Genomic DNA, 72,089 nt, shown 5'->3' with positions numbered 1-72,089 from the left:
AACGAAGGTTCTACGCTGAGTGGAGGGAGAGGAAAAGTTCCCAGTAAACCGGAATCCTTAACTAAACCTACACCAACGTCCCTATAAGGGATTGTCGTCTTACCGACATGCTGGATACTCTCTGAAGAGGCTGGGTCGGATGAAAAGTATGTCAGCTGATCAATAGTCACGATCTTACCGTTATGTGGAAACTTAATTACTCTGAAGACCGATGAAACGACCGCTGTCATAGCATATGACCAACTTCGACCCAAAAGAAGGTTGTAGTCTAGAGGGGCATCAACCACTTCCACATCCAGACTAACGGTTTTACCTTCTACCCCTATAGGCAATTCCTGTAGAATACCAAACGGACGGAACCCACGGCCATCAAAGGCCTTAAGGATGGTGGGGGATTGGTTCAACGAAGGAGAACCAAGGGATCTCCAACATTGAATGGACATAATACACGTAGAAGCTCCCTCATCAATCACAGTTCGATGAATAGGCCTGTTTTTGACTATCACTGGAATTTGGAAAGCCATTTGATGGGGGAGTCGTGGTGTACTATTTTCTAGATCGAAGATCATTAGATTCGGATCCTGAACGTCAACAGCTCCTATAGCCGACAAAAGCAATTTTCGTTGTGCTGGACATGATTGCAGCACTTCTAATGCCGACATTGCTGAGGGTGAAACAGCTAAGTCCTCAACAATGTTGTAATTCTGGGCCGCTCTCGCATGTGGATTGAAAGCAGACCTTCGAAGTACACCCTTGGCGGGCGGTTTAATTACTAAGTCTGGGTTAGGTTTCTCGATCTGTAGTGGATCGGAACCAGGAGCTGAGGTTGATGGGTTAGAGTGAGAAGATTCTGCTTCCTTACCATCAACAGGATTCTTACTACCATAATCTTGCGATCGAGTCGCAATCCTCACATGAGACATCATCAAAATGGGTTCTTCACTGGCATTCGAGGAAGAACCTATCATCTTATTCTCCTGCTCCGGAAATGGATTTTTTAACACAGCAGGAGTGGGAGAACCTTTGACTATTTTCACTACCTCGGCCCGATGAGGGCAATCTCTCGTAAAATGATCCTCTTCACAAATAAGACAAGGATATCGAGGTTTGCGCTTTTCGTCATTGGTTTCCGACTTTTCAGTTTTCTCCTTTGGAGCCTTGTCTGCTTTAGCCTTCTTCTTTCCTTTCTTCTTTCCACCGTTTTTTGATTTGGCCGTAGATGACTCTACAGCGTGAATATCGGCGGTAAGTTCAGGAGAAGACTCTCCTGTCGGGGAATCGGGCAAAGTGATAATAGGAGTAGTTGAAGCCTTGGAAGACTTCTTCTTGCTCTTTGTATTCACGATACCAATCATACCATCAGCGGCATGAGATCCCGAAGGAGCAGCAGCGATTTGGTTCGACTTTGGAAGATCCGGAATCTTCTCGTGTAATGTACCCGACTGCGTGTAAACTAAGTCAAGGTATTGTGCCTGAGCAATGACTTGCTCCTCAGTAACTACTCCGGCCTTAGCTACATCTTCAGTAATTCTTGGTAATAATGATTTAACAAACCATTCAGCTAAGATTTGGTCCGGGATAAAAACTTTCACTAGCCTTCTTCGACGTCTCCACTCATGAATGTGATCTGAAATATACGTGGAGGTTGATTGTTTTAGTGAAGTTAATAACTCTGTACCGTTATCGTATCTGACTGGTAACTGAAAATGAGTTAAGAACGAGGTAGCTAACTGGCTAAAATTGTAAAAAGAGGCCCGTGGTAACTCAATGTACCACTTGGCCGCGAGACCAATGAGTGTACGCTGGAAAAGACGTAAACGGATCGAATCATCCGAGATGGAATTTGAAGCACACCAGAGGTGGTAAGTCATCACGTGATTGGACGGATCCTCTCCAGACTTACCTTCGAACTTGGGTATATCGCTGGGCAACTTATTTGGCATTGACGGCCAGAACGGAAGATATTGAATTGGATCGTTCGTTAGGCGCGTCAAGTCTGGTAAATCCAAAGTTGCGATAAACGGTAACTGCCGGTTAGGATCTCTAAAACTCTGGGTCACAATACCGGCCCCAGGAGGAGGATATCCAGGATAACTAGGAACAGGAGTCGCATTTGGGATATTATATCCTCCTGGAAAACCAGGATTAACCGGACCGTACTGGGGTTGCTGAGGTTGTTGATAAGTGTACCCAGGATACGGTTGATACTGGTAAACCGGTTGTTGGACAGCTTGCCCAGGTTGATACTGTCCCTGGTACGGAGGTTGAACAAATTGAGGTTGAGTAGTAACAACCGTACTTATACCAGGTTGGCCTACAGGCATCTGGACTGTGGTTTGAATCGTAGATCCAGACAACGGTACAGATGTCTGAGGAGTGGTTACAGGGACAGTAGAAACCGGAGCCGTCGATACTCCAGAAGTAAGTATGGTAGATGTGGCGGTAGTTGCTGCAGCCGTTTGAGATGGAGTACTAGGTGCAATTGGCGGCTGAGTAACTACCGAAGTTACAGGGGTCTGAACACTTGACTGGACAGGTTGCGGTTGCTGGGTGGACCAGGAACTACAGGTTGTCCTGCTTGAGGTACCGACTGTATACTTGGCTGCAACATCTGTTGACCTTGTGACGGATCCCACACTAACATTCCAGGGTATTGACCCATAACAGGTTGAGGGTACTGAGATCCATAGCCGGATTGAGGATAGGATTGATAATTGTAAGGTGCAGTCCCATATGATTGCCCTTGAGGTGGTTGATAACTTTGACCTGAGTATTGACCTTGAGGTTGATAACCTTGAGGTAAATACGGGTACTGGGGTTGACCTTGACCTTGAGGTTGGTATCCTTGAGGTTGATACCCTTGGGGTTGATACCCTTGGGGTTGCCATCCTTGAGGTTGCCATCCTTGAGGTTGATATTGATACTGAGGTTGACCTTGGGGTACATATTGAGGCTGGGGTTGACCTTGAGGTATGTATTGCCCCATAGGAGCGTACTGACCTTGAGGTTGCCCCCCAGACACGAATGAAGTACCTTGAGGTTGCCCCCCAGGCATTAACGAAGGCTGCCCCCCAGGCGGTAATTGGCCACCTTGAGGTTGGGTAACGGGAACTGAACCTGACATCATGTAAATGTCTCCTACACTCAATGGTACATTACCACTGTTTCCAACTAATAACCCATGATCAATGGGTTGAGGAGATGCTCCCGCAAAGGTACCAGAAAGAGATTGATACCCAGTAGGAACAGAAGGACCGCCATGTAAAAAAGATTCAGGACTTTGTGTAAACACAGATGACTGACCAGACATATTTACAGGAGTATGAATTCCTCCAGGTGGAAAAGGAGTACGAGGTGTAGAAAAACCTAGCCCAAAGTTGTCTAAATAATTGGTTAACGAAAGGTACCAAGTAGTACTTCTAGGAGGACTGTAAAAGATGGATTCACGCTCCCTTAGATCAAGGGTAATTTGATCTTCAGGATCAGAGACGCCTATTTCTTCCTCTGGAACAAGTTCTTCTATAGCAATCAAACCAACAGGAAGATTTTCGGTGATAATTCTTTCTATTCTCGGTGAATCAGGAACACTAGGAGTCGGAGTAACAGGTTCGGATATTTCTGGTTCTTCGCCTGTATCACTAGCAGACGAAAAACTACCAACAAGTTCAGAAACTGTAACAGCTTCGGGATTATAACCTGTCTCTAAACTTTGGTAATCTGGATGGACTACCAAGGAAGATTCTCCTTCTTCAGGTGAACCTACTCTACTGCCACTAGGAGGAGTTACAAGGACCTTTAAACCTTCTAAATTACTGGGGTCGTCTCGAGGAGGTTCACCCCTAAGTCTACGGGATCTTCTCAACAATTCGGCCACAGAAACAACTTCAGGAGACTGGCCCCGAATTCTACGGGACTGTCTCGGTAATTCCGCCACAGCTAAAAACTTTTAACTACTACACACGAAAACAAAATAAAATTTCAAATCAAACCACCTAAAGTCTCTAAAGAACCAAACAAATTTGAATCACACGCCTAAAGAATCTAGGGCGTCAAACCAAACACAAACAGTATCTTCCGGACCAAAAGCGCTAGTTGGTGATTAGGTCCAACCTCGCAGGATTCAGTACAGAAATGGCGGGTGGAACAGTTACACCGACAACCTGCTTAATGAATAGACTGGACCAAGTTCCTCCACTTTAACCGTCTCGAGTGAAGTGAACCCCCCAGAAAATCCAAGTGAGTATAGCCGACGTCTGCTCCAGGTACAGTGGGACCTTCCCTCCACCGTCACCTTGGGTAGAATCCTAGAGATTATGGTCACTAAGGTTACCAACAGCCACAAGTACACCTGGGGGAACAGTCTAAACTCCGACAGCACGCAAGGGCAGAGTAACAAGCTCAATCCCCTTACCGGCTCCTTGACAGTAATCCAAGGTTTACCGATAAGTGACCCCTGGCTCCTCGACAATGGTTAATCCGAGGTTTACCGTTTGTAATACGTACTGTCTGGCGTCGTTCCCAACGAGGGGGGAATGATCCCCTCACTGGTTCGGACACGAGCTCGTGCTTCTCCTTTAAGAGGAGCTTTCCCAGAGTGTAAATGTAACAATTGGATTTGATTCTATCACAAGATCGACTACTTGTTTGTTTTACTGCCTTGGAGAGTTAAGTACTCACCTACTCCAAGACACTAGCCTAAGCTATGTTGGTGCTTTAGAGCCCTAGAAAATAAAAGTTACTAGTTCAATTTTACTTTAAGCGTTACTTTTAAGGTTGTTCTTTAAAGTCACAAGGTGATGGAAGTGAAACCAATGGTGTGCAGACTCGACTCCAACCACTACAAAAATGCACCTAAGATGATCTATATTACTTTTGCTTTTTCAATGAAAATCTTTAACTAAGAGAGTTGAGAGAATGCAATTTTTAAAGAAAACAACTTCCTTAGAAAAGACAATCAAAGAAACAATTCTCTTTTTCTTTTTGAGCACACAAACATAACCACTCTTTACTTGCACGAAAAACTCTTTTTCTTTCAAAAACTTTTAAAGCTACTTGAAACAAAACTTTTCAAAGGAGATATTTTTGTATTTTCTTTTTCAATAAAGCATGTAAACCTACCTTTAACAAAAACAATCTCAAAAGCTACAAAACTATGAAAATTTGACTCACAAGCAAACCAAAAGAGAGATTACTCTAAGTAAACCTAACAAGGCAAAAGCTCATAAAGGCGATTCTAGGATGTTTTACTTGATCAAAATCAAATCAAGGACTAGCTAATGCAGAATCAAAAGACTAGCCAAAACAAAACTCAAATCTTTTTGTTCTTTTCGTAAAATGGAATTCAAGACTTAAATAACAAGCACTTCGAAAATGGCCCAAAAGACAACTTGATGGTAAGTTACTTCTATAGGTAGACTTTTAGAACAGGTCTGACTTCTTAGAAAGTTGACAAAACCAGAGATATCTAAGGCTTGACAATTCCTACCGCTAAAGTCACTACAAGACCTACTCAAAATCAAACCCTAGGGCTTACACTTCGACGAAATCCACTAAAACACTTAATGCTAATGAAACCAGTTCAGGTGAAGATTCTGGACAAGGGACTGATGAATCTGGGCAGAAAAAACTAAGAAAAAACAAAATCTAAGAGCAAAAAAGGCAAAAAGTGGATTTTTCTTAAATTTTGGCAGGGGACGCAGGCAACCCGTTAGCACAGGTGCGGGCCCGCTCTGTGCACACAGCAAAAGTGCGTCCAGGGACGCACTGTGCAGCACTCAGAGGGTGCGTCCTACTGAAAAACTCAAGAAAACCAAAAATAAAACTAATCCTAAGCTAACCCACCCAGAGACAAGATCACAGAGCCAAAACCAGAAAAATAAACCAATTTTCTCAAAGCAAAGTTCAAACAAAAGAAAGGACTCTTTTCATTAATGGAAACTATCCCCAGCGGAGTCACCAATTTGTCACACGGAATCAGTCAAGGGTGCGGACACAGCTGACCTTCCTAGAAGTCTAAGACATTCTAATGACAAACAAAACAAACTGGAGCTATCCTTCTCTAAACATACATTATGATATGAGAAATCAAGTGTTTCGTTCTTACCTCTGTCCAAACGCTGTTGTAGAAGTCCAAGCTTTGTTGATCCGGATGAGCTCCTCCCGTTCTCCAAAACCTGCAATCACCAACAGTCAAACAATTAAATAGCACCTGATTATAACATAAAACAAAGCATATTCAACATATAGACCAAGGAGTACATGAAATAACCCATTAACAACAAGCTATTGAGAAGAATGGACCAATTTGCATTAAAGGTAATCAAAAGGAACCATTACAACCTGAGCCTTGGTGTTGTGCAAGCTCCTTCCAGGGTCCACAAGAGTCTTCCTCTACTTTGACAAAGCTCACCCACTTCCAAATAGAACAAGTAAAGATGACAATCTCTCCTCACAAGCTTCTAAATGGGAGTCCTAATTCCTGCAGCATTTACCCTTAGAAATCTATAGCTTTCAACCTTCTTCCTTCTGGCTCAATGCCTCTTTTTATAGTGCTCAAGAGGAAGTTAATCAGGTCCACCATCAATGGGATAGTCCCCTCTTTGGATGGGATCACTCCCTTATTGATGGGATAAGTTCCTCTTTGATAGGAGTGCATGAACCATCTGGAGGCGCTCAATACTCATCCAAGAATCTTCTAGAATGCTCTAGAAATGACCACAAGTAAGTTTTTGAAGATAAAACTTGCGCATTTTAACCTTTTCAGAGGGACGCACCTGCCCCTTTAGATACAGAGCGTCCTTGGACGCAGACCTTATGAACAAAAGGTGCGTACCCGCAGGCAAGGCTTGAGAGAACCTGCGTACCCAGAGATAAACATGTTTTATAAAGACTTTCTCTCTTTCTTGGAGTTTGACATGAATAGCAGAGGCATAAGACTTGCTCAAAAGGGTAGTATGACTGTTGATTGAGCCATACCGACTGTAAATAGCCATGGTGACATTTTTTAGTGTAACAGATTGCCCCCTAAAGTGCGAAGCCTGGAATAGATTAGGATTTTGTATTATCTAGGAAGGGTGAAGCGCTTTATCATTTCGAGGATTATCTCGTGGAGAACCTGGTTGGAACCTGCAATTTTCAACACAAAATACATGGATAAGATTATATCATCACTGAGGTAGGCATTCCCATACTCAGATAAAAACTTTAACTAACAGACTAAACTACTCTGATACAGAAATGATCTTGTAGTACATCATAATCATAGACTTTTGTAGACACAGTATGGGCGCAACCATCTGTTTATGATTAGTCTACTTAAATAATGAATACAAAACTCCTCGCAGCTTGGACGGTAAAGATTTGATCCAGGGTCTTCATTTCTACTTCTCGAATTGGTACGATTCTAGCCATGCGAATAAATGAGTCGATGTCGAACATGGTAGAAACCACTTGATTACCAGTCGATGATGTGAACTGTTAACAAGCGTGAGAGAGACCACCAGTAATGTCAATGGTTCTCAAAGTACCCAGTACAATCCATGAGATGTGAATGAATGAGTTGGTGTCGAACATTTCACGGAATCCTTCGATCGAAAGTCAATGATGTAAACTGACGTCAAAGGCGAGAAACCTGCCATTGATGCATGCAGACTTCAAGGCACTGACGATTTCTAAGTCATCTCTCTAGATAATGTGCTGATGTCGATAGAAAGAGACTCGTTGCAGGCAAGCCCACAACACGAAATCATTGTTCAAGTTGAAGAAATATTGCTGTAAGGACTGACTCAGGGATGGTCAAATGGATGACAAGTATTTTGCAGATGAAAGTTTTGTTTGCAGACCTCTTGAACACATAACGACACGACAGATGGTTTGGTGCTAAATAACTCAAAGTTAATCCCCAGAACCCGGTTTGAAGACTTTCAAAAGTGGTTTGATTGACTGTGAGGTAAAAGATTTCCCAACCCAGGTGAATGAAAAGTGTCGTGTCCAAGAGTGGTAATAAAGTTTCTTTTGAGACAAAAGGTAACAAATAGGCTCATTCTTCTCTCTTTTCCCCCGCCATTTCTGGCAAGTACCTCTTTATTTTTAACAAGCTTGAGGAGGATAACATATGCTTGATTATAAGCTCATCCTTCGGACGAGTCCAACCCAGTTTTGATTCGAACCCTAGGAAGGAGTGGTTCGTTCCTGTTTGTAATTGAACAGGTCCTTTACTGTGAAATGTTTAACGAGCCCAGTATAGGAGAAACTCGGCGTTTTTCAATTTTAGAGAGTCTGAAAAACTTAAGGAAACTCCAAGTTGAACTTTTTCGTAAATTTGTGTCCCTCAAGCCCGAAAAAGTATAAAATAATACCTGGGGGAACCGCTTGATCTTGCGACCAAGGAGTACTTTCATAGTTAGTGTCATTGACCTGAAAAGTAAAAAGCGATCAAGGACACGTCGTTTTATTTCCGTATCGAGTTTGAAACGACAAAAACATGGCAATCTTTTCCTGATTTTACGGTCAGAAAAGAGCTATAAGGGGACCGTCTTTTAATTCCGTTTTAACGAGTGTAAAAGAAACGCTCGGCAATATTTTCATGTTTTAGGAGTCAGAAAAGGGCTTAAAAGATGACTCTGATATTTTGTTTGTGAAAAATGACATTTTTCCCTCTAAATCCCTTTGTCCTGCACAAAAGGGACACATTACTCATACCTGTTTAAGATAGGCAAAAATTCATCGAAAAACATCTTTTCATGGTGAAAAATGAACAAATTCATCCAAAAAACCTATAAAAAGACTTTTTACCATGTCATTTTTACCGTTTGACTGTTGAGGTTGAAAAAGGAGCTTTTGACAAGAAACTTCCCGTGGTCGCTGCGGAAAATCCGACCGTTAGAATTTCACAACATCCTCCTTGTCAATTTCATCCGTTTAGAATTTTGTTTTAAGTTTCATTTTTTATTTTTAGGGGGTTTTGGGTTTTGGAAACCGCCCTGCGGGGGACGCAGCTTTCCTAAAGGCTGGCCTGCGTCCCCCGACTTTTTCCTACACAGGGAAAAGGTCGGGGGACGCAGGTTGCCTTCAGGCCACCTGCGTCCCGGCGCACTGTGTGCCAAACGCGGGGTGCGTCCTCCGCAAAACGCGGGTTTTGAAACCCCAAACTCCCAAACCAACCATTGAAATTCCTCAAAACTAATTTTAATGCCTGTTTATTCATGTGTAGGGCACTTATCATGCTGGATTGGAGAGAAAGAGAGCATGAGGAGGTTGATGAAGCTGCAATCAATCATCAACCCTCCCTCGATGCCCTAAGAGGATGCGGTTTATACAAATACTGTCCATTCCCGGTATGAGAGCTCAGGTAAGGTTCTTGGAGTGGCTGGTCGAGAGATGGAACGTTCAAGAACAATGCTTTTATATCGGCGGGCAAAAACTCGAGATAGAGCCTGCTGACATTTACTTTCTTACTGGCTTGCCGAACAGAGGTGAGCAACTCAATCTAGCTGGGACTAGGCCGGGTGGCCAATCCCTTGATAGTCTCCGAGCAGATTGGTGCCTACCTGATCGAGAGCACAAGAAAGGCATAGAGATCAAATATGTCTCTCAACGTGAACTCATGGTCTTGACTTTCACTGTGACCAGAATTTGTGGCTCAGCCACTTTACATATTGCTACTGGGTCTCAATTTCGGATGGCAATTGATTGTCTCCAAGGCACCATTTTCAACTGGTGTGATGCACTGTTGGCTAACTTGAAAGTCCAACTGACCAAGGCAAAGACCGGCAGACTAAAGACCTTTGGATATGGGCCTATAGTCGTGAGCTTTGCCTTAGAGAGGATACCAATGCTGATCCCTCAGCATCTCACTGTTGATATTTCGGGTCCTCAGGAGCCAAAGCTGGTACGATGGGTTGCTGTGATGGCCCGGCATCCGGACGAGGGTGCGGCAGTTGTTCGATTCACTGACAGTTATTTTCACTGGTTAGAGGACCAGGTGTTCGCGATCCAGGATTTTCCGTATGCCGGAATAGATTTTCGAGGTGATCCGGACATGGTTCTTCCACAGGGAGAACAATGGGATGACAGAGGTACTTTATTTTTCACAAGTTTTCAAATTATGTATTTTTTTTGTTTTTTATATATATCGTCTCAAACTGACAGTAAAATTTTCAAAATGCAGATGTTGGTCCACAGCGTCCAGCCAACCTCCGGCTTTTCGAGAGGCGACATCCAGTTGCACCGCTACCAGCCCCACAGGACGCGGCGGCTGCGGAGGTACTGACTGAGTTGGAGCATGATCTACAGCGTCTGACGGCGGATATACCGGAGACATCTATGGATGATATTCCTATCAGACTTCAGCGCTACGTAGTTGCGGTCCCTGGACCGTTGAGGAGATTTTTGCGCAAAGTAGCTCGTGCAGTGGTGTCGTACAGGGAGCACCACCAGTGATTGGCTAGTCACTTTGTAGACACATGTGACATTTTTGTCTTTTTGTACTTATCATTTTGCCGATCATAAGGTGTTTTTCAACCTATGATCGAAGACGATGTATATTTTTTGACACACTCCTATCTATATATATATATCACTATTACCGACTTATCTTGTTTAACATGTATGATGAAATGTTTTTTAAATTTACTTGCATGATTATCGTAAATGTCTGTCCAACACTCGAGAAGCAATTGCATCTGCTAATGTATTTAAGGACCTTGGAATATGCTGATATTCAATGTAATCAAATTCACGTTCCAAGAGACGCACTCTCAAAAACAACCTTAATAACACAGGATTTCTAATGGCATAAACTCTATTAAGCTGTAATACAACAAGTTCAGAATCTAACCTCACTATCAAACGTCGAATTCCAAATGAAATAGATTCGGATAATAATTCAACCACTGCACTGTATTCTGCAATGTTATTCGTTGTTTGACCGAGGCTTACCCCATGCATAGAAACTAACTCGTCAGAGGGTGAATAGATAACCCAAGCTGCGGAAGAGATATTCCGTGTATTACGACAAGCACCATCAGCAAATCCAATGTATGTTTGGAGGGGCGTCGACATCTACAATATCAAGAGCAAAACCAAGATAAGCCAGAATAACGACGAAAAACACACTCACTAAGCTAAGCACACTGACTAACTAACAATCAAACTAGCTAGAAAGAAAACCTAACCTAACTAAAAAATCTCCATACCCACCATTTAAGCATAATACCTCTTTAGGTAAAGCCCATTTCTGGGTTTATCCAAAGAGTCCCCATCAAAATCTACTAGCTCATAAGCCCCTTTTTCTAGCTTTCGCTTCACAATATAGGGTCCATGCCACATAGGAACGAATTTTCCAGCACCTAGTTTATCGTTAGCTTGATCATATAAGAGCACTAGGTCTCCCTCCGAAAAATTTCGAGGGGTCACATTTCTATCATACTGAGCTTTCATTCGCTTCGCGTGAGTCTCGATTGCCAATGTAGCGTCACGTCGAGTCTCATCTAATTTAGCTAAGTACAATAAACGTTTCTCCTCTTCAGAAGTAGCTGGAAGTAATTCGACAACCATTTGAAGTGATGGGATTTCACATTCAATGGGTAACACTGCTTCTAAGCCATAAACTAGCTGGAAAGGAGTGAACCCTGTTGAGGTTTTCACTGAGGTTCGGTATGCCCATAGCGCCGAAAATAACATGTTGTGCCAATTCGACCGATGAATACCAATGGTTCGTCGGATCATGATAACCAGAACTTTGTTGATAGACTCAACCAAACCGTTGGCTTGCGGATAATAAGGAGTAGAGCTGTCATGGCGCAAACCAAGCTGGCTTGTAAGTTCAGTCATCATGGTGTTTCGAAAATGGCTTCCATGGTCAGTAATAATTGCTTGTGGGACACCAAACCTAGTTATTATATGATTGAATATGAAAACTGCAGTTGTTTTGCCGCTTGCGTCGAATGTAGGCATCGCCTCGGCCCATTTAGAGAAATAATCAACCGCGAGGATGATATACGCATGCCCCCCAGCCGAGTGAGGGTTACAAGTAATAAAGTCGATACCCCATTTGGCGAATGGACCAACGGCAATTATAGGGTGGAGAGGAGCAGGTGGTGCGCGCATCTTTCGATCAAACACTTGGCAGTTGTGGCACTTCCGGACTGCAATGATACAATCTTTAAACATAGATGGCCAGAAGTAACCAGCGCGCAACACCTTCTGAGCTGTGGCATACCCAGACATATGACCGCCACATGCTCCAGAGTGACAATCATTCAAAACTCTCTCAGCCTCTTCGTGAGTTAGACAACGTCGAAAAACTAAGTCTGCCCCCCGGCGATAAAGTGTATCTCTAATAATTTTATATTGCTGGGATTGAAACCTAATTTTTCGCCGTTCCTCTTTGGAAGCTTCAGGCTGAAAGGTTTGGGTTTGGAGATAGATGATTATATCCCCGAACCACGGATCTAAAGTACTGATAAGAAACAAAGATTCGTCCGCAATGGACTCTTCCACCACAGTTTCTGTGTCAGTACGTGGGAAATCACACATCAATTCCGCAAAGACTAAGGATTTCTTAGACTTGGACTTCTCGAACTCCAAGTCGAACTCTTGCAGGATAACGATCCATTTAGAGTACTTGCCCCCTAGCAATTGTTTTGTCAAAATGTAAATCATAGGGTTGCAATCCGAAATAACTGTAGTTTTACGGAGAAGAATGTAGTGACGAAAACGCTGGACAGCTTGAACGGCTGCCAGGGCCAATTTCTCCACATGCGAATATTTTAACTCAGTGGGATTTAAGGTTCAACTAAGATAATATATCACATGTTCTGCGCCGAATTCATCTTCTTGAACTAACACCATTCCAATAGTGGAATATGAAGCTGCGAGGTATAAGAAGTAGTCCTGGTTGTAGTTGGGAGGATGCAACAACGGTGCATGGGTCAACGCGTGTTTAAGTGCATCAAAAGATTGTTGGGCAATCTCGTCCCAAAAGAATTGAACGTTTTGTTTCAACAACCGTGTAAAACCTTTAGTGACCTCGGCATAGTTTGGGATGAATCGACGTAAAAAGTTCGCTTTCCCTTGCAAACTTTGGAGTTGGCGCAAACTCGAAGGAGGAGGCAATTTGATGATCGCTTCGACTTTCGAGGGATCGACGCGAATGCCGGCTTTTGAAACAACAAATCCCAGCAATCGACCTGTTTCTATACAGAAAACACACTTGTGGGGATTCAACCGAATTCGATAATGCCTACACCTCATAAAGATTGCTCGTAGGTGGTCAAGGTGATCAGCTCGTCGTAAAGAATGAGCAGGCAAATCATCGAGATACGGTTGCACAATGTGCTTGATGTCGTGAAATGCGTAAGACATCGCCCGTTGAAAAGTGGCCCCGGCATTCTTGAGCCCAAAAGGTAATTTGCAATAAGCAAATGTCCCCCATGGACAAATGAATGCCGTTTTTGGTTGGTCGGCAAGTAGAATATTGATTTGATTATAGCCCGAAAAACCATCCATGAAGGAAAACATTTCACTTCCGGCACAATCATCAATAATTTGATCGATATAAGGCGTAGGATAGTTGTCTTTTGGACAAGCTCGATTGATATCCCTATAGTCGATACAGATTCTTATTGTTCCTTGTTTCTTGTTGACTGGAACAATATTCGATACCCAATCCGTTAACGGGATTGGATAAATGAAACCTGCTTTCAACAGCTTTTCGACTTCGGTTTTAATCGCAGCCGCTTTTCGAGGGTGAATCTGACGCAACCGTTGCCGAATGGGTTTAGCATCCGGGTAGGTTTTGATTTCATGAACAACAATGGCAGGATCGATTCCCGACATCTCCTCGTAAGACCATGCAAACACATCGCGGAATTCTTGGAATAGGGCCTTGTATGTTTGGATTTCTTCTTCTGTACATGAGGCATCTATATGAATGTTCTCCTCAATTCCGGGCTTCACTGAAATATCAATGGGAATAGTACGAGAAATATTCCCTAAATTCAACTCTGAATCAGAATGTTTCGTTGGATCCTGAGCGTCTTTGACATATTCAGCGGTAAAGATAGATGAAAAATCATTTTCAAATGCATCATCCTTAGGTAAAAACGAAGATCTATGATGGAGATCTTCCCATGGTAGATCGTCTACACTTAGGATTTCGCGAAGTTGTTCGTCAGATGACACGACTTCGGGAAACGCTATCCGTTCTAAGGTTGAAGTGTGAAAAGTGATTCTTCACTGACCACATTCATTTGGTCGACTTCGGTTGAATGAAAGTCGGTAAAAGACATAAGAGCTTCATAAGCAATTTCATATGGACTCAAAGGCATAGCATTACCGAATGAGTCTATCTCAGAGTCAGATGGAACATACCAAGGATCATCATAAATAATGTTTTCTGACGTAATCATATGAATCGTTGCAAACGAAGGTTCTACGCTGAGTGGAGGGAGAGGAAAAGTTCCCAGTAAACCGGAATCCTTAACTAAACCTACACCAACGTCCTTATAAGGGATTGTCGTCTTACCGACATGCTGGATACTCTCTGAAGAGGCTGGGTCGGATGAAAAGTATGTCAACTGATCAATAGTCACGATCTTACCGTTGTGTGGAAACTTAATTACTCTCAAGACCGATGAAACGACCGATGTCATAGAATATGACCAACTTCGACCCAAAAGAAGGTTGTAGTCTAGAGGGGCATCAACCACTTCCACATCCAGACTAACGGTTTTACCTTCTACCCCTATAGGCAATTCCTGTAGAATACCAAACGGACGGAACCCACGGCCATCAAAGGCCTTAAGGATGGTGGGGGATTGGTTCAACGAAGGAGAACCAAGGGATCTCCAACATTGAATGGACATAATACACGTAGAAGCTCCCTCATCAATCACAGTTCGATGAATAGGCTTGTTTTTTACTATCACTGGAATTTGGAAAGCCATTTGATGGGGGAGTCGTGGTGTACTATTTTCTAGATCGAATATCATTAGATTCGGATCCTGAACGTCAACAGCTCCTATAGCCGACAAAAGCAATTTTCGTTGTGCTGGACATGATTGCAGCACTTCTAATGCCGACATTGCTGAGGGTGAAACAGCTAAGTCCTCAACAATGTTGTAATTCTGGGCCGCTCTCGCATGTGGATTGAAAGCAGACCTTCGAAGTACACCCTTGGCGGGCAGTTTAATTACTAAGTCTGGGTTAGGTTTCTCGATCTGTAGTGGATCGGAACCAGGAGCTGAGGTTGATGGGTTAGAGTGAGAAGATTCTGCTTCCTTACCATCAACAGGATTCTTACTACAATAATCTTGCGATCGAGTCGCAATCCTCACATGAGACATCATCAAAATGGGTTCTTCACTAGCATTCGAGGAAGAACCTATCATCTTATTCTCCTGCTCTGGAAATGGATTTTTTAACACAGCAGGAGTGGGAGAACCTTTGACTATTTTCACTACCTCGGCCCGATGAGGGCAATCTCTCGTAAAATGATCTTCTTCACAAATAAGACAAGGATATCGAGGTTTGCATTTTTCGTCATTGGTTTCTGACTTTTCAGTTTTCTCCTTTGGAGCCTTGTCTTCTTTAGCCTTCTTCTTTCCTTTCTTCTTTCCACCATTTTTTGATTTGGCCGTAGATGACTCTACAGCGTGAATATCGGCGGTAAGTTCAGGGGAAGACTCTCCTATCGGGGAATCGGGCAAAGTGATAATAGGAGTAGTTGAAGCCTTGGAAGACTTCTTCTTGCTCTTTGTATTCACGATACCAATCATACCATCAGCGGCATGAGATCCCGAAGGAGCAGCAGCGATTTGGTTCGACTTTGGAAGATCCGGAATCTTCTCGTGTAATGTACCCGACTGCGTGTAAACTAAGTCAAGGTATTGTGCCTGAGCAATGACTTGCTCCTCAGTAACTACTCTGGCCTTAGCTACATCTTCAGTAATTCTTGGTAATAATGATTTAACAAACCATTCAGCTAAGATTTGGTCCGGGATAAAAACTTTCACTAGCCTTCTTCGACGTCTCCACTCATGAATGTGATCTGAAATATACGTGGAGGTTGATTGCTTTAGTGAAGTTAATAATTCTGTACCGTTATCGTATCTGACTGGTAACTGGAAATGAGTTAAGAACGAGGTAGCTAACTGGCTAAAATTGTAAAAAGAGGCCCGTGGCAACTCAATGTACCACTTGGCCACGAGACCAATGAGTGTACGCTGGAAAAGACGTAAACGGATCGAATCATCCGAGATGGAATTTGAAGCACACCAGAGGTGGTAAGTCATCACGTGATTGGACGGATCTTCTCCAGACTTACCTTCGAACTTGGGTATATCGCTGGGAAACTTATTTGGCATTGACGGCCAGAACGGAAGATATTGAATTGGATCGTTCATTAGGCGCGTCAAGTCTGGTAAATCCAAAGTTGCGATAAACGGTAACTGCCGGTTAGGATCTCTAAAACTCTGGGTCACAATACCGGCCTCAGGAGGAGGATATCCAGGATAACTAGGAACAGGAGTCGCATTTGGGATATTATATCCTCCTAGAAAACCAGGATTAACCGGACCGTACTGGGGTTGCTGAGGTTGTTGATAAGTGTACCCAGGATACGGTTGATACTGGTAAACCGGTTGTTGGACAGCTTGCCCAGGTTGATACTGTCCCTGGTACGGAGGTTGAACAAATTGAGGTTGAGTAGTAACAACCGTACTTATACCAGGTTGGCCTACAGGCATTGTTGTGGGGAAAAGTATCCGATGCGGATGACACTAACCCTTCTAAAGGTGACAGTCTTTAGCAACAACTGAATGATAAAGTTTTCATGTTCCACTTTATGAAAGTACAGAGAGAATAGTAAGAAGGTCAACCAACCTGGTGTCTTGCACTTAGTCGATCCTTGTCCTTCTCTCTTTGTATCCTGCTCCCAGCTCTTTGCTCTCCTAGCCGATCCAGCTACATACAGATCCTGCACAAAACAAGAGAGCGAACTACAAGATACATGTACTCATAACTGAAGCATGGATTAGGGTGCATCAAATATACATGTAAACACAAAGCATCTATGTAAAACAAGTATATAGGAGAACATGCAAACTTTATTGATAGAAAGTAACAGGGTTCCAGAGGAAGTTACAACCAATGATGTTGGATCCAATCCAGCAGCACTTCCTCGGCAGCAAGAACTCTCCTCTTCACCTCTAGTAAAACAATCACCCAATAATCCTGGCGGTATACCAACAGCACCTCCTTGCTTATACAAAATTCCAGCCTCCTTAGACCTCATAGAAGAGCTCTATATATAGGAGGGAAGAGGAAAGGATGAGTCAGCTGGAGGCTGGCATATAGTTGACTAGTGTCCTCTCCATCTTCAGTTAATCTTCAGTTCGTGTGTCCACTTGGAGATCCTTGCTTACACATGGTGATCAAGTACCTCTTACTCATCACAGGGCGAATCTCATGAACCAAGTGTCATTTTGGAAGCTTCCTGGGCAATTGACACCTTGCAGGATGACTGTGCCACTTGGCCAATCTCGCCCAGCGCAGGTAGCCTTCATTGTTTTTGACTTCCAGCGCAGGTACAGAGTGGGACAGTTGCAATACAGCGCAGATGCTCAGTTAAGCAGCTGACATGATCCAAAATAAGCCTGTTTTGAAGTGTTTTCAGGTGGAGAACTGATTGGAAGTGCTGTTGTTTGATGACCTTGTTCTTTTAGGGGTAAGAACAACATATTTAGGGACTGAGGATCCCTGTAATTATTGACATTCCATGCTCCTTGACGCGAGGCACAAAAATGTCTATAACAGGCATCTGGACTGTGGTTTGAATCGTAGATCCAGACAACGGTACAGATGTCTGAGGAGTGGTTACAGGGATAGTAGAAACCGGAGCCGTCGATACTCCAGAAGTAAGTATGGTAGATGTGGCGGTAGTTGCTGCAGCCGTTTGAGATGGAGTACTAGGTGCAATTGGCGGCTGAGTAACTACCGAAGTTACAGGGGTCTGAACACTTGACTGGACAGGTTGCGGTTGCTGGGGTGGACCAGGAACTACAGGTTGTCCTGCTTGAGGTACCGACTGTATACTTGGCTGCAACATCTGTTGACCTTGTGACATCTGTTGACCTTGGTACCGACTGTATACTTGGCTATTGAACAGTTGTTTTTCTCGCCTTAGTGCAGCTTTGCATTTCATCTCATTTTCGAGCTTTTGATGTAAAAAGTTTTGCGACATGATTATTTTTTGAGTAATGGAGATAAATTTCACTTTACACCAGCTCTGAGCTTTCTTAGGAGGTTGTAGCTCTTGGGGTTGGGCCCAACCCAAGTGCCAGTACCTCCTTTGTGTACTTTTATGTGTTTTCCTTGCATTCATAGAATAATTTCTGCTATTTAGGTTAAGATCTTGCTTTGTTTCTTAGGTTGTTTTTGATGATTAAAATAGCTTTTCATGCTTCAGGTTAATTTCGCAGTTTGGTAACAAAAAATATCTGCAAAAAAGCCATCAATCAATCCTTTATCTCACCTCTCCCTCCTTGGGACCATGTGCTGAGACCAATGCATACTTGTTGCCACAAAAACACTGTTTTTGCCTTTCCATGTAATTGCTAGTGTTAGATTTTTAGTTGGAAAAGTTGATACCAATTGTACTTGCATGTTTAGATCTGTTCTTTCTTAGTTTCCATAGTTATCTTGCCTGATTTCCTGTCTATAAACTTCTGTTCATCATGTGTCTAGTTTTTAGGTCACATTAGGTCAAAGTAGATATATCTCTGGTTTTTCTAGTCTTTTTTTGATTAGTTTTGGAAAATAGTGTGTAGAGAACCTGTAATACATCCCTACCTATCCTTCCTCCATCATACAACCTTCTCCAGCCCCTAATCCAAGATTCCTTCCCTTCATTCGCCACACGTTTCCAATTTTCCCTAATTTTTATATTTTTTTGCAACATTGCTTTCTCCATCCTTGAACAAATCCAACCATATTCATCACTCCTAAGCTTCATTTACCAATTACCACACCTTTTGAAAACCTTATCCATCCTTTATTTCCTTTTCCCCACCATTTTTCCTCCATCAACCCTCAAAAATCCTCTTTCGGCCCTTCCTATAGAACATCCTGTAGAACCCCTGCAAACTTCCTGTAGAAGGTCATGTGAGTAGTTTTTTGAGATTTGATCACTGTGAAACTCTCTGGAAAGATGCTAGGGACCCCTTAGGCCCTCTTCTCACCTCCCCAACCTCCTGCAAGCACCTACTCCATTCCCTTTCACCAATCAACCTTTGCACAGACAAAAACAATTAAAGCACATGCATAATAGTTCTGCAAGATTACTCAAAAATACCAAAAGATGTTTTTTTCAGATTTTACTTTAAAAGTAGCTTAGTCACATGCATTTTACCTTTCCAAGAGTCAATGGCATCCATTTCAGTAGCTTTCATATCGTTTCTTACACCAGTAGGGTTAGTCGGTAAAACTAGGGTTTGCTAGGGTTTGCATTTCCTTTTAGCTTTGAGTGTCTTTCTGCAAGTAGATTAGCCTCTCTTGAGTTAGCTTTCATCCATCACAGTTAAAAGCTTCTTCTAAGAGCTCATAGAAGTTGGCTTAAGCTCCTAGTGGACTTGTGCCATCTTATCAAGTGACAGCCTGCGGCAAGAGCTAGTACTTGTGCATACAACACCGTCGCTTCCAAGTTTGTTACGAACTACCGGGTTGATAAAAGTAAAGAAGGGAGTCCCAGGAGTTGCAGCATCATTGCTGCAATACTGGAGCCCACCATATTTTTGGAACCATTGCTAGGGAAGCGTCAGAGTATTTATGATTGCTATTTTTCTCCTATTTTCTACTACAACCTTCTGCTAAGTAGTTTATTTCAACAAGCATAAATTAGATGTTTCCTGCTTTCATAGATTAGCATTTCAATTCTACAAACTTAGATTAGCATTTCATTTCTGCAATTTCAATTCTGCAAGCGTAGCCTAACATTTCATTTCTGCAATTTCAATTCTGCAAGCGTAGCCTAGCATTTCATTTCTACAATTTCATTTCAGCAACATAGATTAGTCCTTTCCTGCTTTCATTTCATTTCTGCAATTTCATTTCAGCAACATAGATTAGTCATTTCCTGCTTTCATTTCAATTCTGCATTTTCATTTCAGCAAGATAGATTTTAGTTAGTTGCAGTTCAATCTATTTTAGTTTTTGTAGGTACAAGCAGAAAAAAAAAAAACAAAAAAGCAACCAAAAAGATTTCCTTTCATGCCTCGTAGGAACAGAGACAATTCAGGAAAATTCTTACCCAACACCCCCACCACATCACTGAGTCACCCTTCTCTCTTCTTCGGTGGCAGTGATCCAGAAGATCTTATAGGTGAACCTCCAGAGATATATGAAGATCCTATAATAGAAGAAGAGAAAGAAAACATTCCTCTTGAGACCATGGCTGAAAACAGAAACAGTAGAGGAAATGGGGAGAAAATAGAAGGCACCTTTCCCATCCGAGAGACCAATGGGGACACAAAAATGAAAAACATCAGTCCCTCATCCTTACCTCACTTCCATGGATTGACCACTACAGACCCTAATACCTTCTTGTTTGAGTTTTCTATCCTTTGTTGAACTTATGACTATGCAGAAGACGAGAAAAAGTTAAAACTCTTTCCCTCTACCCTCAAGGATGCAGCACTACGCTGGTTCATGGGGTTACTTGGAAACAGTATCACAACTTGGGCTCAGATGCAATAAGCCTTTAACAACAAATACCGGGATTATTGTAGGTCAAAGGAAACGAAGGGAGAAATCTTTCAGATGACCATGGGAAGTGATGAATATTTAGAAGACTATGAAGAAAGGTTCCAACTCAGTTATAAAAGGGCCAGGTGCACACTTGACCCCAAATATCTGAAGCTAATTCTGCTCCGAGGAGTCCCTGAAGACCTTCTAGATACCCTCCATTTTCTGGCTGGAGGAGACATCTACCAGCTATCTTATGATGACATAAACACTGTGTTTTGAAACTATTCTAGGGCAGCCCAGAAGAGAGGTAGGGGGAATCAACTTTCAGCCAATGCCACCTTCTCCAAACATGAGTTTACAAATCAGGTGGAAGACCTTAAAAGTGAGATGAGACAGACCATTGCCATGAAACTGGATAGTTTCTGAATCCAACAAAAGAAAGAGGAAGGTGAGAAGGCTTTGGCCATCTTTTGTCCCAGATGTACAAGGAAGCATCCTCGGAACGAGTGTCCATTGCACTCAGTAGAGGTATGTTTCATTTGTGAGGAAGACCACCCTACAAACTAGTGCCCAACCTTACCCGAACTTAAAGCTATGTACCAAGGGGCTGAAGGAGCCACTGAACCACTCTACTTCCTAAACCAAAGGAGGCCACATGGATTCAGACCTTACCAGCAGGGGATGCAAGGGACATCCCAAACTTATTACAACCCTAACCCATCCACTGACATACCTTCTTGGGGTCCCCCTGCTCATCATTCCTGGTCTGCACCCCCTCCTTGGTCATATCCATCTCAATACCATACTCAACTTGCTGCTCATTCATTTCATTCTCATGTTCAGCCACAACCTCAGTGGAATGCACCTCAACAGGGGTGGAGGCCCCAATACAACTCTCCTCCCGCTATTTTGCCTCCATCGCCTGCTCGACCACAACCATTACCTCCTGCTCCTCCAAGACAACCCCAGATGCATGCTCAACCGAACCCGAACCCCAATAACAGACTGGCCAGCAGGTATATACTGGAGAGACGACATGCCCTACCTATGCTGTGGAGATTCAAGAGATCAACCTACGATCTGGGAAGGTCCTCCCAGATAGACAACCTCCTCCTAAGGAGGATGAGGAAGAGAACCAGGAAAGCGAACCCAAAGCCATTCCACCCTTTCCTGAGAGACTAACTGGAACCACGCAACCAAACCCAGAAGAGACTGAACTTCTGGGCGAGCTTAAACAGTTGTGTGTAAAAATACCACTTCTCTAGGCCATAAAAGATGTACCAATCTACAACAAATTGATCAAAGAGAAGTGTTTCAGGCACCCAGGTAGGCGCAAGAGAGATGCCCCAACTATCAATGTCATAGGACAACTGTCCAACCTGATGTTGGGACAAGTAATCTGTCCAAAATATCTGGACCCTGGGAGTCCTATAGTTGATGTCCACATCAATGGCACCATAATCCCCCACACCCTGCTTGATCTAGGGGCTACCATTAATGTGATGACCAGGGACACTATGCTCAGACTCAACCTTCAGAGTTCCCTAAGAAAGACCTCGACAGTACTGTAGCTAGCAGACCGCTCCATTGTGACCCCGAGGGGATTGAGGAAGATGTCATGGTCTCCTTTGATTCATGGGAGTACCCTATAGACTTCTTGGACCTTCAGAAAAAGGCAAAACTCACTGGATACCCCCTCATTTTTGGAAGGCCTTGGTTAGCTACTACAGATGCTTACATCAGCTGTCGAGTTGGGAGCATGACCATCAAGAATGGGCCTATGTCCAAACAGCTAGTCCTATATCCTCCTGCCCAACCTCTGCTAGAACATGACTTACCTCTCTGGTTGGAGGAGGAAGATGAAGATGAAATCTACTCTACACCATTGTGCACAATGGAAGTCACCAAGGGAGGTCCTCAAACCGAGGACGACCTTATTGAAAATTTGATTCAAAATCCACCTCCCAAGGTGCTGACATTAGAAGAGTTGGTAGAAGACACCCAATCCAGTGCTTTAGTGGATCTCAGTGTGGCTGATCCAACCTCTCTCCGAGTTAAGAATGTGGAATTTGGCCATGAAATAACCTTGAATATCAACTCATCCCTATCTCCCTCTCAGGAGAAGGAGCTGTGTAGCTTATTGAACCGCCATTTGGATGCCTTTTCTTAGAGCTATAAGGAGATGAAAGGAGTCCACCCTTCAGTCTGTACCCATCACATTTACATTAAAGAGGATTGTAAACCAGTTAGGTAGCCTCAGAGGAGAATGAATCCAGCCCTTAAGGACATTTCAAAGAAGAACTGCAAAAGATGTTGGATGCGGGATTCATCTACCGCATCTCTGACAGTGAGTGGGTTTCTCCTTTGGTGCTTGTGCCTAAGAAAAACGGGAAGTGGAGGATCTGTGTATATTATTGAGAACTTAACAAAGCTACCAAGAAGGACCATTTCCCTTTGCCTTTCATAGATCAAGTGTTAGATGGCCTGGTAGGGAAGAAGTTCTTTTCCTTCCTAAATGGGTTTAGCGGGTATAATCAGATCCAAATCAGCCTGGAAGACCAAGATAAGACCACTTTCACTTGTCCATGTGGTACCTTTGCCTATCAGGTCCTTCCCTTTACGTTATGCAACGCTCCTGCCACTTTACAGAAAGCAGTACTGAGCATATTTGCTGAGCTGGTTCATGATTCGGTGGAAATCTATATGGATGAATTTACTCCTTATGGGTCCAACTTCCAAGAAGCATTGACTAACCTGGGAAAATTTTTAACTGAGTGTGTTGAAATGAACCTGTCCCTCAGTCCTGAAAAATGTGAATTCCTGATGACTGAAGGGACCGTGCTAGGTCATACAATTTCTCAGCAAGGATTATAGGTGGATCCCAACAAGATTTCTATCATCCAAAGGGTCCCACCTCCTCAAAAAGTAAGATGTTCAGAGTTTTCTAGGCTTCGCAGGGTATTACAGAAGATTCATTAAAGATTTCAGTAAGCTAGCCTCTCCATTGTTTGGTCTTTTGGGGAAAGATGTTGAGTTTATATGGACTGAAAACTGTCAAGAGGCTCTGGATGCGCTGAAAGGTAAGCTGGTAACTGCCCCAATCTTGAGAGGTCCAAACTAGGCCCTATCTTTCCACATTCACATAGATGCCTCGAACAAAGACATAGGAGCAGCCTTAGGACAAGTTGAAGAGAAGCTACCGTATGCCATATATTTTGTCAGTAAAAACCTGTCCAAGGTGGAGTTAAACTATACTATAACCGAGAAAGAGCTCCTAGCTGTAGTCCATTCCCTAAATAAGTTCAGACACTACATCACTGGTTATCAAACATTCATACACACTGATCATGTTGCAATTAGGTATTTGATGAATAAACCTGATTTGAATGCTCGTATCATTATATGGTTACTTTTATTGTGACAATTTGATTTGACCATTTTTGATAAGCCAAGTAAGGAAAATGTTGTTGCTGATTTTCTGTCTAGACTAGATTTGCCTGCAGGTGAAGAAGGGATGGTGGGAGATCAAATGCCAGATGAACACATGTTTTCTATTTCCGTACTCTCTCCATGGTTTGATGATATAGCAAATTACTTGGTTTCAGCATAGTTCCTGCCACACCTATCCTCAAAAGAGAAGAGCAAGATCATGAGGAAAAGTGCCCCATTCACTTGGATTGGGGGCAACCTATTCAAACTTGGTCCAGATTAGATTTTGAGGCATTGTGTCAGGGAGGAATAAGTTTTTGAAATCCTCCTAACCTGTCATGATGGGCACTGTGGAGGCCACTCTGCATCAAAAGGAACCACCTTCAAAATTCTACAGGCAGGCTACTATTGGCCCACTCTTCATCAGGATGTCAGGAGATACATCAGCCAGTGTGACCGATGTCAAAGGATGGGGAAGCCGACTCCAAGGGATGAAATGCCCCTCCAACCTCAAGTGACTTTCGAGCCATTTGGGAAGTGGGGCATGGACTTTGTGGGTCCTATCAACCGTCCTTAAAAACAGTTGTCTTACATCATTGTGTGCACAGACTACTTGACAAAGTGGGTAGAAACAAAGGAAATCAAGGCAGCAACAGAAGAAAAAGTGGCTGAGTTTTTGAGGGAAAATATCTTCTACAAGTTTGGCTACACAAGAGAATTAGTCACAGATCAAGGAAGTCAGTTTACCTATAACCTGATTGAATATCTGCTCGCTCATCACAAGATTAAGCATAGAACTTCCAGCCCTTATCATCCGCAAGCAAATGGACAGGGGGAAGCCACTAATAGAGCTTTGGAAGAGATTTTGATTAAAGTGGTGAGCAGCAGTAGAAAAGAATGGGCAGATTGCTTGGTTGAGGCCACCTGGGCCTACAACACTACTTGGAAAACTACAACAGGATTCACACCTTATGAGCTGGTCTACGGGAAGAAGGCTTTGTTGTCCATAGAATTTGAATATAACACATTGAGGTTGGTAGCTCAGCTAGACCTAGATCTTAGCCATGCATAGCAGGAAATATTACTTCAGTTGAATGGGCAAGATGAACAGAGAATGCACGCCCTTCTCCACTCAGAGGTGGTCCAACTTCAAAGGAAGATATGGCATGACCGGCACCTTAAAGAAAAGTAATTTCAGCCAGGAGATTGGGTGTTGTTATATGATTCAAGAAACAAGCATTTCAAAGGGAAGATGAGGACAAGATGGCTAAGACCATATACAGTGGTGAAATGCAATGACAATGGTTCAGTCCTTATCAGGACCATTGATGAAGAAGCCATCCCCATGCTCGTCAATGGGCATCGATTGAAAATCTACAGGAAACCCATTTCTAAGCAGGAGTTCATTGAAACTCTAGATAAATAATTGTTGGTAGTTGAGTAGGCCCCTGTCTCCACTCCACCCACACCTTGAAAAAAAAAAAAAGATCCTTGGGTGAAAACCTCTTGGAGGCGCCCAGGGTAGACAGTGAGGGTGAAAACCTCCTGGAGGTGCCCCAGCTGTCTCAGACTAAAAAAAAAAAGGAAAAAAGGAAGGAAATTGCAGGTTAGGAGGAACACACAAGACAAAGAAAGAGGTCAACACTAGGCTGCAAGAATCCCTCACAGTCCATTCCTCCATGACCAATACCCTTTCCTAAGATTTGATCTCATTCGAGCCAAGATTTCACCTTCTACAGGAAGTTTTGTGTCTTCTACAGGAAGATCTTGTAGAACCTACAAACGAGCCAAAATTGATCTCAGAAGAGAATCCGAAGGTTGGGAATCTACCTATGAGGCCTGTCAACATCCCTGTTTCCACCTATCACCATATGTCACCCTTTTTCCATCTTTGTACACCTCCATTGCACTCATTTTCTTATGTTCCTGCACAGTCACATATAGAAATCCTGTTTTCTTCATACTGCCAGCAAAAAAAAATTAATGACAAATCAAGCAGCAGTTTTTCACTCACCATACCTGATTCTCTCCATCTAGACTCCTCATCAACTGAGACCCTCGTCAGCAATATAGCCCTGCTCATTCTAGCTTGCATTCCAGGAGGAGAAGCAGCTACAGGAATCTTGTAGCAGCTGATCCCTCTGAAAGACATACTTCAGAGACAGGGACAACAAAGTATGGCAGAAGAAGCATGCATGGAGCTCTACCTGAACATATGAACATCAGCAACAGCTGAGGCCAAGCATGCAGTATGCATGCAGCAACAACAAACGAAGGAATGGGTTCCAAAACCTGAAATTTTCATAACACGGCTACGACCATGCAGGTAAGTGCCTAAACTCGTTCTTCGATTACATAAACTATATTTTAAAGCTGCATGACTATGGAATGGTTCAGATTGAGTGGAATCAGTGGCCAATCAACTGGCCACCCTCATCCAGTTACATATCCTCGTGGAATCAAACAATCCCTGTTACATTCAAAATTGTCGATTAGATGTGTAGCCAGTACATGTGGAGTGTCCATTCAGGGAGAAATCATCAGGACTGGTAGTGGTGGCGCCAGATAATGGGAGAAAGGAGGTGATGGCGGTCAGAAAGATGCAGAAACATTATGGCTGTGACGTCGGATCAACGGTCCGATCTGGCCACCTCATCCCCTCACCATGAATCACACCGTAGTTAAAAGATGCTCAGTTGAAACAAGCACCACCCTCTATTCATTCTTCACTCACGATGTTCCCGACTGGAGTACACATCCACCACTTCTAGAACAGTTAACCAGTCATTCTCCATCAGTTTTCTACCTTTTTTCCAAAATTTCCCACCTATTGGGCTCCATTAGAAGCACAGTTTCATTCTACAGGAACCAGGAGCCTTCTACAGGAAGGGTTCTACAGGAAAGGCAGAGAACAGCTCTGCGAAGAGGAAATTCAGAATTTTCGTTGGATTTCAAGCTCCAAACGAGGTAGGCTCAAAAAAAATTCTCTGTGCATGATTTGGTTGTAAAAGGTGGTGAATTGAACGACATCAGTTTGAGAAACGAGAGTAAAAGTCTGCCTGTGCATTGAGAAAAAAACGTAAAAGTTTGCCTGCACATTTCACCAAGTTTACCCAGTTCTTCCTCTGCATTTTGAAATCTCCTCATCATTTTTAAATTCTCTTGTAAGGAAGATATATGCAGCAGTAGGGGCCAGCCGTGTGTGTGAAAAAAAACTAAATTTACATACCTATCTATGTGCTGAAAAGAGAACCTGTGTCCTTATGCTCTGTTCTGTAAAAACAAAATTCTTCTTTTCATAAACAGACAGTCAAATTCTGGGTGTCAGCAGTCTTAAAACAAGGGAATTATTGCTAGTTGATATTGAACACATGAGAAATTCCTTCTTGGGTTCAGAAGAAACCAAATTCAGCTATCCCCTGTTTCAGTGATTGACTGTTGTTTTCCTGAGCATTTTTCCTTTCTGGTTGAAACATAAAAGAGCACTCAACACCATGCCAGGAGGATTCATAAGGAAAGAACCCTCGGACTCTAGCAAGTTGCACGAGCACCCTGAGGTGGTGGACCTTTTCACCCGAGCAAATTGGATACCCTTCTTTGACAAAATTCAGGGTTATGATGAGGAAATAAATAAAGAATTTTTAATGTCCCTGAGACCACATTCAAAGACACATGCCACAGTTAGTTTTAGGGGTTTGACCCTAGAACTTACCCCTGAGCTCATCAGTGGAGTTACTGGTCTACCATTGGGGCTCCCTTGGAGCAAAGAGGAGAGGTCATTGGGCCAAATTACTAAGAAAACATTTTTTCTGCCCGAGGAGCATCCTGTAGAAGACAAAAACGGGGTTAGAAGAACTAGCTTGCCTCCTCTCTGGAGTGAAGTTAGTTATCAAATTATGAAGTACATCACATGTGAAGGGAGGTTTAGCATCATCTATGGATATCATTTCAGGTTGTTGTGTGAATTAAGGCATGGGATTGACTTGCCTCCAACCAAGAAACTGAGCATCCCATATTTCCTTCTTTAGTCCTTAATTGAATGTGGTACAAAGCTAAATGAAGGGATCCCAGATCAGTTGGCCCATCATGGGCTCATCAAACTGTTAGTGGAGGATGCTTTACACACCTATACTATCCCCATATCTTGGGAAACCTTCAGAAATATGTCCAGGGAGGATAACATTAGAACTTTGGTTGAGAACATCACCCCATCCAGCAGTGAGGAGGGGGAGAAAACTAAAGAAATTGAGAAGGATAAGGATGAGGGAGAACAGGACATTCAAGCAGAGGACAAAACAGAGGAAAAATAGAAAGAATAGAAAGAAATTAGCAACACTATTGAGCCTAAAACAGAAGAAGAAACAATAGAAAAAACACCAAGGGAAAAGAGGATACAGAGTAGAAAGGAAAAGGCCAAGAAAGCCCAAATGAAGGCTGCCACAACCAAAGTAGGCACCCAGAAAGAAAAGGGAAAGACACACCCTGAGATATCAGCAATACAGACAAAAACAGTGGACACAGAGATTTCTACAAGAAGCAAAGAAAAAGAACAGCAGGAAGAGAAATCCCCTGAGACGTTGGCAAGGGAGGTAGCAGTTGTGCTTGCTGCATTAAGCACACCTATAAAACAAAAAGGGAAAAGAAAGAGGCAAACCTCCATGTACTTCAAAGCCAGAAAAATCACAAGGATCAAAGTAGGCAAACCTCAGCCACCGTCCAGGGAACCGATGGTCATTGAGGACTCACCCACTAAACAGAAGGAAGAGACACCTTCCAAGATATCCATCACCTATGAAAGAGAAAGCCCAAAAACCTCTACGTGGAAAGAGAAAATTAATTCGATGGACTCACAAGCAGTTCTACAGGAAGCTACAACATCTCTACAGGAAACTCTAGCCAAGTTAAAAGAGACTGAGAAATTGGAGGAGAAAGTAGTTAAGCAATCACAAGGGGAGAACAAAACTGAAGAAATACCTGAACCTACCCCTCAACCTAATTTTGGCTCATATTAAAATCTTTTAGAGGGTGAGAAAATCATCGCACAAAAATTTTTTGTACCATTATTTTTCGAATTAGAGAAAGATAGGATCAGAACACACACATGGATGAAAATCGCCCAATCTAATGGAATTGAGGACATAGGCCACATGGAGGAGAAGTTAAAAGAATTAACAGGATAATTGGCCACGGTAAGGCATGTAGAAAGATACAAAAGAACCCAGCTGCAGCAGGAGAATGAGCTACTAAAAAAATAGTTGCAGCTACAGGAAGTCCACAAGGAAGGTAGGTTGTCCATTTTGGGAGGGAAACAGCAGCAAGAAGGACCTCTAGCAGACAAGGACACAAATAAGAAACAACAGAAGGAGGAAGAGCTACAAGCTAATGTGGAGATGCTCACAAAACTACTGCAAGAACAAGAGTCTCGGGCATCAGAGGAGATACAGGGTTTAAAACAACAATTGCAAGAAAAAGATGCCCATATGGCCTGCATGGCCAGCTAGGCAGTAGAAGCCTTACAATGCAGGCAACCTACTAAGTTATATGCCTTTTATATTAAAGACCAATGGTTGCAATTTCAAATTAACACATTAGCCCAAAGGGGCACCATTCCATTCCAAAATTACAACCAGTTCATGTATTTGTGTGATAGTAGCTCAGTTGAAGATAAGGCCAAGTTAGTAGAATTCTATTTACACAACTTGGCACTTCCAAACATGAACCTATGGCACCCCAATGCTACATTGGGAGATGTGCAACTCATGGCCATGGCCTCTTGGTTAAACCATGAGGAAAGGAGGGCAGCAAAAATTTGGAAAGTTATGGACAGAGAGCTAAGTGAGCCACTCATGATCAGGGCAGAACCAGAAGATCCCTCAGCTTTAATCTATGCCCATCAGCACCTTGCCAACAAACCCGAGGTTCTCCCATACTACATTGAAAGGAAAGCTCAAGCCATTGCTCACTTTGAGGAAATGGAAAGACTATTGGGTGATAAATCCATTCATGCTTGCACAAGGAGATGGAACATATTGTCCCACAATCTAAAGATAAGAGAGTACCACTCTCCAACAAGGATGAGGGAGGCCTTGGCAAGAGTACCACTTTGTAAACAGTCAATGCAAAATCTACAGGCCAACTGGATTGGCCTAAAGTTCAGTCCTCCATTGCTTTTGGAACTGCTAGAAGGGGTCAAAGAAGAAGAAGACCACAGGCAATGGGAGGAAGTAGAGAGAAAAGCAGGGTTTCATGACCGAGAAGAGGACATCACCTCGGAATTCTGGGATGTCAGAGAGGCGGTCAAAGAAATCAAAGATGATGAGCTGGATTAGTTGCTCAGAGGATGAGAAACACATTCAACAGGAGGGTGGTTATGAGCCCCAAAAATGGGTAACTTATTGGGCTCATTTTTCCTATTATTCTCGATTAATCCACCATTCTTCATGGTTTCATGCATACTTTTGAATATATTTATGTTAATTGAATGAATGAGAATAGTCACTTGACCACAAAGTCTAATACGTGCTTATTGTAGATTTTTGGACATCTTTTGGACCAAGGTCAAGCATTTATGAGCAAGTTGACAGCCAAATATGAAGGAACAAGGTTGAGGATTTGTAGGAAGGGTGTCTCCTGCACTAAATGACCCCTTCCTCAAGTTCTCCACCATCAGCTCGGAGTTCAACAGCCCACCAAAGATGATTTCAAGGGGCAGCCGAGCAGATTTTGTGAAGTGGTTGATTAACTGCAGTTTTGAACAACCAAGCACCTAAAGTTAAGGAGGATTGTTGGGAGTCCTCATTTGCATAAGTAGGAAGGCTTCAAGCCTTGGTAGTTTAGCTATTGAACAGTTGTTTTCCGTACCTTAGTGCAGCTCTGCATTTCAGCTCATTTTCGAGCTTTTGTTGTAAACAATTTTGTGACATGATTGTTTTTTGAGTAATGGAGATAAATTTCACTTTTCACCAGCTCTGAGCTTTCTTGGGAGGCTGTAGCTCTTGGGTTTGGGCCCAGCCCAAGTGCCATTACCTCCTTTGTGTACTTTTATGTGTTTTCCTTGCATTCATAGAATAATTTCTGCTATTTAGGTTAAGATCTTGCTTTGTTTCTTAGGTTGTTTTTGATGATTAAAATAGCTTTTCATGCTTCAGGTTGATTTGACATTTTGGTAACAGAAATTCTCTACAAAAAGGCCATCAAGCAATCCTTGATCTCACATCTCCCTCCTTGGGACCATGAGCTAATACCAAGGCATACTTGCTGCCACAAAAACTGTAATTGCTAGTGTTAGATTTTTAGTTGGAAAAGTTGATACCAGTTGTAATTGCATGTTTAGATCTATTATTGCTTAGTTTCCATAGCATGATTTCTTATCTATAAACTTTTTTTCATCATGTTTCTGGTTTTTAGGTCAGATTAGGTCAAAGTAGATAGATCTCTGGTTTTTCTAGTCTTTGTTCGATCAGTTTTGGAAAATAGTGTGCAAAGCACCTATAATATATCCCTACCTATCCTTCCTCCATCATACAGCCTACTCTAGCCCCTAATCCAAGATTCCTTCCCTTCATTCCCCACACATTTCCAATTTGCCATAATTTCTATATTTTTGTGCAACATTGCTTTCTCCATCCTTGAACAAATCCAACCATCTTCATCACTCCTGAGCTTCATTTACCAATTCCCACACCTTTTTACAACCTTATCCGTCCTTTATTTCCACTTCCCCACCATTTTTCCTCCATCAACCCTCAAAAATCCTCTTTCGGCCCTTCCTGTAGAACATTCTGTAGAACCCCTGCAGACTTCCTGTAAAAGTTCACGTGAGCAGTTTTTCGAGATCTGATCACTGTGAAACTCTCTGGAAGGATGCTAGGGACCCCTTAGGCCCTCTTCTCACCTTCCCAACCTCCTGCAAGCACCTACTCCATTTTCTTTCGCCAATCAACCTATGCACAGACAAAAACAGTTAAAGCACATGCATAATATTTCTGCAAGATTACTCAAAAATACCAAAAGATGTTTTTTTTCAAATTTTACTTCAGAAGTAGCTTAGTCACATGCATTTTACCTTTCCAGGAGTCAATGGCATCCATTTTAGCAGCTTTCATCTCTTTTCTTGCACCAGTAGGGTTAGTCAGTAAAACTAGGGTTTGCTAGGGTTTGCATTTCCTTTCAGCTTTCATCGTCTTTCTGCAAGTAGATTAGCCTCTCTTGAGTTAGCTTTCATCCACCATAGTTAAAAGCTTCTTCTAAGAGCTCATAGAAGTTGGCTTAAGCTCCTAGCGGACTTGTGCCAGCTGATCAAGTGACAGCTTGCGGCAAGAGCTAGTACTTGTGCATACAAGATCGTCGCTTCCAAGTTTGTTACGAACTACCAAGTTGATAAAAGTAAAGAAGGGAGTCCTAGGAGTTGCAGAATCATTGCTACAATTCTGGAACCCACCAACAACTTCAAAAGAAAATGTGGTTTCCTAGAATTCAGAACCTTTCTTCAATGTTTCTTCCTCCCTTTTATAAGGAGAGGGAGGGGAAATCAGTTATAGAAATATCTTCAGGTTGAAGTTTACAATTGTCTGTATGAATGGATGTCTCATCGTGAATCCTTTAATTGTTACAGCAGGGAGATTCCTTTCTTGAAAATAAAACAGAATAGAACACATCAATCAAAACAATCAAAATAGAATTAATACATCAAAACTGAAATGATGGGTTCTAGAAATATCTTCATGCCACTCTTCTTTGTTGGCCTCTAGTCTGGGCATGTTTCTCTCAATTCATGGTTAATCCTCTCTAGCCTTGTTCCTAGTTATTTTCTACCTTAACTACGAACCAATCATGCCCTTTTTCTCTCTTTCCTACACTATCGGTGTCTCGCTACAGTGTAATAGCTAAATCTCTTAGCCCTGATCCTTTATACCTCTAAAACAAGTGAACATGCAACGCTTTTGATTTCCACCCCTAGCCCCCTTATTACAACCACTTTTGTAGTGCTCCGCATATAACCAACGGTTGGGATTAAGGACTTAGTCCTTTGAGCGCTAAGGCTTTCCACAACTACGCGGGTGCCTTATTCCTTTTATAACTTGGATTACCTCCAATTTCCTCTTACATCACATCAGCTGACATCCTAGATACAAAAACTTCATGAAATATAGCCTATGGAACATCACATCCAGGGGATCGTTTTCTTATCGCAATTGCAATCCCGCATCCCGGCGCTGAATACACTTTTCCTTAAGTTTCTCCCATAAGTAACTATGATTACCTATATGCAGGATGACATCATTGTTTCCACGTGTCACCCTATGAGAGGAGACACTTGTCGCCTAGAAATGGCCCCATAGGACCCCATAAAAAGGCTAAAACAGAGTGACATGTGTTTGCATGCCATGTTAGTATCCGTACCACCACGTCCCTAATGATTTCAACCTCCATGTGAGCTCTAAGAACCAATCACATGCCACCACATATCCCGCTAGAGGAGAGAAAAAAAGGCCTTCCTGGCCCTATTTTTCATGCTTTTCCTTCGTATTTGGTTTTTGGCCCTCCCTAACGATTTTTCTCTACCTCGCAATATCGATGATTTTCAATAATTTGGAACAACAACCTCCATCGATCGTTGATTGCCAATGCTGCATAGAGGAGAGAGAAAAGGGTGGACCACTCTTATTTTGTTCCTCATTTCCTTTGTTAATTCTTTTTATCCCTTCTTTAGTGATGCAAAAATATATCGCAAATCGGCCCCTCACACGATCTTCAGATTTTGTTGTGTCTGCGAGACTACAGGGTCGGCGTGATGCAGGTTTCCAATATCGGCCTTTAGTGCCGAGAACTACTGATAATCCTTAAGTGTGAACCCCGGGAATTTTTCAATAGCCTATCGGTGATGCCACATGGTGGAGAGAGAAAGTGGCAGCATGTCTTTTGCTTTTCCCTATTTTTTCTTTGTTAACCTTTTCAGCCCTTTCCTGACGATTTCACATAATATGGCAAGATCGGCCCCCGCAAGGTATTTTAAGTTTAGAACCTGTCAATCTACCGATATGCCGAGCTGCGAGACTCTGGGGTCGCCGAGATGTGGGATGCGAGATTGCACCATGGGGAGGAGAGAGAAGGGGGGTGGCCCATGCCTATTTTGTTAAGGATTTCATTTTTTAACCGTTTCAGACCTCCCCCGACAATTTCACCATATGTCACAAAATCGGCCCTTGAAAGTTGTTTTAAAGCGTTAGCCCCTAGATTCATCAGTGTGTCGATAATGCAGGGTGTGGGATTCGCTACACACAGGAACCCTGACCTTCGATTTCGGTTTACCCTCCATACTGTTATAGACATTTTTGTGCCTTACAGCATGAAGCATGAAATGTCCATAATCTAAGGGATCCAAAGTCCCTAAACATGTTGTTCCTACCCCTAGAGGAACAAGGTCAGCAAACCACAGCACTGAATAACAGTTCTCCACCTGAAAAAACTCAAAAACAAGGCAATTCTGGATCATGTCAACTGCTCCACTGAGCATCTGCACTGAATGTCAACTGCTGCACTGTCTACCTGCGCTGAATGTCAACTGCAAAGAAGGCTACCTACGTTGGGCGAGTTGGGACATGTGGCACAGTCATTCCTCAAGGTGTCAATGCCCAGGAATCTTCCAAAATGACACTTGGATCAAGGAATTCGACTAGTGATGAGTAAGAGGGTCTAGATCTCCAAGTGGAAGCAAGAACCTCCAAGTGGACTCAAGAACTGAAGAATAACTGAAGTGAGAGAGGACACTAGTCAGCTTCATGCCAGCCTCAAGCTGACTCATCCTTTCTCCAAAACTCCTATATATAGATCTCTCTCATGAGGTCTAGGGAGGCTAGAATCTGGTGAATGTAAGGAAGTGTTGTTGGTTTGAGTTTAGAACTCTTGGGTGATTTGCTTTGAAGGAGGTGAAGAGGAGATTTCTTTATGCTGGGAAGGTGATGCTGGATTGGGCCTCTTATGGTTGTATCACTTCCTGAACTTTACTTCTTCCATTAATAAAGCATTTGAGGTTCTTCTATATGCATGTGTCTCAATGATGTATTGTTATACTTGTGTATTTGATTTATTCTAATCCTTAAATCAATTATGAATGTATGCTTCTTGTAGTTTCCCTTTCTTGCCATTTTGTAGGATCTTGGTGTAGCTGGGCCAGTGAAAGAGCAAGGAGCTGGGAACAAGCAGCAAGGAGGGAAGATTGGATCAACCATTAGCGAAAGACATCGGTTAGTGGATCTCTTTCTCCCCTATTTTACTTTCATAAAGAAGAAATCTTAGATAGCTTTGCTTCGATTGTTGCTGAGGTACTATCACCCTTAGAGTGGGATAGGGTCATTCCGTATTGGATACTTTTCCCAACAACAAATTGGCGACTCCGCTGGGTATCGTATCTTGTTGGTTGCTTGTATTTTTGCTATTCATTTCCTAAACACAGGGAGTACCGAATCGAACTGTATTTGAATCTTTCAAATGCAAAGTAGAGGGCAGCTACTCTAGCTGAGTTTCTGGGCATGTTTATGATTTGAAGAGCTGATCCACAAGGACTCTAAACAGCTCTTAGTGATAGCTTTTCATCCTCCTAATTACCCTTTAGTGTGTACTTGATTGATAGCTTTTGATTTGGCCAAAAACTGTGGATTTTTTAGCAATCTGTAACCCGGAAACCAAGAGAAATGAGAGTTTCTCTCTTCATTGTAGGCACTGTGAAGATAGTCTGCATTTCATCGCAGGTCCTGAAGGGGCTACCTGCGCTGAATGTCAAACTGACAGTGTACTACCTACGCTGAACCAGTTTTGCCTTGTGCAACTGGGGTTCCCTACTGTTTATTGCCATGTTTTCATCCTTGTTTTTGCAGCCTGTTATCAGTCAATGTACCTATCTGAAACCACCTTTCCTTGCCACTATTCTGCCTCAGTTGTATAAAGAAATTGTATTTGTTCTTTGTGTATTTCTTACATCATTTGCAGTTTCCCGTAACGAAAGTGAACTAGTCTTGATGTGGCCTCTTAGATCTAGACCTGTGATAAGTGTCGTATTGATCTTAAGAGTAAGTTTGTTTGCTGTTCATAGCTGATTGAGCTTTTGCTTTCGTCATATGGTTTGAATTTATGTATTTCTAGTGTCGAAACAAGTAAACCTTAAGGTGTCTTTTGATTTTGGACAAAGCTTGTTTGCTTTCACTTGAAATTGAATTCAAAGTTATACAACAGCTTCCTTTTTGTAATACATCAACATTAAGAAAGAGAAAAGAAATACCTGCATTATGCATGTGCATTTTGACAGCTTGTATGTTTATTTAGGGAAAAGTGCATTAGTGTGTGCTCTATGATCTGTGTGAAAAGATGATGTCTTTCTTTTCCCTCAGTAGTTAAGATTTTCAAAGTTGAAAGATTGAAAAGCTTGCTTATCATCTTAGACTGCATTTAGGAGTTGTACCATACATCTCGTGGTGATCCATAAAGGCAAACTGCTAAACAAGATCAACTTAAAATAAATTGAATTTACATAACAACGCTTTGAAAAATAACGCAAACACATAGAGGTCTAAGGTAGAGACGTGTTCCGGCATCGTTAAACATAGTGACTATCGATCTCGAAGAAGGTGGGTGATTCCTCCTGAGAGTCGGTGGCACTAATACGGAATTGTGCTCCCACGTACCGTCGCGTATATATTGGGAGACCCCTATAGGAACAAAGCCTTTATCCATAGGAAGCCGTGTTGGCCGCCCTACTGATCGCAATGCAGTGAACACAGCATTCACGAAGATCGAACACCCGTACCGTAAAACGTATTCTGTGGTTTTGCGAAAAGTTTGGCACACCCTCTGCCTAGATCTCCAGAGCAATTTCTTTTGGCCTTTTTCAAACTCTATAACTGAAAAAGTCCATCCGAGCATTTGTCACTTCGGGCTCGTTAAAACATCGAAGGAGACTAGAGTCATCTTTAGCTTTTTCTCGACTCTTAAAAAGTGAAAAAGCAAGTTGTGTCTAAAGCGTCGTTATAAAATTTATTTTAAACGGAACATAATCACCTCCTATTCCTGCATTGATCTGTAGGTTGAGAACATGGAACGCCCCAACCAAGGAATTCCCCATGATGGAAATCCTAGTCCTTTCTCCTCTTGGGGAGAAGTTGGTGTGCCCCACATGGCCACATTGTCGCTTCCAGGACTGACAATTGGCCTGCCAATTTGGTTATTCTCAACCAATGTAGTTCAGAACACCATGGTTCCTGAACAGTCGAGTCAACAGTTATATCAGTCTACAGCTGCCCACCAGCCTTCTACTTCCTATAACTCTTCATCCAATCCTTCATCTTCGCAAGGTAGAGCCGGCAAAAGCCAAGCTCCCATGGAGAAGAAGGAGAAGAAGAAGAAGGAGCCTAAGGCGGCTGGGGGCAAGCAAAAGACATCTGACAAAAATCCACACACAGCACAGACCGGGCCTAAATCGCCATGTGTCATATGTAGAGGAGACCACTTCCATAGAGATTGTCCCTGTATTCCCCGGATACTAAGGGACTGGTCCCCTCGTTTGCACAATTCGGGAGCATCAACCTCTGATAGCCATGTTGAATGCTTACTGTCAACCAGCGAAACTGAAGGTTCAAGACAAAGAGGGGGAGCAAGATTCCCCTGCAGACTGTGTGAAGGCAATCACGCCATCCACCATTGTCCCTTCTTAGACGAAGCGAAGAGAGTTTTGGAAGATCGCCCGGTTTCACCGTTGAGACTTCCTCCTGGATACAAAAAACCCGTGCCAAGTCCTTCGTTGGTTGAGAATATAGCTGGCCCGCTCAAGTGGTCAGCTGAAGCGTCAGTCATTGAAAATGAACCTACTGAATCTAGACCAAACGAAAGTCCAAAGGTAAAAATGGCAGTTGACCTGGTTCTCCCTTCAGAAGTTTCATCTTCAAATGACACCGTCACTGAAGATTCATCTTCAAATGACACCCTCACCGAAGAGAATAAGGATGACACCATCCAGATTCTTTTCATCAACACAGACTCTGATGAGCATCTGGGCAATGCGCCCATTCCTTTATCGCAGGAAGGAACATCGTGAGGGTCATATCCGGCCGTATATTCGGTCCCACCACCAAGCAACCTGGTTGTATCCTTTGATTGGAATCAACTAGGCAGACCCCGGTTGCCAGCCAGTATACCATTCAGAATCATAGTCCAAATATACAGAATGGTAATGGCTGGCACTATCATTGATGAAGGGGCATCTGTGAGTATCCTTTCCTCTGTTGCTTGGAAAGCACTGGGTTCCCCGGCGCTTTTGCCTGAGATAAGAAATCTCTCGGGTTTCGATAAAGGAACCAGTCGACCATTAGGGATCCTCCCCAATGTGCCTATTACATTGAAAGGGAAGGTCATTCAAATGAACGTGATGGTCGTTCAAGGACCCTTGGATTATAACCTACTCCTTGGACGAGACTATATATATTTCATGGGAGCAATAGTCTCCTCGCTCTTTAGAGTAATGTGTTTTCCACACGAAGGAAGAATGGTCAAGCTCGTAGACCAACTTTCATTTACGGGATCACGCATCGCAAATAGTCACATACCAACCCTGAATGGTCTATTCAATCAAGAAATGTCTCCACCCCCAGTCCTTCTTCCCGATGAGTGCGAGTGATTCGGAAAGATGGGACTGGAACCCAGGGGGCATGCATCCTGGCCTGCTTCGGCAGGGAACCTTTAGGTATAGAGTAGGTTTCCGCGGGAGAATATGACTGGTCCGTACCCCGTCCGTGGATGGAAGAGGGGTTGTTCTGGAATAGGATTCTTTTGTCAAAGTTACGTGTTTGGCACCAGTCATTCACCCTTGTCTATTTCGGTAGACATTGCCAGAGAAATGTTTTGTTTGAAAGATTAACGAGATAATCTTTGGGTAACCTGAAAGAGGTACCTCTCCCGGTGAAACGAAAGTTTCGATGGCAGAAAAGTAGAGGTAACCTTGAAACATTGTTCTATACCTGGGGGCATGCAACCTTTTGGAGTGCAAGCAAGGGGCGACTATTTATTTTTTAAATTTTTAGGTCCTCCCTTTAAACCTGTAGGTCTAACCCTTTAAACTCGTAGGATTAGCCGTTTCCGAACTTGCATAAAGAAAGGATATGGAGTAAAGCTTAGTGAAGATGAAACTCCTTAAAAAATAGAGATCTCACAGGAGACATTTCTTATCTTATGACTGGTAAATCGAGCAGTTTTAGCATAAAGTTCATGCTCGTTAAAAAATAAACGCAAGATCCGAGCAGTTTTAACGCGGTCTTCATGCTCGTTAAAAAATAAATAAAAGAAATGAGCAATGTTTCCCCCAGAGTTTAAGCTCATTTTTAAATAAAAAATGAACCTATTCCGGTAAATAACCTCTGTGATCGAAATTTTATCAGCCATAAAAAGCCTTGGTCGTGTTTGCACCTGCCACCTCCACCGTCATTTGGCCGATCGTTCACCTCCATATGATTGTTTACCCATTTTGAGGAACAGCTGCAAAGAGTGATTTCACCTAGCCATCCTTGTGACACTGCCGTGATTGGAAAATTCCAACCTGTACCTGGAATCTGCTACTATCCCTGTTTATCACTCGTTCCTCAAAAGACGAGTCTTCTTTGAGCTCTTTTCAACTGACTCGTAAAATATGAAAATATTGTCGAGTTTTGGCCTTCCAGCTCGTTAAAGTGACCGGAAGAGCTATCCCTCCTCTAGATTTTAATCTTTTTGGACCTGAGGGATTATTGCACAAAAAGGTCGAGCGCTTGTTTTATTCGGCTCGTTAAAGTTATCAAAAATTCATCCCTTCTGTATTGTTTTATACTTTTTCGGACTTAAGGGATTAGATGACGAAAAAGGAATTTTGGAGTTAACTTTTTGTACCTTTTCAGACTCTCTAAAAATGAAAAGGACCGAGTTTTCCTTGTCGTTAGACTCGTTAAAATGATTAAATAGCGACAAACTTGTCTTTAGCCGAGAACGAGTTTCCCTATCGCTAGGCTCGTTAAAACATAGCGATGGGCTTGCCCGAAGGGCAAGTTATAGAACAAGCATATGTTATCCTCCTCAAGCTTGAAAAAAATAAAGAGGTACTGGTCAGAAATGACTGGGGAAAAATTGGGAGAACCTCAAAGCTTTAATGGTAGCAAGTCGCTCTTGAACATGACACTTTTCCTCCGTATCACATCGGGTTGGGTTGTTTCATTCACCGGTCTCATCGCCATGGTCTCGCCAAACCATCCACATTTGGGGTAATGCTACCGATCCATCGCATCAGTGTCGTTATATGTTCAAGAGATGTTGTTCAGAAAGAGTCAACCGTGTCCCATCCACTGCCATACATTATCCTTCATCCATCCATGATCGCCACCCTGAATCATATGTCACAGATTGTTTTCACCTCCATTAAAATCATTAGCTCCGTTCCGTGTCACTGATGTGGGATTCATTAAGGCCCTCCTTTGACGGATCGCTTCTTGTCGACTTCAGCTCATTATCCAAGAAGTTGATCTAGGAACACCCCCCCAGTACTTTGAAGCTTGCATGCCTCAATGGCAAGTTTCTCACTTCCGGCGACAGGTATACATCAATGACCTTCGACCGAAATATTTTGCGTGGTGTTCGATGCCAAGTCCTTTATTCACACCACGTGGATTGTACTGCCGTACCTTGAGGGTCATTATCATTATCGGTGATTCCTCTCGCGCTTGTTAACGGTTTGCATCATTGACCGGTAATCAAGCAATGTCTTTCCATGTTCGACTTCAGCGCAATTCTCACATGGATCGACTTGTACTTAGAGTAAAGATCGAACAAGTTTGAAGACCCCAGATCTAGTTTCATCCATCCGGGCTGCGATATATATTCAGGAAATATAAAGACATTTGACATGTACATCATTGCAGCAGATGATCATCCTACTCAAAGGATGATAATTTCAGCAGAGAATTATCAGTCTACCATCAGACGATCGTCTGTTCTATGTACCAAAATGAATTTATAAAGCTGAGCATGGGAATGCCCGCCTCAGCTAGATCATGAAAGCAGAATGAAAAATAATGTATTGTATTGTATTTTATTACAGGTCACCTCTCAGTGATTGAATGAACTTCGGATCCTCCTGATAAAGCATTTCACCCGATAAACGACCTCATACTTTAGGGGGCAACTGTTATAGACATTTTTGTGCCTTACAGCATGAATCATGAAATGTCCATAATCTAAGGGATCAAAAGTCCCTGAACATGTTGTTCCTACCCCTAGAGGAACAAGGTCAGCAAACCACAGCACTGAATAACAGTTCTCCACCTGAAAACACTCAAAAACAAGGCAATTCTGGATCATGTCAACTGCTCCACTGAGCATCTGCGCTGAATGTCAACTGCTCCACTGTCTACCTGTGTTGAATGTCAACTGTAAAGAAGGCTACCTGCGCTGGGCGAGTTGTGACATGTGGCACAGTCATTCCTCAAGGTGTCAATGCCCAGGAAGCTTCCAAAATGACACTTGGATCAAGGAATTCGACTAGTGATGAGTAAGAGGGTCTAGATCTCCAAGTGGAAGCAAGAACCTCCAAGTGGACTCAAGAACTGAAGAATAACTGAAGTGAGAGAGGACACTAGTCAGCTTCATGCCAGCCTCAAGCTGATTCATCCTTTCTCCAAAACTCCTATATATAGATCTCTCTCATGAGGTCTAGGGAGGCTGGAATCTGGTGAATGTAAGGAAGTGCTGTTGGTTTGAGTTTAGAACTATTGGGTGATTTGCTTTGAAGGAGGTGAAGAGGAGATTTCTTTCTGCTGGGAAGGTGATGCTGGATTGGGCCTCTTATGGTTGTATCACTTCCTGAACTTTACTTCTTCCATTAATAAAGCATTTTAGGTTCTTCTATATGCATGTGCCTCAATGATGTATTGTTATACTTGTGTATTTGATTTATTCTAATCCTTAAATCAATTATGAATGTATGCTTCTTGTAGTTTCCCTTTCTTGCCATTTTGCAGGATCTTGGTGTAGCTGGGCCAGTGAAAGAGCAAGGAGCTGGGAACAAGCAGCAAGGAGGGAAGATTGGATCAACCATTAGCGAAAGACATCGGTTAGTGGATCTCTTTCTCCCCTATTTTACTTTCATAAAGAAGAAATCTTAGATAGCTTTGCTTCGATTGTTGCTGAGGTACTATCACCCTTAGAGTGGGATAGGGTCATTCCGTATTGGATACTTTTCCCAACAACACATACTTAGCCATTTTCTTGGTTTACTGGGATTTTCCAAGGAAGACCTTCAAAATTCTTTATCTTCTTCTTCAGGAGTCCATTTGATCCAGGTGGATATTCGTGGCCACCCACATATTCCACATGGACCCTCACCATTGTTTCTTTCAGTTTTCTAGTTTCCTTAATTGTAGCATAGTTTACTATTTTTGGCAATTTTTCAGTCCTGAACTTCTGAAGGTGTTTTGAGGCCTGAAACAACGTATTTTTTGGTAATATTCCTCCAAGTGATTTCATTGAAATTGCATTTTCAGTTCTATTCCTCATATAGATATTTCCAATGATGTATCACGCGTGTCAGACAGAGATAATATGACCAAGTTACAACCCCAGGAAGTTGGTTGCCCAACTAACCCCAAAAGGGCCCATCAACTCTTGGTGTTACATCTCCTTGGGTTAGGGTTTTGGTTTTTTAGGGTTTTCTCTTATTGTTCAATAATAAAAATCCCATTGAACCTCATTGTAACTCAGTTCAAAGGCATGTAGCCGCCACATCTCTTCTCAAAGATAAGCTACCATCGCCCGAGCTAGTCTCATTTCCATTATGTTTGTAATCGTATTTCATTATTTGATATTAATGAAAGATAGTGTTATTTCTGCTGCATCTCTATATTTATGGTTATATCTGTAATTTTTTTCATTCCTATTTAAATTCAGATTAGTGGTATTAGAGCGGTCTTCTCTTTCTTTGTTTTTCTTTGCATGTCCCAAAAAGGTCGGGATATAAGGAGTTAGGGCTCGAACTGGTCGAATCTTTGCAAGACCAACCTCAGAAATACCAACGGCCTCCCACGGGGGAAGAAAAGAAAGATGAGGGAGTAGGACATCCTATCAAAATAATGCTCAAGGCGGCCCTCGAGAAACAAAGTAACGCGATGATGGATAAATTTACCCAAATCCTTCAACGGTTTCACACTGGTGACGTATCTACATCCAACAACCACTTTGGAGGCTCCACACCTTTTAAGATACAAGTAAACTTTGACATTCCCATATTTGAGGGCCAAATAGATGAAAACGTAGTAGATAAAAGGTTGAATCTACTAGAAAGATACTTTTCTATTCATGATTTTTCCATCTGAGAAAAAACTAGTTTTCCCTTCTCAAAGCTGCCCCCCACATCAATAACTAGTGGGAAACCTATTGTGAGCAGAAGGATGAAAGTACAACCTCACTGTTTTCAGCTGCTCCCACTTGGAATTAATTCTGAGACGTCATCAAGGAGCAGTACTACCCTATCAGGAGCTACAAGGACAAATACACAAAGTTGACCACACTTCGGTAGGGAAAGGACCAAGGTGTGCCAGATTTTACCAATGTTTTTCATACCCTTCGCACAAAGTTGGGTATCAAGGATTCTGAGAAACATTTGGTACTCAAGTACCATGGCTACCTACATAGATACATCCAGGATGAGATGGAGTTCGTGGGCAACTCCTCGCTCGGCACTGCGTACTGATACACTGTCAAGATCAAGCAGAAGTTTAAATAGAAGAAGTGAGACTTTGGATCTACGAATCCAAAGCAAGGGAAAGGTACCCCCAAACCGCAGAACAAAGGACAAAGCCAAGAGGGATAGCCCATGACAACCAGCCAAGGCCACAAGAAAAGGACAACACCACGAAGCCAAAGAAGGACACAAGAAAGTGGTGTGAGCTCCATAAGAGCTCTACCCACAACACAAGTGAGTGTCAGGCTAAGCAGTTACTGGGGTGGACGAGCTGAAGGCTTTAGAATCAGATGTATGTTTTGACTCTGAGTCAAAAACTGACAAGGGGAATGACAAAGTGAAGAATATTATTGATGGAGATCCCAATTCCACTATCACCACCACAAAGCTCCAGATAAATCCAGAGGAGGAGGAGCGTCTCTTCCACTCCCATATGTGCGTAAAGGGTTCCCCGCTATAGTTCATTGTCGACAGCAGGAGCCAAAAGAACCTCATTGCGGCAGAGGTCATGAAGCAGCTGGGCTTACTGACCATGGTACACCTACAACCATACACCATCAGGTGGCATCACTAGGGACGGGATCTACATGTGAGCCAACAATGTCACCTTGCATACATCATCAAGCCCTTCATGGATGAGGGATTATGTGGCATTGCTCCCCTTGATGTTTATGATGTATTATTAGGCCAACCATACTTGTGGAATTCACATGATGTGTATGAGTTAAAGCCTCATACTGTTATTGTTACATTGGGAAATAAGTTGTACAAGATATCGGAGGTAGCACCGCCTACCAACATCTCTTTGGTTACTGCAAAACAATGCAGTAAGCTCATTTCAAAAACTGGGAAATCTGTTTTCCTGATGATATGCCCTTAAGTAAAGAAGAATATGGTGGCCACAACCTTTATAAATGGCCCCTCCACATGACAAAAACAGATGTACAAAGTCATGGAGGAGTGCGAGGACATCTTCACCTCCCTCGCAGGGGTGCCTCTGCACTGTTAGGTCAAGCAATCCATCGATTTGGCCCCAGGTGCATCATTATCCAATGGACCAATCTATCGGTACTCCATTCTGGAGAATGATGAAATCAAGAGGCAAATTTAGGAGCTATTTTAGAAAGGCCATATTCGATGAAGTTCATTTCCCTGTGGGAGCCTGATCGTTTTGGTACAGAAGAAGGATGGGATTTGGAGACTTTATATCGACTATCGGGTGCTGAACAAGATCATTGTCTGGAATAGGTACCCAACTGCATAGATTGACGACCTTCTGGACCAACTCAAGGGGAGAAAATGTTTCATCAATATTGACTTGAAGCCTGAATATCACCAGGTACCAATCAAACCCTCCGATGTGTGGAAGACTACCTTCAAAGCCAAGGAGGGCCTTTTTGAATGGTTGGTTATGCCTTTCAGGTTGACGAATGCTCCTGAAACCTTCATGAGGCTTATGGATGACATCTTTCAGCCATTCACCAACTCATTTGTAGTGGTATACTTGGATGACATCGTGATCCTCAACCAGAGTTGGGAAGATCACCTCCACCATGTCCGACAGGTTCTCCAAACACTGTGGCAACACAAGCTGTGTGCCAATTTGGAGAAATGCTCTTTTGGTGTTACCCAGGTTCAGTGTCTGGGATACATTATTAATAAATGAAGGGTGCATGTGGATCCAACCAAGATCCAAGTCATTTAGGATTGGCCAGCCCCAACCACTCTAACGAAGCTCCACAACTTTCTGGTTCTTGCCAATTTCTACCACAGGTTCGTGTTGGGGTTCTCTCATATCACTTGGCCCTTGAGTCAAGTAACCAAAGGAGGAGCAAAATAAAAATGCTTTAGGTCTGAATCTAAACAAAATGCATTCCCAAAGTTGAAACATCACCTCTACTCTGCATCCAGTGTTCAATGTGGATCGCCTTTGGCCATACTTTCCACCATTATTGGACACATCTGACATTGTAGAACAACTCACACCAACAGGGTTAAATCCAGACTGCATGGAACAAGATGCAACTGATCAGATCATGGACATGTGGATCAAGAAAACTCACCAGCAGAAGATCCAACTATATCGAGTTGTCAAAGCCGACCAACTCCTACACCAAGGAAAATGGCTCACTAGGGACCAAGTTCAATAGAAGTTTCCTCATCTCATGGAGGAATTCAACGCAATGTAGAAATTCCTTCCTAAGGTGGGAGGAATGATCCAGGTTGATATTGGTGGCCACCCACCTATTCCACGTGGACCACAACCATTGTTTCTTTTAGTTTTTCAGTTTCCTTAATTGTAGCACAATTTACTATTTTTGGCAGTTTTTCAGGTCCTGAACTTTTGGAGTTGTTTTGAGGCCCTAAATAACGTTTTTTTGACAATATTCCTGCAAGATCTATTATTGATATGATGTTTTCAATTGTATTCCTCAGAGAGATCTTTCCAACAAGGTATCATGTGCATCAAATGGAGATAATATGACCAAGTTACGACCCCAGGAAGTTGGTTGCCCAACTAACCCCAACGGGGCCCATAAACTCTTGGTGTCACATCTCCTCGGGTTAGGATTTTCTCTTATCGTTCAATAATAAAAAGGCCCTTGAGCCTCATTATAACTCAGTTCAGAGACATGTCACTACCACATCTCTTCTCAGAGATAAGCTACCATCACCCAAGGTAGTCTCATTTCCATTTTGTTTGTAAGAATATTTCATTATTTGATATTAATGAAAGATAGTGTTATTTATGTTGCATCTTTGTATTTATGGTTATATATGTAATTTTTTGTGTTCCTGTTTAAATTTAGATCACCATTTTTGGACTTCCATATACTGTTGGAAAGCCCTTTCCGAGAACTATGCATTGGGGAGGGTCTAACTCAACTTTGAGATCTTCTGTGGCCTGGGAAAGTGGCTCCAAACTTCACTGCTCTTTGGAAAATTTTACATTTGAAACCCACAAAGTAGTGAGTAACAACATTGGCTCCAACTAGGTACAATGCCTTGCTGGGTCTTTCCTTCCGTTGGGAATGGAGTTATTCTTAAACAAAATATAATTCTGTGAAAAAGGACTTTTCTGAAAATAAATTGAAAAATTCAAATAACAATTTCAACATACACACTGGATATTTACAATAAGAAAGAGATAGATATATCTAATTTTGAAAATAAAATTTTAGAAACTGGCCATTTACAGGAAGTTCCAGCAGTTCACCACCCAAGTTTTGAAGCATGTAAGTGTTATTTCCCCTCTCTTCTGGAATCTTGAAGGGGAAAAACATAGTGGATCAAATTTACCATGCTTGCCTTTGTCTTCTTGTCAGACATCCCACCTAAGAACTAAATCTCCCTGCTAAATAGGTCTGTCCTTACCCTTCTTGTCAAACAAAGATTTCATCCTTTTTTGGTAGTTTGACAGTTTGATCCCCACTTTCTATCTTTTCTCGTGAAGCTCCAACAACTGATTTATCCTTCTAGTCAAGGCTCTAGGCTCTTCCTCGACTTCTTGCAGCAACTTAGCTACTGGAATTGCTAATTGGATAGGGAAGATAACATCCTTGCCATATACTAGCTCGAAAGGAGATTTCCTAGTGGATTTTTTGGGTGTTACACAATTAGCTCACGGAAAAAACTTTAGTTGAGAGTCCTAGTTCCTTTGATTTTCAGTGATGGTCTTCTTTAGAACTCTCACCAGAGTTTTATTAGAAGACTCAGCCAAGCCATTCCCTTGAGGGTATTATGTAGTGGAGTGTCCAACTATGATGTTGAATTTGTGGCAAAATTTGGTGAATTTGGTAGATTTGAAAACCTTTGAATTATCAGTGATGATTTTAAAAGGACACCCAAAGCGAGACAATATGTTCTCCTCCATGAATTTTATCCCCACTGAATCAGTAGCATTCCTCACTAAGATAGCCTCTACCCACTTGGTGAAACAGTTAGTGGATGTTAAAATCCATTTGTGTTGGCCGCTAGAAGGTGGGTTGATTTCTTCGATGAAGTCCAATCCCCACTATCTAAAGGGCTCCTCTACATGCGCAGGAATCAGGGGGAGAGGAGCAAACTTCTGTCTTTCAGTGAACAACTGGCATTTTTGGTATGACCTAACCTTAGAATAAACATCTCCAAGCAACATGGGCCATTAAAATCCTGCCTTGAGGATTTTCTGTGTTGTTGCCTTCCAACTGTAGTGACCTCCACAAATTCCCCCATGGAAATCCTCAATAACATCATGGGTTTCTCCCTCAACCAATCACAACAACAATACCCCCACTGGCTCCTTCCAGTAGGGAATTTGATTGGATATAATGTATTTCTATGCCTACAATCTCAGACTCTGGTATTTTGATCTATCCAGTCCCAATGGGCATCTTAGAAACAATAGGTAATGAAAAATGTTCTTATACCTGGGCAATGCCTCATACTTGGCATAGATCTTCTATTTAGCCGTTTTAATTCTGCTCTATTCATCCTTTAGAGAACTCCACCTCTATGATCAGGCTTATCCATAGAGCTTGGCAGTTGGATTCAGAAAAAATCTTTGCCAACCCCTGGCCTTTGATGAGCTTGGTAGGCTTGATTTCCAGCTCATATTCTTGTATTTTAGCTATCCATCCGCCCCTCTTTCCTTCATTGCCTCCCTACACCAGAATGTATTTGACTGCAGTCGTTGGGATAAACATTGTGATTTCAGATTGCAGTACATACATACATAATGACTTCAGTGCCTTGAACAGTGCATAAGCTTGTTTCTCCAGTATATCATACATCAGCTCAACGTCCCTTAGGACATGGCTGAAAAAGGAAATGGGTTGCTCGTAACCTTATTTATTTTTCTGTAACGACACACCAGCAATGGTATGTGGAGCGGCGAAAGAAAAGATGTAGAAAGGGACTGAATAATTGGGGCTAACTAGCAATGGGGTCTCAGCCAAAGCTTGTTTGATCCTTGTAAAAGAATCACGGGGGAAGGAGCTCCATTAAATTCGTTCTCCTTCTTAAGCATATCTATGATACCTTTAGCTATCTTAGCATAGTTGGGTATGAATCGCATTAAGAAATTTATCCACCCCAAAAAGGATTGGACTTCTTTCTTGTTTCTAGGCAGGGAAATAAGGCTGATGGCTTTGACTCATTCGGGATCAATCTTTAATCCTTCCTATGCTACTATGTGTCCAACCATTTTCCCCTCACTCAGGGTGAACTGAGATTTCTTCGGATTCAAAGAGAGGCCATACCTTCTGCACTTCTCGAAAGTGAGTTCTAAATGGAGGATATGTTCTTCATCAGTCTTCAAAAAGATTGTGATGTCATCTATGTAGACTACCACAAATTTATCTTTCTTGCCCATGAAATATTTATCCATATATCTCTGAAATGTGGCCCCTGCATTTATCAACTCAAACGACATGCATGCGTACATGAAGGATCCACACGGGGGGTGAAAGCAGTCTTTCTTTGGTCTTTGGGTGGACCGCCACTTGGTTATATCCCAAGAAACTGTCCATCATGGACATTCTGGATGCACCTACTACCTTGTACAATATATTATCCATCTTGGGCAGAGGGTAATTATCTTTTAAAGACGCCCTGTTTAAATTTTAGAAGTCCATGCATAGCCTTATCTCTCCACTCTTTTTACGGACAGGGACCAGATTAGCTACCGAATCAGAGTATCTTAGAGGGACTATGTTCTTGGCCTACAACATTTTCCTTAACTACTTTTCAATGGATGAGAGTAAGAGTGGGTTTATTTGTCTAAGTTTTTGTTTGCATGGATTTATCTCACTCTTCAAAGGAATTTCATGCTAAATAATATTTGTATCAAACGATTTCAAATCATTCTAAGACCAAGAAAATACATCTTTGTAAGTTTTGAATAGATCTAAATACCTCTGTCTGTATTGCAAGGGGATTTCTTTGGATAGCCTAAACATCTGGGGTTCCTCCTTTGATCTGATGTTGCATTCCTCTACTTGCTCATCCTTCTCTGCGGCCATTTGTTTGGACGCTATGTTGTCTTTATTGAAAATTATTTCAAGTGGAACAAGTCCACGAGGGATGGTGTTCCCTTTTACTTGCAATTTTTTTTGCCCAGCCACTGTGTATTTCCACATAGTGCCTTCTTTTTATGCTTCTTCTTCTTCTTGATCGATGGTGGAGTGGGAAAACTCCCCAATGAATTATATGAATCTTTTTACCTACTTATCATCGTCAAATACCTGACAGTGTTTGACATTATCAGGTATTAAAGGCCTGTATCTAACTTCTATCTCATATTTGAGGAGTGGATTCTATGGGGGCCTGAAAGTGCTTGCAATTACCACAAGAGAGTCAGCCATCTTGTTTTCTTCCCTAGGCAAAAATTGGATGTTAAAGGCCAGGAAGAAATTATTGAATATGTCCCACACTTTTTGCTACATCCTCAACCTGGGGTGTTTGGCCTGGCATTGATTTCTGGTTTTCCTTATGACCATTTCAAAATCTCCATAGAGTGCTAGGCATTCGATATTCATCTTTTTTTTTTATTTCTAACCCCAGGAGAAACTACTCATACTCCACTACATTGTTGGTCGCCTCAAATTCAAGCTTGAACGAGAGGGGTATCATCCTTCCAACAATATTCTGGCTCCATTTCCCTATTTTGAGTTTGCTAAATTGAAGTACAATTTCGATACTGTTGGGTGCAGGAAATATACTTCCTCAACACTTAAATTGTCAACCTGGGGGATCCGTAAACTTAGAGACGAAGCACAGGCAATGCCAGAGATGGTATGAATATTTCTAATATAAATCACTACTTTATTTAAAGTAAATATTGCAGAATCAACTAAAAATAGAAAAAGGCAACTTGAACCATCAAAATAATCTAAGACTAGAACAAGGAAGAATGCATTTTCAAAAGGGATTTAGAAATAAAAGGGAAATCACCCTAGCTAAATATTTTTTAACTACTGACTGCGTGTTTCTCTTTAGCAGAGACACTTAGCAGTCTCATTAGATGGGCCCTTTAAACTTGCTCCTTTAGAGATTTCGTTCTTGCACTAATATGTCCTCCACTATCATAGTCTGCTTGCACTATTGCAAGAACAGAGATTTATGTAGAGGGTATAAATAGTGTCTTTACTAAAAGTGTTTTACTTCGTGTAAGGGCTTGAACTTTTTCCAGGTTCAAAGCACTCAGATCCTGTGACAAGAAACTAGTTCTTGCACCGGATCAGAGCTTCCTTCACTTAGCATTTAATTCTTAAAATGAGTGATTAGTTACTGCAAGTGCTATTATACTTTTAAATCAAATTGCACACATAAAAATTGAATGTTTCTAATCTTGATAAAGTGAAGAAATAAAGAAACAATCCATCTACATTTATCTTGTCATAAAGTGTTTAATGAAAGAAAGAAAATCTCGGGAAGTAAGCTAGAAAAGTTTGTTGCATCACACCAACATGCACTGGTGCAGGTTCATTACTCCTGCTTGGACCAGGCGGGGAAAACCAACCAAACAAAACTGCAGAAAAGGAAATATCACACCAACGTCCACTGGTCTAGGTTTATTTCTTCTGTTTGGACTAGGCGAGGAAAACCAATCTGAAATCAGGTGTAGGAAAAGGAGAAGAGGCAGGAGAAGAAGAACCTGAAGAAGAAGAAGAATTAATGAGGGAAAAAAGAAGTGGGAAAAGGGAAATTTTAGAATGGGAAGGAATTCTGCTACAGGGATTCCATCAATAGTACCAAAATAGGGAATAAATAGAAGTGGGATAGGGAAAAAAATTCAAGGGTAAAGTGGGATTTTTTCGAAGCAGACAGGGTAAATTTAGAAGAATGTGGGAAGGTTAATCATTCTGGGATTGAATAAGAAAGTTGAGGGAATATTACAGGAGTGGAATATGAAGAAAGATAGAAAATTTTATGGAAGGTCTGCCTACACTGGTGCAAGAAAAAATAACTGCAGTGAAAATTAAGTGTTACTTGAATAAAAATATCCATGCTAATTACCCCAATTGCATAAACGTTGGTTCTGCTGAACCTACTTTTATTTGGTGGCCGCTATCATATCTAAAGATCAAGCAACATTTTCTTTTTATTATAAATTTTTGATCTTCCTACCAGCAAGCTGGTTTTCAGGTTGATCCTTCTGCAATCATGTCAGTGAACTGATTTACAGGAAAATGTTTTCTTTTTTTTTTTTCTTTTTTTTCTTTTTTTTCTTTTTTCTTCTTTTTTTTTTCTTTTTTTTCATTTTTTTTCTTTTTTTTCTTTTTTTTGTACTTTTTTTTTATTATTTTATTTTTATTTTTAAGAAGAATAAGAATTAATGTTTTCAAAAGGTTGGTATTACCATTCACCACTACCATCCCGAATTGCTTTTGGACTTGTTGTGTAAAATCTTTCTTGGTAAGTGGCTGAAAATACTTCTTTAACCTGTGTCCATTTACCAAGAATACTGAATTCTGACCATCAATAGTTTTAACTTCTACTGCTCCATTCTTGAATACTCGGATCACTTAAATAGTCCCATCCAACGTGTGTGGAATTTCCCTTTAAAGATTTTAAATCTAGAGTCATAAAGGAGCACCCAATCACCTGGCTGGAATTGCTTTTTCTGAATTGACTTGCCATGCCACCTTTTGCGTTGCTTTTGAATTAATATGTTCTGTTGAACAAAATCCCTATGAAATTCATCTAACTCATTTAATTGGAGAAGATGTTGTTGTTGTGCCTTAGAGAGATCTAGTCCTAACTGAACTGCAATTTTGAAATTTTTGATCTGGAATTCAATTGGTAACAAAACCTGTTTGTCTTATACCAGCTCATATGGTGTATGTCTCATGCTATTTCTCCAAGTGGTTATGTATGCCCACAAAGCCTTTGGTAATCTTCCAGCCCAATGTTTTTTATGCATATTTACTATCTTTGTAAGAATGGACTCAATCACTTTGTTTGTGGATTCCACCTGTCCATTTGCTTATGGGTGATACGGTGTGGATTTCATGTGCTAGATCTTATATTGCTCCATCACACCCTGTACCAAATTAGAAATAACTTGCGGACCATTGTCAGAAACAATTTCTCTAGGCACACCAAATATAGTAAAAACTTCAGTAAAAACAAAATCAACAACAACTTTTTCTGTAGAAAAGGATACAGCTTTAGCTTCTACCCATTTTGTAACAAAATATGTACAAACCATGATATGCATTTTACTTAATGATGTTGGATTTATTGGCCCTATAAAATCAAAAGCCCATTTTTCAAATGGCTCAATCATAACTTGGGGGCATAAAGGCATTTCATTGGTTTGATTAGGTTGTCCCATTCGCTAATAGCTATCACAACACCTGACATATTGTTTAGCATCATTAAACAAGGAAGGCCAAAAGTAACCAACACGCAATAATTTATATGTAGTCTATTTATCAGTTAAGTGGCCTCCACAAGGTTCATCATGAGCAGAGTTCAATATGTTAAACACTTCCTCCTCTCTTACACACCTACGGATAATCAGATCTAGACCAATGTAAAAGAGATCTCCTTGAATCCAGGAATATGCAACACTTTTCTGAATAATACTCCAATTTTCAAGAGCAGACAAGTGGGGTGGTCTTTTCCCAGTAACCAAGTGATCAGGTGCTCATGTCCTAAGTGTCGTAAAATGCTCAAAATTTAAAGTACTTAGAACTAGTTCAAAGTTGAATGACTAGAAATTGCTCGTCTTCCCGATTCCGGCGCTGCAAACGGTTCGAAAAACGGTCGCCGTATGAGGAAGTTATGGCAAAAAGAAGAATTTGTCCATAACATTAGAAATTTTAATTTTTGAAAAAAAAATTAAAAAAGGAATATTCCTCCAGCACGAAATCCGAGGAAACCACCCAAACATTAAATGTAACTGCAGTTAAGTTGGCGGAATTTTGGCAGGAGCGCCAAATTTGGCGGACCCGCCATAATTGGCGGAGCTAACTGGAGTTAACTAAAGTTAGCTGGAGTTTTTCTAGGGGCAAACTGGAGAAACTTTAAATGGCCATAACTTTGGCTAGGAAAGTCAGTTTTGGACGAATTTTTTTTATTTTTTTTTGGGTATTTTCGACCTTCTGAAGCCATTGGTGCATGTCTTACAGCCATCTGAGGTCATTTGCAGAGGTTTTGGAGCCATGAAAGTTCTAGGAGCCACCAGGGCCCAGTTTTGTGAAGACTGTATAGGGTTGCAAGTATCCATTGGAGGTGATCCAATAGTCAATCCTGAAGGATTCAAGTGTTCTGAATCCATTTTTACCATCTATTTCTCCTGTATATGCTTCTATTCAGCTGTATTTTCACTTTGATCATTTAATAAAAACAAGGACAAGCCCGATTGGGAGCTTTGGACCCAGCAGACGTAGCCCTGGAGGGGGTGAACTAATTTATCAACTTCTTTTGCATTTGTGGTTGATTTATTTTGTAGAACAAATTCATTTTAATGTGTTAAATAGTAAAAGGAAATAACTCTAATATGCTTAAATGGGTCATGAACAGCTGAAAATTTCATGTGTTTTCTTTCTGCAAGACATGGAAATCTTTTAAACATGTTTAATTCTGAATTGAATACCTTGCAAACAAATTTCAAGTAGTTTCAAATTCATATCAAGTTGGTATCAGAGCTCAGGGTTTTGTGCAAAGATCTTCTAACTGTCTTGCAAAGTATTGATGCTTACCAGGTTGAAACTCAAAAGAGGGGAAGGACAGTTGACTAGAGAACGAGAGAATCCTCAGTCAAGGAAGGCCAGAGAGCCATCAGCTCCACCTTCAATTTCACCCTCAAGAGTCTCAGCAGAAGCTTCAAGGATGTATGAACATGAAGGAGAAATTCATATAGAGACAGATCCAAGAGAGAAGAAAGAGTCTTCAGAAAGGCTTTCTTGGACCTCACTGAAATGGTGAGGATATTGTACCAAGAAAGAAATGAGAAATTGGCTGGAGAAGGGTCCAAACATCCACATGAAGGAGAGGTCTCTTCAGGAGGTAAGAAGGATGATTATCATTCCAAGAAAGGACATGGAGGAAATGGTGATCCACCACCCCCATCTTCACCTTCTTCCTCTTCATCCTCGTCTTCTTTTGTTCATAAGCATAGATCCTCTGGAAAAAGTCCTTTTTTGAAGCTTGATGTAAAATTCGAATTACCTATGTTTAATGGTGAAGTGAATGCAGAAAAGTTTGACAACTGGATTAGGCAGTTGGAAGTTTACTTGAGGATCCATAATATGCATGATGATGCCACAAAGATTCAGTTGGCTTCTTTTAGAATGGATGGAGCAGCATTGGTCTGGTGGGACGCCAAGACTAAAGAGGAGATCAAGAAATTTGGTAAGGTTACCTTAACATGGCCTGAATTTCTGTTAGCCATTAAAAAACAGTTTTATCCTCTTGCTCACATGCAGAAGGCCATTATGAATTGGAAAAATTTCAGACAACTTAAGGGTCAGAGTGTCCAAGACTACACCCAAGAATTCAGGAGAAGAGCTCTCTTGTTAGGGGTAGATTTGCAGACCCAGGAAACCTTGCTGAAATACATTGGTGGCTTGCATAGCTACCTTAGACACACCATCTTGGTGTTTAACCCTACTAGCCTGGACGAGGTTTGTGTCCAAGCTACCCATTTAGAGGCAAGGGGAAAAAACACATTTGAAGAGGGTAGAAACAAGGCCCCCAAGGGGAAAAACAAAGAGAAAACCTCCAAGGGAAAGAGCAAAAAGAATTCATCTGTCAAACAGGAGAGTGAGAAAGTGATCTGTAAACATTGTTCTAAACCAGGCCATGAGGAGAAAAACTGTTGGAAATTATATCCTGAAAAAAGACCTCAATTTAACAAATCCAAAGGGAAACAGAAAATTGCTGCTACTACATCTACACCACAAGATTTAGGGGAAGATTTAGGTGATGAAACCAAAATTGCAGCCATGGGTTTGAAAAACTTGAAGGGAAAAGAAATTGAAACTCAAGCCAGCACTAGTACCTCAAACTGCCATGTACAAGCTCCTAATGAGGAAGAAAGAATTGAACTGTTTCATGTGAGGGTGATTTCAAAACATACTAAAATTGACACACTTTTTGATAGTGGGTCACAAGAAAACCTTATATCAGAGGACTTGGTCAAGCAGCTTCAACTTGAGACCGTTCCACATCCGAAGCCATATCCACTTGGATGGATTTGCAAGGATGCAAATTTACAAGTTTCAAGAAAGTGCACATTACGCTTTGCAATTACTGCACATTTTATTGACACAGTTGAACTTGATGTGGTACCTTTTGATATAGCAGGAATTGTTTTGGGAAGTCCTTACTTGTTTGACAGGAAAGCTATCTTTCATCGCCATGAAAACAAATATCATCTGTTCAAAGATGGCAAGGAGTTCATTGTTAGAGCTCATCGCAAAAAGACAAATATAGCGATGGTGAATGCAGTACAGGTAAAATGGCTGGTCAATTCAAGTAAGAATTTTGTTCTTCTTATGATTAAGCCCAAGGTTGATGTGAATCATGAGTCATTTGACAATTGTGATCCAAAACTTAAATCAGATCTGTATGATGTAGTTGATGCATATCATGAGATGTTTCAGGAGCCTACAGGTTTGCCTCCTAAGAGGGAGATTCAGCATGAAATCCATTTGCATCCAGATTGTCCTCTTCCAAACATAGGCATGTACTGCATGTCTATTATGGAGAATGCTGAAATAAAGAAGCAAATCAAGGACTTGTTGGACAAGGGTTTCATAAGGCCAAGTACTTCGCCATGTGGATCACCGATTGTATTGATTCCAAAGAAAGATGGCACTTGGCGTATGTGTGTTGATTTCAGGGCCTTGAACAAGATAACGATAAAGAATCGTTACCCACTCCCAAGGATAGATGATTTGCTAGATCAGCTGAAAGATGCTCGATATTTCACTAAGCTATACTTGCGCAGTGGATATCATCAAGTAAGAATTGAAGAAAGTGACATTTGGAAGACAGCCTTTAAAACCAAACAAGGACTCTTTGAGTGGCTTGTGATGTCGTTTGGTTTGTGCAATGCACCTGCAACTTTCATGCGGGTAATGGATGATGTCTTGCATCCTTTTCTTGATGATTTCGTTATTGTCTACTTAGATGACATCTTAATTTTCAGCAAGTCTAGAGAAGATCATGTCATGCATGTTAGAAAAGTACTTGATGTTTTGAAGAAGAATCGGTTATTTCTTAAAATGTCAAAGTGTGAATTTGGAAAGACTTCTTTGGTTTATTTGGGACACATAGTAGGAGGAGGTGCTTTGAGAATTGATCCTGCTAAGATTGAGGCTATTGTGAAGTGGCCTACTCCCAAATCCATAACAGAGGTAAGAAGTTTTTTGGGTGCAGCTCAATATTGGAGGAAGTTTATCTCTAACTTCTCTTCTATAGCAGCTCCTATGCATGCAGTGACAAGTGTGAAGCATGCTTTCCAATGGGGAGGCAAGTAGCAAAAAGCTTTCGAATCTTTGAAAGAGAAGATTAGTTCAGCTCCAGTCCTTGCATTACCGGATTTGAGGTAGCCATTTGAGATACAAACTGATGCTAGTGATTATGCTATGGGTGCAGTTCTTCTACAGCATGGTAAGCCTATTGCTTTTCATTCTGAAACTTTTAATGGTGCTGTTGTAAATTATCCTACATATGATAAGGAGTTGTATGCATTGGTACAAAGCGTCAAAAAGTGGAAACACTACTTGATGGGCAAAGAAACTGTTATACATACCGACCATCAGCCCTTACAGTACTTGCAATCACAAAGCAAGTTACAACAATCACGACACTTCAGATGGATGGGCTTCTTGCAACAGTTCCATTTGGTAATAAGGTATAAGAAAGGTACTTTGAATAAGGTTGCTGATATGCTTTCAAGGCCTATTATTGGTGTTGTTACTTTACTTAAGAATGATTCCATTGTACATGATATTTACATAGAACAATATGCATCTAATGATGACTTTAAAGATGTGTATGCTAACTTGAGTAAAGGAAATCATGTAGAGGAAAATGACTATCACATGCATAACAATTTGCTGTTTCATTTGGGCAAGTTGTGTATACCACAGGGAGAGAGGATAAATGTCATAAGAGAAGCTCATTCTTCTCTTATTTCTGGCCATTTTGGTGTGAGCAAAACAGTTGCACATCTACAGAGGTATTGCTATTGGCCTCGCATGGTAGATTATGTTTCAAGGTTCATACGAGGTTGTTCATTATGTGCTACAAGCAAGCCTAGCAACAGGAAGCTTGGTTTGTATACTCCTTTGCCAGTACCTTCTAGACCATGGGAGAGCATCTCTATGGATTTTGTAGGAGGTTTGCCAAAATCTTGAAAGCAGCATGATTATTTATATGTAGTAGTTGATCGTTTCAGCAAAATGTGTATACTTATGCCTTGTAAGAAAACTATAACTGCTGAACAAATTGCTGAATTATTTTTTCATCATGTATGGATTCACTTGGGTTTGCCTACTTCCATTATTAGTGACAGGGATTCCAGATTTGTGGGGAATTTTTGGTCCAAACTATGGGAGATGATGGACACAAAGTTGAAGAAAAGTACTGCTTTCCATCCGCAAACAGATGGACAAACCGAAGTTGTGAACAGAACCATTGTGCACCTCTTGAGAGGTTATTGCAACAAGCATCCCAAGCTTTGGGATGAACATTTGCACTACATACAGCATGATTACAATCGTGCCAAGCACTCTTCCACAAACACCTCACCGTTTGAAGCTTGTTTTGGTTACTTGCCAAAATCACCTCTTGATTTCATTCTTGAGAAAGATGTCGCCATTGAGGGACATAGTGACATTGAAAAAGCTCGTTCATTCATTGAAATAATTCAGCAAATACATCAGAAAATTCAAGAACAGCTTGAGAAGAGTCAAGGCAAGTACAAGGAAAGACACGACAAGCATAGAGTCGATCACAAGTTTCAAGAAGGAGATGAGGTATGGCTGTACAATAGTAAGGAAAGGATGCAAGGAGAAGGTAAAAAGCTGAAGCCTATCCGTTATGGTCCATTCAAAATCCTCAAGAAGGTTGGAAATAATGCTTTTCAATTAGATTTGCCTTCCTACATGCAAATGTATTCTGTTGTCAATGTGGAGAACTTACGTTTGTATGAACTTCCTTTGATTGTTGATCATGAAAATGTTGTTCAGCTGCCATCTATAGAAGATTTATCACCAGAATTCTTAGATGAGCTAAAAGAAGCTACAATCCTTGACAGAAGGACACGCACTTCAAGGAGGGGCAGTGTAGATTATGTTCGGGTTGGTTTCAAAGGCAGCAAATCGAACAAGGCAAAGTGGATGGAGGTGGACAGAGTGAGGGAGTTGTACCCTCACCTCTTTAACAGGTAGTTGAAGGCTTTTGGGGTCCAAAAGCTTCCCAATGGGGAGGCGTGATCAGGTGCTCATGTCCTAAGTGTCCTAAAATGCTCAAAATTTAAAGTGTTTAGAACTGGTTCAAAGTTGAATGACTGGAAAGTGCTCGTCTTCCCGATTCCGGCGCTGCAAACGGTTCGAAAAACGGTCGCCGTGTGAGTAAGTTATGGCAAAAAGAAGAATTTGTCCATAACATTAGAAATTTTAATTTTTCAAAAAAAATTAAAAAAGGAATATTCCTCTAGCACGAAATCCGAGGCAACCACCCAAACATTAAATGTAACTGCAGTTAATTTGGCGGAATTTTGGCAGGAGCGCCAAATTTGGCGAACCCGCCATAATTGGCAGAGCTAACTGGAGTTAACTAAAGTTAGCTGGAGTTTTTCTAGGGGCAAACTGGAGAAACTTTAAATGGCCATAACTTTGGCTAGGAAAGTCGGTTTTGAACAAATTATTTTTTTTGATTTTGGGTATTTTCGACCTTCTGAAGCCATTGGTGCAGGTCTTACAGCCATCTGAGGTCATTTGCAGAGGTTTTGGAGCCGTGAAAGTTCTAGGAGCCACCAGGGCCCAGTTTTGTGAAGACTGTATAGGGTTGCAAGTATCCATTGGAGGTGATCCAATAGTCAATCCTGAAGGATTCAAGTGTTCTGAATCCATTTTTACCATCTATTTCTCCTGTAGATGCTTTTATTCTGTTGTATTTTCAATTTGAGAATTTAATAAAAACAAGGACAAGCCCGATTGGGAGCTTTGGACCCAGCAGACGTAGCCCTGGAGGGGGTGAACTGCTTTATCAACTTCTTTTGCATTTTTGGTTGATTTATTTTGCAGAACAAATTCATTTTAATGTCTTAAATAGTAAAAGGAAATAACTCTGCTATGCTTAAATGGGTCATGAACAGCTGAAAATTTCATGTGTTTTCTTTCTGCAAGACATGGAAATCTTTTAAGCATGTTTAATTCTGAATTGAATACCTTGCAAACAAATTTCAAGTAGTTTAAAATTTAGATCACCAAGTAATTAGCAATGCCATCAAACCACGAGAAATATGTTGACATAGCAAAAAGATGTTCATCCAAAAAATCATCATTAACAGGAGTTACTTCACCAGGATTATCTAATCTAGAAAGAAAATGTGCTACAACATTAGATTTTCCTGGTCTATCAACAATAGAAATATTAAATTCCTGCAACAATAGTAACCACCTAGTCACTCTACCACTAGTTAATGGCTTTCTCATCAAGTATTTGATCGCGGAATGATCAATATGTAAAAATACTTCATATCCTTTAATATAGGGTCTGAACTTATTAATTGCAAAAATTACAGCTAAAAACTCTTTCTCTGTAACTGTATAATTTAATTCAACAGAAGACAAATTCTTACTAATATAATAAATAACATAGGATTGTTTATTTCCTCTTGTCCTAAAGCTATGCCATAGCCAAATCTGAAGCATCAGAGGAAATGTGAAAAGGTAGAGACCAATTAGGACCTCTCAAAACTGGTGCATGTACTAACTTTTCCTTCAATGTTTCAAAATATTGTTGGCAAGTTGTGGTCCAAGAAAATTCACTATCCTTAGCTAGAAGTCAGCAAAGAGGGGCAGCTACCTTAGAAAATTTTTCAATGAATCTCCTATAATAACCAGCATGTCCTAAAAAACCTCATACTTCCCTTTTAGTTTTGGGTGCATGAAGACGCAAAATGATTTCGATCTTTGCTGGATCAACCTGGATACCTTTACCAGAAATCAAATGGCCAAGTACCACTCCCGCTTTGCACATTAATCTACATTTATTGTCACTCAAGGCAAGGTGGCCTTCCTAACAACAAAGAAGTACTTTTTCCAAATTTTCGAGAGCTTCCTGAAAAGAATCACCAAACACAAAAAAGTCATCCATATAAATTCCTACAAATTCTAGATCAGCAAAAATGGCCAGGACTGCCCTTTAAAAGGTAGCTGGGGCATTACATAGACCAAAGGGAAGAATTCTATAAGAAAATGTACCCCATGGACATGTAAAAGTAGTTTTATCCTGATCTTCGGGTGCAATCTGTATCTGGTTATAACCACTGAAGCCATCCAAAAAGGAAAAATATTTCTTTCCTGCAAGGGTATAAAGCACCTTGTCAATGAAAGGGAGAGGGAAATAATCTTTGAGAGTGGCTTTGTTTAATTCTCGATAATCAATACAAATACGCCATCTTCCATCTTTCTTAGGTACTAGCACTAATCGAGAGACCCACTGGCTGTTGGAAATAGGATAGATAAAACCAGCATCTAAGAGTTTCTGTACTTCTTCCTTCACAATATCTCTTAGAGCTCGATTGATTCGCCTTTTGGATTATCGGATAGGTCGAGTTCCTTCCTGAATATAGATATGATGTGTACAAGTTTCAGGAGGAATGCCCTTCATATCTTCATAGCCCCATGCAAAGGCACTAAGATGGTTTTTCAACAAACTCACAAGCTGCTCTTGCTGAGATGAGTCCAAACCTGAACTAATATACAAGGATTTACTGGGGCTAATCTCAACAAGAGTAGTATCAGGCTCAAGAGTACTCAAGGGGGTGGTCAAATGCAGCAGTACAGAAGAATGAGAATCATGATTATCTTGAAAATCTAAGCTGGAAAACTAGATCAATAGCTCAAAATTAGGCATAGTGTCTAGATTATTCAGGAAATCTTGAATCTCATCTTCTTGTGAAGACCCAATATATTGATGGATAAGGGAAATGGGCTGAGTCTCCTCATCACTTCTTTGATCCAATCATAAAGCATCTCGAAGGTCCTGAATGGATCTGGTAGTGGGGTATAAGGTAACTTTCTTCCTAGAATCTCCATGCAAAATATACATATCATCGGAGCGACATCCAATATATGCATTGGTTGTAGCAAGCCATGGTCGACCCAAGATCAAGGGACATCCTCCTACTGGGTTCTTTGGCTGAAGCACAATTAAATCAACAGGATATTCCCAAGAATCTAATGATATGATCACATCATCCAATACTCCTTTTGGCTTAATTTTAGATCTATCTGCTAATTCAAGCACAGTAGGAGTAGGGTAAAGATGAGATAACCGAAGTTGATCCATGGTTTGCTTAGTCATGACATTAATGGCTACCCCCGGGTCTATAAGAACATTAGAGACAAGGACATTACCAATCTGAACTGAGACAACAGGGTTTCCGGGATCAGTATATTTTTCCATAGACACACATCCCATCATCAACTCTGCTACCCTACCAACAAATTGAATGGTTTGGGGTTCCAATCTCTTCCTCTCGGGTTTCTTGAGACAAAGTTCCTTAATAATATTGGTACAAATAGGGATCTCTTTGACGGCTTGGAGTAGAGGTATCTTAATGAAAAGATTCTGAAGCTCTGATGCCAAGCTAGTCTTAGAAATAGGCTCACTTCTTTCTATTACTAGTCTCTCTGGGAAGGCAGGTTGGTTGGAAGAAGATGGCAAGGATTCTGAGGGTAAGGGCTACTTAGTGACAACTTTCAGAGAATGTTTAAGAGTTTCCTCTTCTTTTTTCTCTTCAATAATCACTCTGGGTTGCTTCTGATTTTCTAATGTTACATTCTACCCGATCTTAATTGAATATCATGAATCCCAACTGCGATAGACCGGCACATGAATGGTAAAGGTGGGTTTGTTACATAGATCATTTGCACTACTTTATTATTGTTAGGATTGGGCATAGGTTAAGCAGGAAACTAAGGAGGTCGAAAAGGTGGAGGCAAAGGTAATGGCGGAGTAGACTGACTCGGAAGTTGAGGCATTAAGTAAGGTGTATGTGTAGATCGATATGACTGCATGGGTGGCTAGTAGGAATATGGAGAGTGAGTTGGCCCTCTCCAACCTTGTTGCCATGGTTGAGAAGTTGCCCATGCTGGTATTGGTTCCCATACTGCCACTGTTGATTAGTGTTAGGATAAGAATATGCATCTGGATCATAACCAAAATAGTGTGGAGAAAATTCAGGAGCCATACCTGCAACTACCTGAGGCCAATTTCTTTTTGCTCCCATAGCATACAAGTATCCAACTTCAGGCTATCCCCCTGTAAATACAGCTTTAAGTCCTGGTATAGAGGGACATCTTTCTGTGACATGGTCTTCTGTACAAATAGCACACTTATTAGTTTCTTTCAAATTAAGAGGACAGTCTTTAGGAGGATGCTTGTCTCTACACTTGGGACAGAAAATACATAATGACTCTTGTTCCTTCATGATTTTTTGCTGAAATTTTAAAGAGTCCAACTGTTTGGTAACAGTATTCATTATATCAATTTTCATGTTTTCCATTTTATTTTCTAGTCCAATAATCATAGCATTAGTAGATTCAATTTTTCTATTTCTGTTTCGAGTTCCTCTACTAGATCTATACTGATTTCTTGAAAATTTCCCGCATAATTCACAAATTTGTTCAAAAGATTGTTGGGAAATATCACCTTGTCCTAACAGATTTAAATTATTTCTAGCATTATCAGTAAGTCCTCTTAAGAACAAGGTTCTAATAGTACTAGAATCAAGCTTAAGTTTCGACCATTGTAAAATATACAAAAATATTTCTAGGTAATCTTCAAGAGTTTCATCATCATCCTGTATTATTGTAAAAACCTCATCTTGCATGTCCCAAGTTTTGCAATATTCTTGATATTTAGACAAAAACACTCTCTTCATTTGATCCCAAGAGGCTATAGTGTTTCCTCCTAACCCCATAAACCAGCGTAGAGCTGAGTCCCTGAGAGTAACGGGAAATAATCTTAGCTTTTGAGCGTCAATTGAATAATCATAACTTCTACACAAAATATCAAACTCGAATAAAAAAGTGTCAGGATCTTCATGAACTTTACCATGGAAATGAGGGAGAGATTATGGTGGAATATTCTTCATTTATGCCATAGTATCAGGGTCCACCATTGGAAACACAAAAGTGGATTGTTCCCTACATACCTGGTTTTTACCAGTCCCTTCCACATGATCTCCATGGTCTGCCATTGTTTCCCTTTTGCTCCCAATAGACTGAACCACACCTGACTTGTTGTCACCAGAATCTAGGTGGATTGTTCCTATGTGATGGGTTTAAATTGGACTGGGCTTCCTACTCACAGAAGGAGACCCAATATGAGAATTGTTTTCAGAATTCTTTTGGCCCTTAGAGGGCTTTGAACCCTCACCTTTTCTAGGAATTCATTTCAAAAAAGAAAGAAAAATAACAAACAACTTCTAATAAAAAGTGTTGTCAAAAATCAATCAACACCAGTAAAATTCCTTCAAAGAAGCTTTTCCAAATAATACTGCAAAAATAAAGGAAACATTACCTCTATTGTATAATCAGAAAATTCTTACCAAATCAAATTGCCTCCCTGGCAACGACGCCAAAATGTCGGGTGCAGGAATTATACTTCCTCAACACTTAAATTGTCGACCTGGGGGATCCATAAACTTAGAGACGAAGCACAAGCAATGCCAGAGATGGTATGAATATTTCTAATATAAATACCTACTTTCTTTAAAGGAAAGATTGCAAAATCAAACTAAAAAGAGAAAAAGGAAGCTTGAACCATCAAAATAATCTAAGATTGGAACAAGGAAGAATGCATTTGCAAAATGGATTTAGAAATAAAAGGGAAATCACTCTATCTAACTATTGTTTAACTACTGAGTGTGTGTTTTTATTTAGCAGAGACACTTAGCAGTCTCATCAGATGGGCCCTTTAAACCTGCTCCTTTAGAGATTTCCTTCTTGCACTAATCTATCCTCCACTATCACAGTCTACTTGCACTAGTGCAAGAACATAGATATATGCAGAGGGTATAAATAGTGTCTTTACTAAAAGCGTTTTACTTCCTGCAAGGGCTTGAACTTTTTCCAGGTTGAAAGCACACATATCCCGTGACAAGAAACTAGTTCTTGCACCGAATCAGAGCTTCTTGCACTTAGCATTTAATTCTTAAAATGAGTAGTTAGTTACTGCAAGTGTTATTATACTGTTGAATAAAATTGCACACATAAAAAATGAATGTTTCTAATCTTGATAGAGTGTAGAAATAAAGAAACAATCCATATACATTTATCATGTCATAAAGTGTTTAATGAAAGAAAGAAAATTGCGGGAAGTAAACTAAAAAAGGTTGTTGCATCACACCAATGTGCACTGGTGCAGGTTCATTTCTCCTGCTTGGACTAGGCGTGGAAAACGAACCAAACAGAACCGCAGAAAAGGAAATATCACACCAACGTGCACTGGTGCAGGTTTATTTCTTCTTCTTGGACCAGGCGGGGAAAACCAATCTGAAATCAAGTGCAGGAAAAGGAAATTTATCTACTTCACACAACGAATCTGCTTTCACTCAGACATGAATGCATGTTCTTGAAATTAAATCACACTTGACAATATAAATACAAATTACAAGAAACAAGAAATAGGGTAAACGTGTTGGGTTAGCTGGGCCCTAGCCAACCAATGCATTTCCCTTTCAAACGAAAATGTTGCTCAGTACTTTAATCAATTCATTAGCTTCAAACACAGAAATACAATTTATAAAACATGAGGCAGAGTTCCCTTTTTATTAACTCACTGAGGCAAATATATGTGTGAATACATCGTCCAGCCCAAATTCGGGTGATAACAATATACAACAACCTGTTACTGCCTCCCTAGCTGTGTCTTTGTTCTATACAAAACTTCTATCCAAAAAAAACTATCCCCATACTATTTACATTCTCCATTATATAGATCTTTGGCCAAAGGCCAAAATAGATCATTTAACCAATTACATAACCAAATGTATAATTTAGCTTTTTGGCCTTCAAAATTAGACAATTTAACAAAACTAGTCGTAGCCAATCCCCATTTGTTCGTTCTTCATAAATTCGATCTCCTCTACCTTTGGATCGATCTTGTTGTCATGCCTTTTGATTGATCTTGTTGTCGTGGCTGAAGCTACTCAAAATGAGACGGTGATCAAGGAGGTTCGGATCTGTTGTGCTGGCACCGGTGCAAGATCCGATCCTGCACTAGGAACAATGGTCACGGTAAGTACTTAGACTACTAAAAAAACATTGGAGATATTGATAAGTTACAAAGAGTGATTATAAGCAATAAATCATGTAATAAATAATTAATTAATTCTAAGTTAAGTTAAAAATATGAAAAATAAAGGGCATACGAAATATGTCATCATTCTTGGACTGGTGCAAGATGAGGGTGTGTAAGAGAGGTAAAACAACGGTAAATGGTTATGATTTAGGAAGGGGAAAATGGAAAAAAGAGAGCAAATTAGGGGGCTAACACATACTTCATATTCATTTAAATGTTGGTATTTCAACTGCCTTTTCAGGTGCACTGATGCTTCTTCTAAGAGGTTCTCATCTTCCTCTAAGAATAGGTAGGAGATGTCGTTGTCTTTCCCATGTACTGGGGAATTTTTTGAGCCTTTAACTGGGGTCACAATTTCATAAACAGAGATTCTTTGTACAACCTTCTTTTTTCACCTCCAAAAGTGGGAATGGTAGCATAAGTCAGATCTAGCTTCATAGAGCCACCCACCTTAAAACCCCAAGATCTAGATAAGAGCATTCCAAAATGAGGAGGTATTCAGGCACCACTATATCCATTACCACACTTTTCACCGGGATCTGAGCCAAGTTTACCACTAGATCCTTTATCATGCCTAAGTACTTGACTCTCTTGGAGTCAAAAGAGTACAAGTCTTTGTATGGTCTGGTGATCTCCAAAACCAACTAATCCATTATTGATAATGGCATGAGGTTGTGGGAAGCTCTTGAATCCAGCATGCAATTATACAACAAAAGGTCATGGATCACCAAAGACACATAAAAAGGCACAGTAGAAGGATCCAACTCTTACAAATGTGGCCCAAAAACGACCATTGGCCTCTCCTCCTAGAGGTTTAAACTATCATGGGCTCGTGCTGAGATAGAGGGATACAATTGAGAGACCTAAGCTTTATAAGTAGGCTTCTTTAGAAGCTTTGTCATGGGAACATGAATTTTTACCTTCTCAATCTCCCTCTGGAGATTGAATGCAATTTGGATTACGTTTTATGTTAGCAGGCAGGTTATTGTACTGCTTATTGAATCTTTTGATAAATTATGAAGTATCCTCCTTCAGATTTTTTCTTCGCGCATTAAACTCAGTGAGGAGGTACTCATGATCTCTTTTTTCCCCCCATTTCTAGGTGAAAGTGTTTTTCAGCTCTTCCCAAGTAGTGATGGAGGCATTGGGTAGATATTTGAACCATTTTTTGGCTTCTCCCTCAAGACTTTATACAAAATGTCTCATGACCACATCCAGCTGATCCACATCTAGGATGTGAGCAAAAGAACTGAAGACTTCAATATGACTCTTTTCCATGTTATCATCTTCCCCATTGAACCTAGGCTGCTTCTTTAGGTGGTTTTGGGGCATTACACTCAAAGGCTGAGGTAAATTAAGAGGTGCATACTTATTTAGCAAAAAGCCTGGGAGAGCCATCTGGATTGGTGGAGGGGAATTAAATTTTTCTTGAGGAAATGGGGTCAAGACCACAGTGGTTGGAGGAGAAGTAGGGTATGTCAGGGCCTTAGGAGTAAGTCCTGAGTAGTGAGAAATAGTGGGCTAAGAATTGGAGGTGGAGGTGGCAAAGGATGATGAGATGGTAGTACAAGAAGGGGGAGTTTTCTCTTTCCTAACTTTCTTGGAAATTAACTTTTCTGGATCAGATACAAATGGGCCTTTCTTTTGGGATGTATCTGAGAGAGTATGAAGCCTTTTAAAAGCCAGGGTTATGAATGATAATGAGGGGGGTGTGGAGTTGCCAAGGTGATATGAATGCGATCAGAACAGACTTCATTCACCTACACAAAGGGTGTTCAATTTTTCGTATCTCGAGGGAAAAATCCTTCAATAAGCTCCAGACAATGGCGCCAAAAGATGTTGTCTCTCCTAGAGACAGCCTTGGATTGCTTACAAGACTAGTTCCTGGGCACATCTAAATTCTATGTATCTCATATGATCCTCAAGAAACCAAAGGCATCATATGCATCTTTTACACATAGTAATTACAAATATACAAATATACACATAACAACATGGGTTGGTTCCTTCATCATAGGATATAAGCCATGTATTTATGGTATCCTTTCATATATACAACTCACACGAATAGGGAAAAACCAAGTGGAGGCTAAGTAATCAAGGACTTATAGTTTAATCAGATTTTGCATAATAATGAAGGAAGAGAAAGATAATAATAACTCATGACACAGAGCATGAAGCATCAAGATTTTTATACTTATCTAAGCTAAAGATAGACAGGTTTATGTAAGAAGAGTTGATGCTATGATTTCAGGAAGTACACATTTAAAGATATAATCTGAGACTTGCATACAAGCATATGTATTAACTAGTTAACACCAATAAATCTGTAGCAATATAAGAGATATTTCTGGCAGCTACAATTTCTTGAAATCAGAAAGGAAGTGAAAACATAATGGAATTTTAACAAAGAAATAAGATATTGTAATACTCGAACATGGGAATCACCACTATTTCATTCATATTCAAAAAGATGTAGATCTAGAATCCATACAACTTTAGAAGCACATGCAGATTTTTCCTAGAATTTAGAACCTTTCTTCAATGTTTATTCCTCCCTTTTACAAGGAGAGGGAGGGAAAGGAAATCAATTACAAAAATATGTTTAGGCTGAATTTTACAACTGTCTGTATGAATGGTTGTCTCATCATGAATCCTTTAATTTTTACAGCAGGGAGATTCCTTTCTTGAAAATAAAACAAAATACAACACATCGATCAAAACAATCAAAACATAATTAATCCATCAAAACTGAAATGATGGGCTCTAGAAATATCTTCATACCACTCTTCTTTGCTGGCCTCTGGTGTAGTCATGTTTCTATCAAGTCATGGTTAATCCTCTCTATCCTAGTTCTTGGTCACTTTCTGCCTTAATTGCCGACCCATCACACCCTTTTTCTCTATGTCTTGCACTATTAGTGTCTCATTGTAGTGTAACAGCTGAATCTCTTATTTGTGGTCCTTTATACCTCTAAAATAAGTGAACAGGTGACTCTTTTGATTTCCACCCTTAGCCACCATATTACAACCCCTTTTGTAGTGCTCTGCATATGACTGGGGGCTGGGGCCAAGGAATTAGCCCTTTGAGCACTAAGGCTTTCCACAACTGTGTGGGGGCCTTATTCCTTTTATAACTTGCATTACCTCCAATTTCCTCTTAAACCACATCACTCAACATCCAGGATGCCAAAACTTCATGAAATATAGCCTATGGAACATCGCATCCGCAGGCCCTTTTTCTTATCGCAATTGCAATCCTGCATCCCGATGCTGAATACACGTTTCCTTAAATTTCTTCCCTAGGCTGCTACGATCACCGATATGCAGGATGACATCATCATTGCCATGCATCACCCTATGAGTGCTAACATGTGTCACCTAGAAATGGCCCCATAGAACCCCTCAAAACGTTGAAACTAAGTGACACGTGTCTGCCTACCACATCAGTATCAGTATGCCATGTCATTTATGACGTTAGCTACCATGTCAGCTCCAAGAACCAATCACATGCCACCACGTGGCCCCCTGGAGGAGAGAGAAAAAGGCATGCCTGACCCTGTTTGTCATGCTTTTCCTTTGCATTTGGTTTTTGGCCCTCTAAGACGATTTTTCTCTACATCAAAATATCGACGATTTTCAAAAATTTGGAACAACAACCTCTAATGATCATCAATGCCACGTGGAGGAGATAGAAAGGGGCAGGCCACTCCTATTTAGTTCCTCATTTCCTTTGTTGATTCTTTTCAACCCTTCCCTGGCGATTCAACAATATATCACAAATTGGCTCCCTGCACAATCTTTGGAGTTTGTTGTGTTTAAGGGATTGTGGGGTTGGCAGGATGCGATATTTCAATATCGGCCTTTGGTGCCTAGAACTGCCAATAATCCTTAAGTGTGAGCCACGGGAATCCGCCGATAGCCAATCGCCGATACCACGCAGCAGAGAGAGAAAGTGGCGGCCTGGTCCTTTTTTTTCCCTGCTTTTTCTTTGTTAACCTTTTCGACCATTCCTCGCGATTTCACATAGTATTGCAAGATCGGCCCCTACAAGGTATTTTAAGTTTAGAAGCCATAAATCTACTGATATGCCGAGCTATGTGACTATGGGGTCGTCAGGATGCGGGATGCGGGATTGCGCCATGTGGAGGAGAAAGAAGGGGGGTGACCCGAGCCTATTTTGTTAACCTTTTCGAACCTCCCCCGATGATTTCACCCTATATCACAAAATCATCCCCCTCATGTTATTTTAAAGTGTCAACCCCTAGATCCATCGGTGTCTCGATAATGTAGGATGTGGGATTCACTATGCCTGGGGCCCTTGACCTACGATTGTGGTTTACCCTCCATACTTAGGCATTTTCTTGGTTTGTCTGGCTTTTCCAAGGTAGACCTTAAAAATTATTTATATTTTGCTTTAGGAATCCATTTTTAGACTTCCATATACCATTGGAGAGCCCTTTCTAAGCACTATGCAATGGGGATGGTCTAATTCATCTCTGAGATCTTCTATTGCCTGGGAAAGTGGCTCCAAACTTCGCTTCTCTTGTGAAAATTTGACCATTTAAAACCCACAAAGCAATGAGTGACAACACGTCTGATCCAATGTTTACCTGTCTAGACTTCAAAGGATTTGCTATGTCGAGGATTACTACTTTGGGTCCTTTAATTTTGCGATGTCCCTCAGACTCTGGGATGTTTATATTTGTAGTGTCATATTCTTCTTCTTATTCTTCTGTGGTCATGTTATAGCATTCTAGCACATCATGCAACTACGTACTCCAATATGATTGAACCCATTCTACCAGTTCCTCAAGCATTCTAAAGATTGTGGCCTTAATTTGTTTAAGTGCTTCATCAATACATTCAAATTCATCCTCAAAGATGAAGGTCAATAGGAAACTTTCCTTGAGGGTATCCCACTCATTCATTCCATGGCGTAGCTCAGTTTCCAGGTACCAGTTCATCGGAATGGTATCCAAAGTGTGACAAAATATGTGCACCCATTCAGGTTGAGGTTCCTCTCCCCATGCTTTAGTTCACCGTGCCAAATGCTTGCGTAGATCATATTTTCCAGTGTACTTCTCTATCATACAAGTATTGGCGTACCTGAACCTCAGTTTCATCATTCGCTTGTATTCTTTCTAGTCAGCGAAGTTGTCCTTATGCGTACCCCACCAACGGGTAGGTGTAGCGCATAGCGCCAGATCTAGTGCCTGGAATAGATGTTCGTCTGGAACTTCCCTCTCAAAATTATCCAAAAAAAGTTAACATCATCTAAACCATCATAGTGAGGTAAATTTTGTACCTCCGTGGATATGCAATGAAGCAATTTTGTCAATATGTTGCAGCGTAGTGACGAGACTTCTTGCAATCTATTTTTCCAATGCTCAAGCTCCTCGTCAAAGTCTGAAGTGCATGAGCTATCTCTATGTCAAGTGATTCATCCAGCAGATATATAATTAATCTAGTCCTCATGACACATAGTGATCTTTTATATCTGATCCAGATCGTCCTCTTCTTCATAAACGCAAACTAGTTGCATGTATTGCACACCTTCAGTTGGATCCATTGGAACAATAAGTTAGAGTGCCTTCCTCTCAAATGCCATCCTACAATTCTTAGGATTA

Source organism: Pinus tabuliformis, chromosome 1_1, assembly GCF_031772625.1.
Source record: "Pinus tabuliformis cultivar Carrire ecotype Pingquan chromosome 1_1, CPIR1, whole genome shotgun sequence".
NCBI classification, from domain to species: domain Eukaryota; kingdom Viridiplantae; phylum Streptophyta; class Pinopsida; order Pinales; family Pinaceae; genus Pinus; species Pinus tabuliformis.
The sequence above is the reverse complement of the archived record's forward strand: the minus strand, read 5'-3'. Positions refer to the sequence as shown.